The sequence below is a fragment of the Cupressus sempervirens genome, chromosome 5 (genome assembly GCF_028749045.1).
Source record: "Cupressus sempervirens isolate cs-2001-9-10 chromosome 5, ASM2874904v1, whole genome shotgun sequence".
In the NCBI taxonomy this organism is placed as follows: Eukaryota; Viridiplantae; Streptophyta; class Pinopsida; order Cupressales; family Cupressaceae; genus Cupressus; species Cupressus sempervirens.
In genome coordinates this window covers 124068730-124140818 of record NC_143122.1, presented here as the reverse complement: position 1 = coordinate 124140818, position 72089 = coordinate 124068730, and the positions used below count along the sequence as shown (strand labels likewise).

Sequence of the window (72089 nt, the reverse complement as noted above, 5' to 3'; positions counted from 1 at the left end):
CCAACCCTTTTCAAGAACTTTAAAAACCAAAAGGTTTCATCAAAATCAACAATTCATCAAACAATGTTGATGCTCAAGTGACAACAACATCCTATGATGTGGTTCTGCTGTCATCTTAAATTAAACCTTCTCGTAATTTTACTTCTTCTAAATCCTTGCATAATGTGATATTGAAGTTAATCAATGCTAACATCTTAACACTTCCTCTCATTAAGCCAATTGATCGTTCCACAAAACTAACAAGAACTTTGATTCCAATTTTTTTTGTTAATATCGTTGTCAACCTACTCATGATACTAAGAAGTGTTTTAATTTAAAAACTATTATTCATGGCCTCATTGATTCTTATGCCATATGTGTTGGGGATGTTAATGATCAAGGAAACACATCCATTGCGCTTCCAAACCAAATCTTGCAAGTCAGCACGAACCCTTTACTTTCCCATTCAGTCAATACAATTGAGTCCATTCTTTCTTTATCTACCCATGTTGTTGACTCTCCTACCATTGTGACCTATGTTACCAAGTTTACCAAAGTCAACAATTTTGCCAACCTTAATAATCAATCCAACTCTAAACCCAAATCCAAACTTGACCTTTGCATTACATATAATCATAGTAAGACTATTAAGGCACATGATGGTCTTGTTTATATAGTTGCAAAGATTAAAAGTCTTGCCTCTCATAGAGTCCTTATAGATTCTACTTGTATAGTGAATGTCATAACATAAATGATCTTTACACTAGACAACTCCAACAAAATTTCTAAGATAAATTCGATGTGATGGTCAAGACATTCAATGGTTTCTCTTATCCTACCCATAGTTTCATTACTTTTCATGTGGAAGTTGGTAAAAAACCCTTATATTTTACGTCACCATTGTTGTCATCCTGTCTTTTGATCAGTTTCAAGTTGGACTTAGTTTTCCTTGGTTCACCTCCATGAAAGCTATATAGTTTCTCCTATCCATAAGTGTTTCAAATTTTCCCATGATAGAGAAATCATCATGACTAAGAAGTCTCTATTTTCCTTTAGCTGCTCGAGGGAACTTTGACCTTGATTTCAGGGATAACTTTAAGAAACCCAACTTTGGAAAAAAGTATAAACTTGTGGCAAATCTAACATTATTTTAGGGGAAAATAATAATTTCTATTCGCGATTTTGTTTCCATCATTTGAAAATTCTGTAAAACCCTGGTGAATCTTTAATTATTTAAGAAACTCGTGACCATAAGTACAAATACCTAGAAACCATAATTTTATTGTTGGAAATGTGAAGGAGTAACTGAGAGGGGAGGGGTGAATCAATTACCACAAAAAACAAATCCAAAAGTCCCTTTAAGATATGAACACAATATAAAACCTATAATTTGTTGTAACTCAGTTAACAATGAATATTTTGTTGTAGCTCGGTTAACACTAAATATATTACTGTTAATCAGTTAGCATTGAACATGCACATCTTAAGATATTAAATGTGATTAACCTTTATTAACTTAGTTGTAGAAGCATAAAGCAAATGTCTCACGTCTTGCCCTAGAATCATTTCCTTTTCTTGCTTATGTGGCAAAAGTTGACTAGTTAAAGATGGTTTGCTCTTAATTTAAGATAATGAAAGTTAACATTTTAGGATTACCAAAATGAAATGAATTATTCTAAATATGGAAATATGTGATTTGTTGTGTTAAGATGAGATTTCCATAAGATGCATGCTTAAATGTTGTGATTTAATAATATCATTATGCTAATGTTCAACTTTTTAATGATGATATACTGATTTTTATGGATATTGATTCGTTTTGGTTGTGAGTGTCTAAGTGGATGCAGGGATCATCACGATGCGAGTGTGGTTGAGGTAGAGAGGGTTAGCCTCTTAGAAGGGGATGCATCGGATGACCATGCTGCCACACACACACGTCACATAGGATTTCATGTGTTTGTTTTATTTTTCATTGCATTATTAAAGTTACCTTGAAGGTTCAAAATGCAATTGTTCATCTGATTTGTTTAGTGAAATATGTTTAGATAGATTGTTAATATATTACAAATCGTTAACAGAGAAATTTTTATGTTTTATTATGAAATATGAATAAAAGTCTATTTTGGATTTTGTGAATAGAAAAATTGAAGCAAAAATTTGAATTTACTCAAAAACAATGATGCTTGATATTTGATTTTTATATACATCAATAAAATTTCTATAATGATTTAATAGGAACTTAGAAGTATTAAATATAAAAAATATATATGTGTGTGTTTATTAAAACATGAATTGCTTTTAAAACTTCCAAATGACAAAACACAAAACTTGTTTTAAAATACTATTTATTTGTTTTCAATTCCGAAAACTACAAGGTTAGTTATTTGTTAGCGGGATTGGTTTTTAAAAAAGAAAAGGGGGTTTCTTTTGAAAGCAATCAGTGGTAGACTGGAGAGCAAGGGTTTGTGGAGGTGTGGCGTTCTGCTCAGCCTACGAGTAGCATTCAAGATCAGAGCTCTCTCTCTCTCTCTCTCTGTGTTTCAAGGGTATTTGTCACAAGACAGAGGTAGGCGCCGTCCCTCTATAAAGAATATGAACTCAATTTTGTTGTTATCTTACAATGATAGCAATGTAAGTTAGGAAAAAAAACTACTCTGTAACCTCCTTAAATGCAAGTTTCTGCACATTCATGGATGTTTAAAACAATTTCAATAGCATGTTTTCTTTTGAATCTAGTTTTAAACGGATACACTTCCTTAACCATACCTATTTTATTTGAATTGTTGAGTTGTACGTTTTAACACTTCAACCTTATAATCATATATAATAGAAATGAAGAGGTAGTCAGATTCAATACACCAGATTGGGCTACACAAACACCTTCTTCTTGCTAAGTTTGCTGTGTTAGAGTTATTCTTTGTTCCAAAATTGCACCATTTCTAGTTAATATAGAATCCAACATCAATGAGCATGGAATAAAACTTTATCAAATTAGAAATCTACCAAGATTAGTCAAGACGTCTTGTCGAGTTGGTCTGACTGTAAAACTGTGACCCTAGGCTCTAAAAGGCTTGCAGCTAGAAAGTGTTTGGTGATAACTTAAATTTAAAGTCTATGAAACTGATTCTCTATTTTATTTTCTTGATTACCTTCAACAGTGAGAAAATCTCTAATTAATTCTTGATCCAACTGTACAAAGACACACTAAAACTGAATCATTCCATTATGCTGATTTGGTTATTACCCCAAGGTTGACCTGTTCAATGATTCTGGCTGTTCAGTATGCTGATTTGTGTTATTATTTAATTGTTTAGGTTGTATGATGAACTGTTCTCTTGAAACCATTTTAAGACAAAGATTTCCTTATATATATCAAAACTTTTCTTTTAAAACAGAGAAAACTTAGTGCATTTAGGGTATTATAAATGATGTTCTTAGATTCCCTTTAGGAAATATGATAGGTGATTATGGAGCTCTACTAAGGTTGAAATAACCAATAACCAACAGTGATTGAATTATCATTAATAAACTGTAGTCGCTTTAGATGTACTTCTGAGAATATTTGTTGACTATTTTTGAATAATTCCAAATTTTAGTATGTACTGTTGCTAGAATTTTAGAGTACTTTATGGTTAATAAATTGTGGTCCTTTTCATTTTATTTTCTTCCACAACTAAGAGTAATTAGATTGCTGTTAGATGTCTTAAGTTCTAAAAGCATTAAATTCTGCAATGATGAGTTGGTTGTACCATAAGAACAGAGTGATCTTTCATGTTTTAAGCAATTACAATAGTTGCACGTTTAATAGTACTTAATCTAGCTGAACCATAGAAGAGAAAGAACATATGCGTTATGTTTTATTTTAGTCTTGAATCAGCATTAGTTCAAACCTCTAGTTGCAAATCAACATTTAAGTGCTTTACTGTACCATAGGGAAGAACAATGATATAGGTGTTAAATCAGTTTCCAGAGTATTCAAACAGCCTTGATATGATGATTATACCTTACGAAAGGAATCATCATAAGTGTTCTCTTGAATAAAAATCAGATTTTGTAGAACATCTTGTTGTAGAGCAGTGTTGAGATGTGTATTTTCCTTCATGGCTGGGTGTAATGTAGCAATTATAGGAAAGATAGATGGATACTTCACATTTAGTTTCTTCTATTTGCCAGTTCTGTAGAATGGATACATGTTCTTGTTTCTTCTACTATTAAAACTAGCTTATAAAGTGCTTGGCCAAGCCATTCATTTTTTAGATAATGCATATATGTATATGGTTATGCTTATTTGGTTTCACTACATATGTGTAGATATGTAGTTTATTTTTATTCCCTGCTATATTCCGTGATTAGGCTACTAGGCACATGGTTGAAATGTAGTGTGTTTCACAACTGCACTAGATCCATCCGATCCATCTTGTTCCAAGAAGCTAGGCTTCTCGTGCCAGGGTTGGGGAGTTCTTTGTGTTAGGAAGAATCCTAGGGGAGTTTTCACTTTGTGGTTGGTGAGATTAAAGCACCTGGGCTACACTCCCATCTCAAGTAGTAGATGGATAACATCCTACGGCTTTGGAGATAGGACACACTAAAGAACACAATAGAAAGGTTAACTCAGTTTTGATTCTATTTGTTCATCATTGAGATGTACCGATATATGTGATTGTAATTTGAGAACTATGTAAAGCTCGAAACTGATGTATAAATTTGCTGTGAGATCATCAACTATGGTATTATGTTTCCATCTTAAGCATGAGATGTGTTATGTGATTAGTTATCACCATTATGGATGTAATTTTGAACATCATATTTAAATCATGTTAATGTTGTGATATTGCAAATCAGCCTCATGATGTTATGCTATGCTAATTAACTAGTTGTTGATTGTTAATCAATTTGACTATTCCAGTAGGTTTTGAGTGGTTCTCTTATGCTTTTTCTGCAATTGATGATGTGGCTAAACTTAAATAAGACATGGTCTTTACAAAATGACATGAACACATGAGACACCAAGATTTAACATGGAAACCCAATTTGGGAAAACCGCCAATTGCAACTAGTTTATGTTTTTCACTCTTTTAAAGTGAGCCCTATTAGGAGCCAACCCAGTTAAAGGTTAATAAACACATTGTTAGGTGTGACCTTGTTAGAGTATTTAACTCACCCTGTTAGGAGTGGCCTTGTTAGAGGTCTTAAGACACTTCAATCTAGAAATGCCACCTTGTTAGAGGATTTGAGATATAGCTATTAGGTTAACTCTATTAGGAGATTTGATTCACTGCTACAATTATTAGAGAGTAAAAATGAATTGTCCTGATTGCCGATGCAACTATCTTTTCTAATTTTAGATCTCTGTTCTAGCTTGAATACTTGATCCCCCTTGATCAGAATGTTCTTTGCAGCTTGGTCAACTTAGGTACTCTGGTATCCTTCCAATTTGCTTCCTTAATTTATCTTCTTTAATCCCATGCTTCACGATTCAATCATCAACTTGATCTTATATGAATAAACTTGTCAAGTCAGCTTGAATATACTTTTTAAACAAATAATTTTCATCTTTTAAGTTGACTAGCATTAACCAATAAATCAATCAAACTTAATATGCTCGTAGTCAACTAATATAAAATCGAGTATTCGGTCATCTCAGATAAACTCTTCATTAACCAACCCAACTTGGTCAATACTAATTCTGAACCGACTTTCCTTTGGTAAATGAGTGAACTTAGTCAACTTAGGATCCATGCCAAATTTCTTTTGGTAACCGAGTGAACACCCTCTATCAATGAGAACACCCTCTGACATCAATCTCTTTCTCTAGAATAATTCTCTGATTTCTCTGACTTCAATTTCTCCCTCTGACAAAAAACTCTCCATCTTTACTGATACAAAATTTCTCAGATATGACATCAAAATCTCCCTCTTTGACATCTCATGCCAAAGACAACTATCAATGTGTTTTCCATGTACCTGATGTACTGATTCATATGCAATCTACTTTGACAATACTGCATCAACTTGTCTAATCTTCAAAGTGCTTAGTAGATGCATTGCTAAAATTTGATTACTGAGCTTCAGATAGGGGAATGATCCCTAGCTTACCTCTTAGATACAAAAATGCATCCTTAGGTAATGACTTGGTGAATATGTCTGCAATATGTTCCTTTGTATTCACACATTCCAATCTCACCTTCTTTTCTTGCACTAATTCTCTTAGAAAATGATACTTTATTGCAATGTGCTTAGTCTTCGTATGCATCGCATGATTCTTGGAAATGTTAATTGCACTGGTGTTATCAAAAAAGATAACTATTGGATCCTTGATTTCTTCCTTCATACCCGCAATCAATTGCTTGAACCAAATGATGTTGGAAGAATTAACTGCTGTTGCAACATATTTTGCTTCTGTTGTAGATTGAGAGATGCAATTTTGTTTCTTTCTTGTCCAAGACACTAGCCTCTTTTAAAGAAAGAATGCTCGACCACTAGTGCTTCTCCTGTCATCAATACTTCTTGCCCAATCAACACCAGTCAAAGCTTTCAATTCAAAGTTGCTTCCTTTCTTATACCACAAACCATAATCTTCAGTACCTTTTAGATACCTCATAATTATTTTTATTGCCATCATATGGTTTTCCTTTGGATTAATTGAAAATCTTGCCACCATACCAGCTGCTAATGCAATATCAGGTCTTGTGCGTACCACATATTAAAGTTTTCTAATCATTGATTTGTATGTAGTCTGATCTACCTCTTTGGAATCATCATGGAAAGCTTATGTCCAGTAGACATAGGTGTTTCAACTAGTTTGGAGTCTTTCATTCCAAATTTCTTCAAAATCTCCTTGATGTACTTTGATTGAGTAATGTAGGTACCATCTTTCTTATGTTGAATTTGCAAGCCAAAAAAGAATTTAATCTCTCCAAACATTGACATTTCAATTTCTTTACTCATTTCCTTAGAAAAAGATTTGCATAAATCATCATGTCCAGTGAGTAATGTATCATCTACAAAGATTTTTGCCAGCACTATCTTCTTATTTGGTCCTTCCTTGATGTATAGGTTGTTGTTGTCATTTGTCTTTTGAAAACCAATCTTTACTAGATTATTGTGCAATCTTTCATACCAAGCTCTAGGGGCTTGTTTGAGACCATATAAAGCTTTGTATAGTTTGTAAACTATATCCTTTTTGTTAGGATCTATGAAACCTTTAGGTTGCTCAATGTATACTTCTTCTTCTAAGATTCCATTCAAGAAAGCTGACTTCAAATCTATCTGATATACTTTGAATCCTATACAAGTAGTGTAAGCAAGTAGTGTTCTAATACCTTCAAGTCTTGCAACTAGAGAAAATGCCTCTCCATAATCAATACCTTCTTCTTGAGCATAACCTTTGCAAACTAATCTTTCTTTGTTTCTTGAAACTTCTCCACTCTCATTTAACTTGTTTTTGAATACCCATTTTGTGCCAATTACATTTTTATCCTTGGGTCTAGGAACAAGAGTCCAAGTTTTGTTCTTTTAAATTTGATCAATCTCTTCATTCATTGATTCAATCCATCTTTCATTTTATAATGCATCTTTAACAATTCTAGGTTCAAACTCAATAAGAAAACATGTATCTTTTAATTTGTTAATTTTCATTGTGCCTTTTGATTGATCTCCAATGATTTTCTTGGGTGCATGATGCCTTTTGATATATCTAGCAAGTACATGTACCTTCTTTCTAAATTCACTTGGTTCATCATGCTCAAAATGACCTTCTAAATCATGCTGGGGTCCCACTATTTATGACCCGAGTCCTTTAGACTGCGACTCAGTTTTCACTTTCTAAAACTCAATTCCTTCTAAATGCAACTCGGGTCATTCAGACAGTGACTTGGGTTGCATTGGCTGCAACTTGGGTTGGACTGGACATTTAAGGGACTTGGCTGGTGAAGACTGCTGATTTCCAATTGCATTTTCTTGAACTTCACGTATAATATCAGGTTCATAGTAGAAAAAGTTTCTATAGTTTTCAAGTTCTTTTCTTCTTTGTTCTTCACTCTTTTCTACAAACTCGTCAATTTTCAGATGTGCACTTTCTATGACTTTTTGAATAGAAAGATTGAGACATTTATATGCTTTGCTCTTGTTAGAGTAGCCCAGGAATATTCCTTCATCACTTTTCACATCAAATTTTCCTTTCCTGGATTTTTTCAAGATATAAAATTTTCTTCCAAATACTTTGAAATAATAGACATTAGGTTTATAGCTATACCATAATTCATAAGGTGTTTGATATGAGTCCTTCTTTAGTTGAACTCATTTCAAGGTATGAACTGCTGTGTTGATTGCTTCCTTCCAGTATTTGATTGCAACATTTTTCTCTATCATTAGTGTTCTTGTACAATGCATAATGGATCTATTTCTTATTTCTGCTATGCCATTTTGTTGAGGTGTACTAGGTGTAAATACATGTCTTTTGATTCCTCTTTCATTGAAAAATTCATTGAATTCATTTGCAATGAATTCTTCTCCTCTATCTGACCTTAGACACTTTAGTTTCTTTCTTGTTTCTTTCTCCATTCTAGCCAGATACCATTTGAAGTTTTGAAATGCTTCAGATTTATCTTTTAGGTACATAACTATCACCATCTTAGAATAATCATCAACAAATAAAATAAAGTAATTCTCCATAATAGTTTTCTATGCCAATGGGCCCACAAAGATCTATATGAACCAGCTTTAGAACTTCTTTAAAATGACAATTTTTACTTTTGAAACTTATCTTTCCCATCTTTCCAATTTGACAATTTTTGCACATGCCCATATTAGGTTTCTTTAGGCTAAGAATGCCTCTCACACTTTTGTTCTTTCTTATATTGACCAAGTTATCAAAATTTACATGACACAACCTTTTATGCCATAACCAACTTTCCTCTACTTGAGCTAAAAAACATGAACTTTCAGTTAGATCTAGATAGAATAGATTACCTTTTGTTTGATTTCTTGTCCCAACTAGATTTCCTTTCCCATCCAAAAACTTGGCCTTGCCATTCATAAGTTCTATGTTGAATCCAATGTTGTTCAACTGTGCCACACTAAGTAGATTGTGTTTTAGTCCTTCAATCCAGTGAGCTTTGCCACATTTGAGTTCATCAGTCAATGTACTGCAACCTTTTCCTTTTACATAACATGGTTCATCATTTCCAAATCTGACACTCCCACCATCATAGTGTTCCAAGTGCTCAAATTTAGATTTATCACCGATCATGCGGTGAGGACAACCACTATCAATAATCCATGTGTCATTCTTGTTAATATGAGAAATGAGGGCCATCTTATCATTTTCATCATTTGATTCATCTTTTACAACAATGTAAACCATTTCATCTTCATCACTACTATCAAAAGCTTTAGCCATGTAACAAGATTTCTTACCTTTATCCTTGTAGTCTTTGTAGCTTTTGAAATCTTTCTTGCCTTTGAACTTGTCATGCTTCTTTTCTTCTTTGCCTTCTTTGTTTGGACACCTTGCAACAATGTGACCAACTTCTTCACAAGAAAATCAGATTAGAGGTATTTTACCTTTGTACTTTCCTTTATCTTTAGGGAATCTTCTTGCAAGCAGAGCTTCAACGACTTTAAGGTCATCATCATAATTGTCTTCATCTTCACTATCAGACATTTTGCTTTTGGATTTTCTACCTTTCTTCTTGAGTGATAGTTTAGCTTGAAATGCAAACACAATGCTATTAGATTTAGGAACATAATTATCAATGTTATCTAACTTAAAGGCTGTTAGGTTTGTTGGAGTTGATGAAAGATCAACCCCACAGCTCCCAAGAAACACTTGCATCCAAACACCTATTACAGAAGAGAGAGAGGCAAAAAACTATGGAGGCAGGAATTGCCAGATCCATAGATGAGACATTCTTGATGAGCAAAAAATAGATTGCTATTATCAAAACTGAATTATCTCTTATGCATTTTTCATTTGAGAGCAACTTTTCTTCTATCTCCATTTTTTAGCAAACCTTTGCCTCTTCTCGTCTTTTTCTTCTGTGACAGGTTTTTGCATGCAAGGATTCGAAGGCTTTGTGGATTTGATTGGCTTATTTGCTCAAATCCTACATGGTATCAGAGCCAGATTTGCTGTAGCTTGTTCGGTCTTTCAAGAAAAAGGGAGAACAAGGGTTTGGCGGATCAGATTTGGTGTTTTTTCAGGCTTTTTCTGAGAAAACAGGGGGGTCACTGATTTTCAGAGCAGTTTGAGGCCAAACAGACCTCACGGATGGATTCAGAAGGCGTCAAAATCCCTGTTTTGATATAAAATTTGTCCAATTTGGACAACATTGATCTGGGAGGCAAATTTTTTTTGTTGAACAGGGCCGTACGACCCCTGGCACGCGGATCGAGGCGGAACAATAAAAAAAATTGCAAAAATTTTGGGAAAAAATGCAATTTTTGGCCGTGGCGGTTAGGTCACTGAAACCGCTAGCGGCTGCGGTAAACCGCCGGCGGTTACCGCCTGCGGTCCCGCAGACCGCTAGCGACTCTGTGGCCGCTGCGGCTCCACCTCCACCGGCCGCCTGCGCTCAGCCGCTCGCCTGCGCTCGTCCTCCACCACGGCAATGGCGCTCCGCCCTCCCTCGGCTCGACCACCGCCTGGCCGCCGCTCCGCCAGCGGTGCGGGGGTGGTGCAGGGTTTTTAATTTTTTTAAATTTTTTTTATTAAAAAAAAAAAATAAATTTTTCATGCATTTCAGAGGGCCTGGTGTTTTTTCTCCGTAACTTGAGCATACGAACGTATTTTTTCGATCTGAAAAATGCGCCGAAAAGCTGGTTCCGAGACGGAAATATTTGTGCAGGTTTTTTTGAGTTTTGATGCATTTTGGTTGCCTGTTTTGGCAGTCAAAGTCGGATGTTCTGTTTTACACTCTGGGACGCGTATCTTGAGCATCCGATCTCCGATATTGGACTTCTTTATATCACTGGAAAGCTCTTTCTGTGCTCTTTCCAGTGATGCTGGTTGTTGTTCCAGATTCTGTTCTAGGAACATCCTATTCAGTCTTTTGCGTTTTAGCATTCTGGTGGATATCCTGTTTGTTTCAGGTCCGGGGATCGATTTTGTTGCTTCAGTTGCTTCGTTTTGGGCTCTACCTTCTATTATTTCAGCCTTATGTTTTTTCTGATCATTGTTGATATTCATTGTAAGCATCTTTATGCGACGCATTGAGATAAAGTGCCACTCTTGCGTTTCGGGATCCTTTTCATCATTGTGATTCGTTGTACTCGCACTATTTTATAAAGTGCCATGGGGGGGATAGTTGTTTGCCGCTTGTAGGCCCTCTCTCTCTTTTGCCTCATGCAGTGTCGATGACACGTGCCTTTATTGGTGTCTGTACCTCACTCTCGATGTGTCTGGTTCCTATGTTGTAGGAGATTTTTTGGCCCACCTTTTCAGTTGCCTGTCACCTCACCTGCCTTAAGGGGAGGTTATATTGTTGTTCTATGCTTCTTTGATTGATGGTTCGTTGGTGTGAGCTACGTATTTAGTACCTGATCCTACATACTAGGCGATTGCAGTTGCTGGCTACCTATGCATTTCGGTGAGATGGATCATCTACCATATAGACGCGCTCGGTTCGTGCCTTCTATTTCCATGGAGGTTCTACAGATCAACATTTTGACAGAGTTTTGCGGTTCTTCATGCTTCAGTGATTCTCTTCTGATCTCTTTGTTCCTTCTTCTGGAACATTCTTTGCTATCTCTTTTTGGAGTAGGGTTTTTCCCATGTGGTTTTCTCTATTTCTCCTCTTTGTAGAGATTATGTTGTGATTGGGTACCTGATCAGGCCTTGTTGCCGGGACCCAATTTTCTTGCTTTCATAGCTGTGCTAGGTTAGCTTACCTCCTGAGCTTCGCTTAAGGGGGGGTGTTAGAGTAATTATTTGTTTGCACTTATTAATTAAATCACTTTGATTTAATTAATTAAGTTGCCTATTACTCTATTTTGCTTAAGCTATCTTGTAGGTGCATTATTAATTAATTATTAATTAATAATGTGCAACCTAGCTTTTTAGTTTAGGGTTTCTATCTCACCTTTATAAGGATGAGCATTGTACTTTCTTCATTATCTCTTATGCATTTTTCATTTGAGAGCAACTTTTCTTCTATCTCCATTTTTTAGCAAACCCTTGCCTCTTCTTGTCTTTTTCTTCTATGACAGGTTTTTGCATGCAGGGATTCGAAGGCTTTGTGGATTTGATTGGCTTATTTGCTCAAATCCTACAAGGTTTTCCACCTGTGCATCCAAAGTTATATCATTTTTAGGATCACATCTCATCTCTTGAATAGTTGACACACTAATTACATAAACAGGAAGAAGAGTTATGAGTACCTTGCTGAATCCTATCACATAATCTATTTTCCCTCTTGAGGCTCTGATTGCACTTAAACTTTCTTTGATTCTTTCACTATATTGTGCAACATTTTCATTTGATCAAATTGACCTCTTATACTTTCTACCTTAGCTCTCCTCACATTGTCATCTCCTCCCACTAGTAAATTTATCCCTAAATTTTGATGAGAAAAGGTCAAAATTTTGACCAGAATTGGTCGAATAGATGACTAAACCTGTCGTTGATCTTTTTTAGTCGATTTTTCATCACAGTAACTATGCATCAAAAATTTGACTCAAAAAGGTCAACTTACCGACGCAAGTTTCGTTGATTTCCTTAGTCTAGCTTGAATTCTTATTTCCTCATTTGCGTCCATTGCTGGTCAAAATTTTGATGTACAACCCTTGACTTTTTTGATGGTAAAGCCAAATGTTTGACGACAAAAAAGACCAACCATCATCAAAATTGTGACCAAGATCCCTTTCAACTGTCATTGAAATTGCGACCAAGACCCCGTAATGTCTACGGTGGTACCATACATACAATGGAAAAGGGAAGACATGTTGGTCAAAATTGAGACCAACGCTTGGTAGAAATTTAGACAAGCTGTGCCAATTATTGGAAAAGCTTTACTCTCATAGGAGCCTTCTAAACTGCACAAAATTGGATTCTAAAACATAATTGCTCAGTGCGAGACTCAGGGTATCATGCACATTTCTACCTCCACACCATTGTTTCGTTCATATCACATGATTTATTTCATACAAAACAATGAGAAGGAGGAAGAAATGTGCACGATATCTTGAGTCTTTGCCAAGCAATTGTGCTTTAGAATCAAATTTTGTATAGTTTAAAAGGCTCCTGTGAGAGCAAAGCCTTTGCAATAATTGGCACAACCTGTCTAAATTTTGGTTCTTGAGACACCGTTGCTTGTGAAGACTATAGGGAAAAATAAAATTAGGAAATAATTATTTATCAGGAATGAAAGCCAATAACACTAACTAATCTCTATTTTTCAAATAGATAAATGTGACAAAAAAACTTACAGTCCCAATCACATCATCATAAGAGCGCATATATAACTATAACCCCTTATTTGGCTGCTTGTTGATCAATTCTTTGGCAAGAGTATCTAGGACATAATATTAAAACACAATCAATCACTGAGCCTATTTCTAGCAATTGAATTGTACTATAGAAACAAAAATTGCCTTAAAATTGACACCTCACCAGTTGTAGTTCATTTGCATTCGTAATGGCTTCACAAAAGTTGAAAGCTTACCATTTGTCAAAAACACAAAAGGCACTCGTAGTTCAACTGCATCAATAAAAGTAAAGTTATTTGAATGTTCAAAAAATTTGAAACTTCCACTTAATAGCTAGAAAAGCCATAATTCCTCAGTATACATCATCTTTGATGGAATGTTCATAAGTGAATGATTTTCTCTAAAAGCTCAAACTTATGCACAAAGAAGCACCATGCTCTTGAAGATATATATATACAGGTTACAAGACTGATATATCGAAAGGAGAATGGTGAGGGTAAGAGACTATCATCAATATCGATTGTGGAGTTGCAGATAGATAAGTGATAAAAATAAAAAGGTAGTACAAGGCACCATTTGCCATGTTCTAATATGATGAACTACCTTGGAGCTAGTTCTAAACCTTGATTGTTTAATGTTGGATTTGATCCAACGGTACCATTATCTGGAGGAGGTCCCGCACCCCACTTTCCTATTGATTCTAAAGGCTTAATGACATAAACTCCTCCGTCAATCATTCCAAGAGCGAACTAATTTGAGTCAGATGGATGTGATGCAATTACTAGAGGATAAACATTGCATGAATAATCAAAGTATATATTTTGAGTTAAATCATAAAATATGAGAAGGTTGTTGCATGAATATAGCACACTTGAAATGGAAGTAGATAGAGAATCATGAGGTGTCCACTGTAGTACAAACAAATGTGATATTAGTTTACATTCATATAGAGAAGGTAGCTTATATCATTATCACTTACTAAATTTGAATTCTAAATTGCTGACAAAGACTTACATAATGCAAATGGTCAAACTTAGAAGCATCATAAATAGCAAGCTGGCTCTCGTGAACAACCAACAAGTGAACTTGATCATTATGGAACTATACTCTTGTATCCCCAACTGGTGGTGATGATCTTCCTGTCTGCACATGTAAAATTTTTGACTTTCGCTTCTCCCATCTATCAATGCTCCAGAAATAGAGCTGCCAAAACATTGGCCAAACATTTAGTAATTTTAAGCTATAAACATGTGAATGTACAAAATGAGATGGCAATGGATATAGAAAATGAAGACAAACCTGGGCATTGGCCCCAGAAGATACCAATACATTCAAAGTGTGTGAAAATGCCAAGCCTGTAATTTTCTTTTGGTGACCTTTAAGCTTCATTTTTACCTGGTTAGTTTAAACAAGTTTTGAAAAAATACAAGTTAGAATGTCATCATATTGAATGACCCCAAATACTCTTCCTATAAAATAAACACCAAAACAAAATGAATAGAATGAGGACAATTCACTTTGACCGTGTATAACATTTTTGCATCGACTTTACAATTCATATTTTAGAACCTATAATCTAGACAGTGAATTAGTGAACAAGAGAACTGCCATGATGTATCATTTCGTATAGTGAGCTTGAAAAGAAACAAAAAGTCATGCTAGATCATAAATATAATTTTGGAGATACCTGCAATCAAGTCTACAAGCTTTCCAATTTAAGATACAAATTAAGACTTTTTCATATGAGTGTGGTAAGGTTTATAGTGGATCGGACAAGATAATGAGCTAGAAAGGAGAAAAGTTATGATGAAAGATAAAGCTATGATCTCTAATTTTGAGTTCACAAAAATACACAATCAACTAAAAAAATGAAAATTCAGAGCAAATAAAGATTCTGTTTATAAGTAGTTTACTTAGTGTACACTATTTTTCTCAGAATTTAATGATTTTTAAAGATTTTGATATGACTTCATAAATCTCTTTTGCATCAATATTTATGAGTTATTAACAAGACATTATGGCAATGGTGCATATCCATTATCTATCATGATCAAGATAGGAAGTTAGAGAACACGAAAGTTGTGATGGTAGATCATAAAACATGATCTAAAATATTGATATGAAAAAATGATAAAAATAACTGAATCTAAAAACAAATTAGGCAGTCTTACTTTCTTGGTCTATAATAAAGATTTTCAAAGAGTTCAAACACCCATCAATATAATGAGTTAAAATAATAATAATCCTAACGATGGATTGTAAGAACATGGATCATACTCTATAATGCATTATTGAAACAATGATCTAGAAAAGACAAGGTGATAATGGATCATAGAAAATGTTCATGACATGCAAAGAAGGAGGAGTGTGATATTGTGTATATCTCCTGAAGAAGTGACTACAACTGTCTCCCCTCATCCAAAAGTCACACCAAATAAAATAAGCATACATATATGTTCATAAGCCTAATCTTTTAGTTGGGTTGGCTTAACACCAAATCATAATTATTCATAAGCAATGTGTTAAAGTGTGATATTGAATTAGAACTCTAAGCAACATATAAAGCATGATCCAAGGTATTGAAAACATGATATTGAATAAATATGAATCAAGGTACACTTTTAACGATGCATTTAAACAACATACTATGATCAATGTACGATGTAAAATAAGTTCTAAGCATCATAAGAAATCCCAACTAGTACATTGAGGATAGATATATTTCTAAATATTAATAATTTAGTTGATGCATTAATTAAATCAAGACCCTATAGAACCTTTTAGGACCTCCCCTTTTGGAGTCATCAATGCTTCTCCATAGGATATTTGGTTATAGATTATCTTTTTGCATGTCAAAGAGGTGTTGTCACTTTTTGGAGGGACGCAAATGATAATTATTTGACTATTTGTGCATCTAACTCTTCCTCTAATGACTCTCCATAGGGTAATGATGATTCCTCCCAATGTTATGGTTCTATTGAACTAGCCTTTTGTGGCTCAATGGATTTGATGTCATGTCCCCTATTCAAATAATTAAAAAAAAATAAACTTTGTTAAGGCAGGCAGGCTCCAAAAAGGTGAAATTTCGGAAAAAAGGGTTAATCTTTGGAAACCAATGGACTAATAAATAAAAATTATTATTAAATTATATTTTATTAACCCCTCTTGGACGTGAGTTAGGGTTATGCCCTCTTTAAAAGGGGTTTGGAGGCATTTTGGGCTCATTCTACATCTTGATTCTTGATAATTTTCTTGTTGTTCTTCAGAGGCTGCCAAACCTGTGGAGAAGGAGACCCAAGAACGGGAGTTTGCAGGTTTCCAGGAAGGCTAAGGACGGGAGTTTGAAGCCATTCCATGTGCATGCTCATACAGAGTTTGCCCTTGTGCTGAATAGTGCCGATTTGGGTGTTTTCGGAGTTGTTTTTGGTTTGAATTTGGGTTTTCAGTTGAGTGTTTCATATCAGTTTGGTTTGCTGTTGTATTTCAGACTTTATGATGTTAAAATAGAGCTGAATATATGTATTGGGTCGTGATTAAACTTCTGAGATAATTTATGAGTGTTTTGTGGTGTTTCCGGGCATTTTTTGTGTTAATTTCGGGAGCCCGATTGAGCATAGTTTTGCCCTACATTTGTGATCTGTTGTGTAAGGGCTATACAAATCTGGAAATGTCATTTTGTAGGCTGTTATGCTGCTGAAATCTCTGTAAAAATGTCCATTTTCAGATTTATTAATAATTTGTGAAGTTGTGAAGTTTTTGGCACTAATTTGGACATACCCGATTTGGGTTTTATTGGAAAATTGGCAGATCTTTGTTATATTGGTTGTTTGATTTTAAAGTTCAGATTTGAGGCTGGAAATATCATAAAAAATCAGTAAAGGGACATTTCATTTGACCCCACCTCTTGTTGTTGATGTGGTCCACTCTAGTCATGTGCAACCTTCTCTAAATGTTGTTGCTCTTGATTCACATCAAGGTTTGACTGTTGAGATAAAACATTGTCAATATCTAGAAATTATTGTTGTTGATTCTCTCTCAAAATGGGCTCTTCCACATTCCTCTTGTAGTTGGGACCCTACTGAACGTAAGGCTTGAAATTGTCCAAAGGTGGAAAAAATCATTATGTAGACTCTCACTCACCTCCCCAAATGGTGGGTGAGTTGTCTACCTATTATTGATGTGGACTAGAAGTTGTGTACTAGATTGTTTCTAACAATCTTTCTTGACTTTGTTGTACGTGTTGGAATATTTAAGAAATGAAAGATGTTGAGGTAGGGGGTAAATTTGTATCCAATCAAAATGTGGAGATCCAATCATATAGGTGGGGTTGTTCATACATTCCCCAACAACAACTCACATAGCAAAATCATCATTTTCATCAAGGCATTCATCAGAAGTGCCCATTTTAATGAAGTCACATGCCTTCACATGTATCCATTTTGTAGTAGACCACTTTTCTCCTTCTATAATAGGACAACTTCCATGCAGATTATTTTCATCAGTTGTCCCATTTGGCAGAAGACTGGAGAACATAATATCATCACCTTTTCTTGGCTTCACTGTATTAAAAAAGCAACATGAATTTCATTTTTCACTTGTACTACAATCATCTCACAAATCATTTTAGTTTTGACTATGAATTAGAAAATAAATTATATTGATAAAAATAAAAAATATAAGCTTCACTTCATCTTTCACCCTTAAAATTATTAAATGTAAACATGAATGCTTAGTCAGTGTTAATTTGGAGAACAAAAAAATTGCAAAGTATTTATACCTGAATATCCATCTTTGGCACATTCTGACCAAGAAGTGTCTTTTAATTGGTCATCACTTTCTTGACTACCCAACAAAGATAATTGAATAATATTTGTAAGAGCTCACTTACATTTTATGATATGGATTAACCACATAAAGTGGGTGTTTGATGCAAAGAAACTAACTTCTAAATTGGGGAAAATAGTCTCACCCACCTTGATCACATCTGATAAATACATGAGCACTATGGCAGTTCTATGACCACTCACCTCTTTGTTAAACTTATCATGGAAAAAATCAACATGAGGTTCATATTTTTGGCCATTTTCATAATGTAAAATCTGTATTACGTTGCCATTCTCTAAAAACACCATAAAAGAAATATTAATGAAAGAAACTTACAAACAAGATCTTTTATAGTATTAGAAAAATTAGGGCTTACATTTTTATGAGGTCATTTCATGATTGAAATCTTGGTTAAATAAAGTGGGAAGGGGTTGGCCTGAACCAGCAAAATTACATTCAATGAAACTAGGTAATGAATTTCTTTTTTCATAAGAAGTTGTATAAGAATTTACAATGTTATAAAAATGGAACAACATTTTGTAATCATCATCAGAATGATACAAGTTCTTTAAAAGAATCTTTACCAATACATCTTGAATTAGACTTAGGTCACTACCATTTTTCAACATGTTATTAGCTTTTGGAAGAAAGGTCCAGGCTGCTATTCTATCTTCAATCCTTGCAACAATGTCATCCTAATAAAAATGTACAAGCAATGCCAATAAACAACCTTTGTAGAGGAGTAAACATAAGCCAGGAAAGATCTACTTATTACATGATCTTAATCAATATAATTTATAATATGGATGTTTGTTAAAGCCCAAGTGCCTACTTAAAATTTCATCCAACTAATTTATAATGAATAGTCTCATATTTTTCTACATTTTAAAATCAGGCTTTGATTGATGGATGAGCCCAACATACTTGAGATTTATTTAAGAACATTCTTGAGCTTGTTTGAATCTCACTCATAATACTCTTCCCTTATTCATCGTTTGCCACCATTGATTTCTCTAACTTGTCTCCTGCCTAAAGTTAACATTCTTGACTGTAAGGAAATATTTAATAGTGCAAAGGTCAGCCCTTAGCCCCCTTACTAGATTTCTTAACTAATGAAAAGTATAAAATTAACCAAAACAAACCAATGTCACAATAAAAAAAACAAACACAAAAACAATTGACCAACTCACATATTCTAATTCATACTAAACAAGAGGCTGCTTCTAAGTCTTTCAAATTTGGTGGGGTCTCCAGTAGGCTAGGGATTGATTCTTTGTTAATTTAGTAGTGCTTAATACTAGATTTTGTTAGTATATTTATTTTATTTAATCACACTTACAATTTTAATTCTAATTGGTTCTCCATACATGTATGACACTTGTTCATTCAAGTAGTCACCATTTAGGAGTTTTTAAAAGTAGATTTTTTCATTTCATTTTGATATCTCATCTTAGGTTCATGGGAGTGGACTCGCGACAACTCATTGAGTATTTGGTTTGACTTTTGATTAGATCCAATTACTCTTGTCATATGTCATATGCACTCTCCTTTAATTCTTTAATCGATGTATGTCTTTTAGGCTCATTTCATTATTGTGCTTCTTATTATCTCTTTACATCTTGCAGGTTTTTATATATTTTGTGTTCTTTATGATCATGGTTCAGGTCTAATTTTGTTTCCATACTTTGTAAAAGATGGGATCTTTACTTTAGTTTCTTATGTTTCTTTTGTTTCAATAATAGATATGAAATATAATCAAAATAAATAAACTTCATACAATTAAATTCACTACAAAATTAATCAGAGTGGGTTTAACCATGGACAAAATTTTGTAGTTGAGTGAGTTCTAATTTGAAGTAGTACTGGGATGAGTGCCCTCAGCCAAAGTCCCAATGCTTTACTAGATAGGTTAGTGCCAATCGCTACTCGTGAAACATAGATCAATGAATTTGACTCAAAAACTACACAATTAAATCATAATAGCAATATCACAAAAAAATTAGCCTCTAAATAACGATCCCCTCTCAATTTCAAACCCCTATAGAAATAAGACGATCTTACAGATTTATACTATCCTTCTCTACAAGGGTTTTAACAAAATGACTAGAAATTAATTTATAAAAACAATTGAGCTAAACTAAACTCTTATTCAAAACTCTAAAATTTTCTTTTAAACACATTGACACAACAATGGCATTCCCTTTATAGTCTTAGATGATTTAACAAGAGAAATGGCTACTTTCTTTTGCATGAGCAATAGGTAAATGAAATTAAATGCCATTAAATTGATTTAGTGGACATAAAGTGTTATAATGATAGGAAAGTGTAATTATTGTATGTAGAATGACAATCCAACAATAAGGAAACTAATACTCATTCCTCCTACAACAATCTGAAGAAAGTTTTCTTTATTATTGTTCAAATTAATACACAGTAAATTTCCTTATACTATTCTATATTCAAGTCCTAACTCATACCATTAGAAGTGGTCTCCTACCAGATTTGTCCATCAACAATGCACTTACTGCTGTCTTTGGCACCTACCAAGCACCACTTTCTAATTAATAAGTAAGACAAATGTGTTTGATCATTGAGAGAAACTAAATAAGATATTCTTATATGGAATTGACCATTGTTGGCACCTGAACTATAGCAATTGCAACTGCTGTTTTCTGACTCGAAGAATAGCATACAACGAAGTCCAAAAGTCTTTTGACCTCTTATGAATTCCTTCTGCCTGTACTTTCAACTTGATATTACTTTTTATGATCTTTTTGTTTCTTTATTGTACGGATTTGAACCCTATCCCACTTTATCTAATTAGAACAATTATATTACATCTAAAATAGAAAAGAACACATTTATATCAGCAGAAATGAAAGGGAAACATCTAATATCCTAACGTAGCTTCTCACTAGCAGCCTCAAAGATTACACTGGCGTAAACTATAACACCATTGATTCAACCAATTTGTTGGCATACTGCTAGGGAAACACTAACCTGATACATAAAATACAATTGTTAAGTTGTAAAGGATGATTGGATAAATAATTAAGATTCAACAAACAAAATTTCATCAAGTACATTACATATTATGAAGTTGTAAATGATGAATGGATTATTGGAAGGAACTGTGGATGAGTAGATAAATTATGGAGAACCAACAAATTGTTGAGTATATTGCTTACAATGACAGTAGGAGCATAGTTTCTGTGAAACAAATCAAGTATTTTGGTCTTGGACAGATTTTCCAACTCCTCTATATATTCCTGTATAATATATTCAATAGATTGATAACCTAATATCAGCAACAATCGACTTTTTTTTTTAAATGTCTTCATTGGAACTAATTAGCTCCAAAGTTTTACTCAAATTTCAACTTCAATTGAAATTGGAAGCTGACCTAGTTGATACCGGTGAATGAAAAAAAATAAAAAAATTATAGAACAGACAAATATACACACTAGGATCTCAGTTGCTTCATATGACACATCACATTGGCTTACCCTAAGAGCTTGTAATGCTTCTTTAAAATCTGTATCACAACCAGCCTTTGCCTAGAATGCATTGAGACTAAATGTATTAGAAAGAGCACCACATTTTGAACATGTAGGGTTTTTAAAATCAGATATTGTACAGTTCTTAGATGGTCATTTTAAAACATCTCACATTAATATGAAAATTGAGCATGGAAAATAAGACAATTTTGACTATTTAATACTTTTAGTTTAGAGAACAAGTGATAAATTATGTTCTTATAGTAAAATAATACTTTGACTTAAGAAAAAAACTACACAATATTAAAACATGACATCGTGATTTAAAAACTAAAAAGGTACCTGTAACGAAGAACTTCATTTGGACTTGCTAATTGGTTGTCACTATTAACTATAAGCTTATCTTTAAAGTTTGAGCTTCGCTTGGTTTGAAGAATAGTTTAATATTCTCTACTAAACAAGGCCAACGACATGAAGGTGGAAGCTCATTTAGGTCAAGTTTTATGCATGAGCCAACTTGAGAAATTTATCTTGATTTCATCATTAGGATAAGATAATTTTCTTGAGATTTGTATAGATCATTGTGGGGTCATTCTTCCCCATTCTATACTGATCTAGAATTTTCTATAAGTTGTTTTTCCTATTTTGTAATAATCTAGAAGGTTTCGTAGATTATCTTAGCAAGTATAAATAGAGTTTTAGGTTTAGGTTTAGGTCAAGTTGGAGAGCAAAGTTTTTGGATACAAAGTTACAAAGAGAAGAAAACTGCAAGAAGAGCTAATGTACGTACTATTCATTTGATAAATTAAATAGAAGAATTTTATAATCTATCTCTTGCTGGTGCTGGTTCCTATTGCTATTGTGTTTGCTTCCATTGTATACGAGCAGGAGGTGGTTAACTTACCTGCAGACCAGAGATACTTTATAGAATCCCTTGAGAGAGTTGTAAGAAGGATGCCAAAAGTGACCTACCCATCTTCTAAAGAAAGATGGATCCTGATGTTGTTGTGGATTGGATAGAAGCCTTGAACAACCATTTTGAATGTGAAAATATAGCAGAGAAGGATAAGGTAAAAATTGCCAAGTCAAAGTTGAAGGGACCAACCCTCACTTGGTGGAATTTCATTCAAGGAGAAAGGGTCAAAGAAGGTAAGAACATGATAACTTCATGGGAAAGGATGTGTGCCAAGGTGAGAGAAACATACTTACCTAAGGATTATGAAATCCAACTTCATTCAAGGAGACAAATTTTAAGACAAAAGGAGCTAGATGTCACTGCCTATATTAAAGAATTTCAAAAATTAAGCTTGAGGTCAAAACAAAGTGAATGTGAAAGTATAAAAGTTGCTAGATATCTCAATGGATTGAGGTTGAACATTCAAGAAGAACTTAATTTGTTATGTCCAGATACAATACAAAAATGTTATTAACTAGCATTGAAGGTGGAAGCCAAATTGAAAAGAAGGCAAGAACAAAATAGTAGAGGAAGAGGAAGAAATCAAAGGGGAAGAGGAAATTTCCAAGGAAGAGGACAAAACCATGAAGATCATAAGGAGATAAAACAAGAAACCAGTCAAAGTGAAGGAAATTTTAAAGGTAACTTTAGAGGTAGAAGAGGAAATTCAAGAGGTGGATTTGGTGGTAGAAGGGCAAGTTCAATTGTTTGTTTCAATTATAATAAGGGGGGACATTATGCATCTAGGTGTCCAGATAGAGCAAGTACAAGTTCACAAGGTGAAAGAAGAACACATTTGGTACAAGATGATGACTACCAAGAGAAGGAGATGGCTGACTCAGATAGTGTACCTAAAAGAGGAGAAAGTTTAATGATGAGAAGAACACTTTTGAAAGTGCCTACTACCATGGAACCACCACAAAGGAAAACTATCTTTAGGACTACTTGCGAATCTGGAGGTAAGGTATGTAAGTTCATTATTGATTCAAGATCTACTGAGAATTTAGTTTCCCTTGAGATGGTTGAGAAGTTAAAACTTAGGAGAATACCTCATCCTTTTCCTTATAAGGTTTCATGGCTAACGAAGGGTCAACAAACTCTCGTAAATGAGCAAGCATGGGTTGATTTCCAGATTGGAAAGTATAAGGACAAAATTTTGTGTGATATAATTGATATGGATGCATGCCACCTATTATTTGGTAGGCCCTGGCAGTATGATTTACAGGCACAACATGATGGAAAACTCAATATATACACCATCAAAAAGGATGGAGAGGTGATTAGATTGATTCCATTTGTTGATCATGAGGAAGTGGAAGAAAATAAGGAGAGGGAAGCCAAAATTATGATGGTTAATAAAAAAAAATTCTTACGAGACATGAAGGATGAACCTAAGCCTTGTTTTCTTTTGATGCCTAACCCACAACCACAAGAACTCATTGGAAAAGATAGAAAGGAGGTTGAAACAAAGAGGCAATTCCTAATGAAGTGAAAGAACTTTGGATAAATATGAAGGTTTGATTTCAGAAGGTATGCCAAAATATTTACCACCTATACGAGACATTAGTCATTGTATTGATTTCATTCCGAGAGGTACTTTACCCAATAAGGCTGCATATAAGATGACACCACAACAAAATGAAGAGATTGCCAGACAAGTAAAGGAGTTACTTGATTCTGGCTTGATTACGAAAAGCTTAAGCCCATGTGTTGTACTTGCTATTTTGGCACCTAAGAAGGAAGGAACCTGGAGGTTATGCATTGATTCTAGATCCATTAATAAGATTACAATTAGATATAGGTTTCCAATGCCAAGAATTGAAGATTTGCTTGAATGTTTGGGAGGTGCAAAGTATTTCTCCAAGATTGACTTAAAAAGTGGGTACCATCAAATAAGGATAAGAGCTAGAGATGAGTGGAAGACAACATTAAAAACCAATGATGGATTATATGAATGGAAGGTAATGCCATTTGGACTCTCTAATGCTCCTAGTACCTTTATGAGACTTATGAATGAAATACTCAAGGACTTCAATGGCAAGTTTGTCATAGTATATTTAGATGACATATTAATTTTCAGCAAGACAAAGGAAGAACACCTAGAGCACATTAACATGGTTTTGAGAAGACTTCATGAGGAGAAATTGGTAATAAATTTGAAAAAATGTTTGTTTATGCAAGAGGAGCTGACATATCTAGGTTTTGTGATCTCCCAAGGTTGCTTGAAGATGGATAAAGAAAAGGTAAGTGCTATACTATCCTGGCCACCCCCAAAAATAGTTGGAGATGTTAGAAGCTTTCATGGTCTTGCTACATTTTATAGGAAATTCATAAGAAAATTCAGTCATATATGTGCTCCTATGTTAGAAACTATTAAAGGAGGAAGGAAGTGTAAGTTTGCATGGAGTCAATCAGCAAATGATGCTTTTGAGTTACTTAAGAAAAAGGTTAGTGAGTAGCCAATTCTTTCTTTACCTAATTTTAACAAAGTTTTCCAAGAAGAATGTGATGCTAGCAAGGTTGCTATAGGGGCAATTCTTAGTCAAGAAGGAAAACCAACAACTTTCTCAAGTGAAAAACTCAATGAAGCCAAGCAGAAATACTCTTCATATGACTTAGAAATGTATGCATTGGTTCAATCTCTCAAAAGGTGGAGACATTACTTATTGCCAAAGGAGTTTGTTGTGTATATAAGCACACGAAATGGATGGAGTATTTATAGGCCTATACCTTCACCATCAAGCATAAGACGGGCATATCAAATAAGGTTACTGATGCTCTTAGTAGAAGTGATGCAGGAGCATCTAGAGGTATAAGGGCAATCCTGTGTCACCCAAAAAATGTACTTAGACTTAGTTTTTGTTTTAGGTGTTTTCATTTCTGGATACCCATTTGGGTCAAATAAAGGTTCCAACTCTCACAATTCCACTATTAGTGTTCTGGGTTAGAGTTTTTAATAAGCCTTGGGATACATGTAAATGCTAGAAAAATAGGAGTATGTAATTGAGCCATCATTTTGGTGAACTAGAAGGTGTAAATTGGTCAGATGATTGTCATTGTAATTTAGAGCATTCCAAAAAAAGAATCAGGTCAAAAGGCCCCACAGTTTGGAAGTTATTGCAATTTTTTAGTTTCTGGAGACATCCTAAGAATGCTTCAAAGTCAGGTTAGGGGCATTAAATGACTTGGAATAGGGCCAAAAAATGGGGGACAAGCAAAGCTAGTCCATAGGTGTATAGAGCACTTTGAGAGCTTTCTGAAAATGTAAACAGTTCGCCAATTGGAGCTACGATTCAAAAGTTATGCCTCCCGGAAGTTCGGTTACCATTTTTGGATTCTTCTAATTTTGTGCCGACTTCTAATGCAACTTCTAGAGCCTTCTATTTGGTTGATGGATGCCAAATAGCACTTTCTAGAATGTATTCCTAATCCTTAACCCTCCGAGGTCTATTTAAGAACATTTGTGGCATTGTAAAAGGTAGTTCGGAGTGGAGTTTGAGAGGAGGTACTGAAAGGAGAAATTATCTCTAGATTTATACTATTGTAAGCCCTTAGGGCATGTTTTGAAGTCTATTTTCTCTGTACTGAATGTATTAGCTTATTTAAAAAGTTAATAAAATTTTCCCTTTCCTGTTGTGTCCATTCTGTGCTTGGGTTGTGTCCCCATCAAGTGGTATTAGAGCTAGTTTTCCTGAGTGTGTAGACAGAGCGTCGACTGTGAGGCAGTTTGCACCAGGACTGTGTGGTTGTGGGTTTGAGTTAAGAAGATGCCTCCACGAAGAGAGCATGATGGAAGGGCTAGAGCTATTAATCCTGAGGAGGTTAGAGCCCTCCAAAGGCAGGTACAAGCATTGTAGGAGGAGCTCCGTAGAGGAACAAATGTTGCCGCAAGCAACGAAAGTGAGGAAGACAATAAAGAAGAAGAAATTGGACCAGAAAGGGAATTTGATGGGGAAGTTCTCAATCAGGCAGAGGAAAGGCTTTTTAAGGCCATTACTAAGTTTGGGAAAAGACCTACAATTGATGTGGGTGTATTTTAAGGAAATTTGAAACCAGATGAGTTGATCGACTGGATCAATGAACTGGAAGAGTACTTTGAGTATGAGGATATCAAGGACCCAGATAGGGTTAAGTTTGCAAAGGCCAAACTAAAAGGACATGCCAAAATCTCGTGGCAAGAGGTTCAATTGGAAATAAATAGAAGAGGAAAGGAGAAGATCACAAGGTGGGATCGTATGGTGGACAAATTCATTCCTGTTGATTATGAGCTTGATTTGTTTAAGAAGATGCATGGGTTAAAGCAAGCAGGAAAATTAGTCTAGGAATATACAGAGGAGTTTTACCAACTTCTAATTAGAGTAGGGCATGTAGAAGAAAATAAGGAGAAGGCTACTCATTATATCAGTGGGTTGCAACCTAGCATCCAGGAGGAATTAAGTCTGGTAAGAATGACCAGCATTGAAGAGGCATACCAGTTTGCCCTACGAGTTGAAGAGAAGCTAAATAAGAGGTTTGAAGGGAGACAAAGAGGGTGTGGTCAAGGAGGAAGGGGTAGTGGTAGGTCATCTTGAGGCCAAAATGAAACCCAAAATAAAATTGAAGATGTGGCTACTAGTAGGAACCAGAGGAACGAGGGTTTCAACTGCTCCCGTGATCAAGACTTTGAAAATCAGAGAGGAAGAGGTAGAGGACATGGACAAGGAAGAGTAGGCTTCCGTGGTACCTGTTTCCATTGCAATGAAGAAGGTCATCATGCCTTTGAATGCCCTCAATGACAAGGAAGGATAGGAGAGCTGAGGGTCAAGCTAGGGTTGCTCATATGGATGAGGATGCACAATCATCACATTCAGAGGATGTAGAAAGAGGAGAGACTTTAGTAAATGAAAGGGTCCTACTAAGTGGTGAGATTGAACCAGGACAAAGGAGGAGTTTTTTTTGTACAAGATGCAAATGTGAGGATAAATGTTGTGATGTGATCATTGATGGTGGTAGCACTGATAACTTGGTATCAGAGGAGATGGTCTCTAAGATGAAGCTCAAGAGGGAGAAACATCCCCAGCCCTATCAGATTGCTTGGGTGAAAGATGATCATAAGGTCTTGGTAAGTGAACAATGTTTAGTGAAATTCAAAATTGGGAGTTACCATGATGAAGTTCTCTGTGATATTATTCCAATGGATTTTTGCCATCTATTGTTGGGTAGACTATGGCAGTTTGATAGGCATGCAGTACATGATGGTCATGCAAACACATACTCTCTAACAAAAGATGAAATTCTCCACAAATTGAAGCCCATGAAAAAGGAAGGCGAAAAGGTATGTAGCAGTGCTAGGATTTTTCTTGTTGATGGAAGGAAGTTTTTAGATGGCATGAAACATCAGCGTATGTGCTATGCTTTGATTCCTAGGAAAGATAAAGAAGGTAGTAGTGAAATACCACTTGAAGTTTCAAATTTACTAGGTGAGTTTGGAGATATCATCTCTGATAATGTTCCAGAAGGATTGCCACCAGTAAGGCAAATCAGTCATCAAATAGATTTAATCCTAGGAGCTAGTTTGCCTAACAAGGCTGCTCACAGGATGACTCCTACTGAAATTGAGGAGCTAAATAGACAAGTTCAGGAGTTATTGAGGAAGGGCTTGATTCGGGAGAGCCTGAGTCCATGTATAGTGCCTGCAGTACTGGCACCAAAGAAGGATGGAGAGTGGAGGATGTGTACAGACTCTCGAGCTATAAATAGGATAACCATCAAGTATCGATTTCCTTTTCCAAGAATGGATGATCTTATGGACTGCTTGAGTGGAGCTCAGTACTTCACAAAGATAGATCTCAAGAGTGGTTATCACTAGATACGGATTCGAGAAGGAGATGAGTGGAAAACAACCTTCAAGACCAAGGAGGGTCATTATGAGTGGTTAGTCATGCCCTTTGGATTGACGAATGCCCCAAGCACCTTCATGTGGCTTATGAATGAGGTACTTAAGAAGTTCTTGGGAAAATTTGTTATTGTCTATTTGGATGATATTTTAATTTTCAGCAAGACTTTGGAAGAACATTTATTGCATATTCATAGTGTCCTTGAATGGTTAAGGGAAGAGAAACTGTTAATTAATTTGAAGAAGTGTATCTTTGCAAAAAGGGAGTTAGTCTACTTGGGGTTTGTTATATCACCTGAAGGTCTCAAAATGGATCCAGAGAAGGTAAAAGCCATCTTGGAATGGCCTACTCCAAGGTCTGCTACTGAGGTAAGATCATTTCATGGTCTAGTTAGTTTTTACAGGAAGTTCATTAAAAATTTCAGTGGCATATGTGTACCCCTGATTGACACAATAAGAGGGGATAGAAAAGAGTTCAAATGGACTGCGACAACTGTGAGAAGTTTTGAATTGCTGAAGAAGAAGGTAACAGAACAACTTGTGTTGGCACTTCTAGATTTTAGAAAGGTGTTCCAGGTGGATTGTGATGCCAGTGGCAGTGCTATTGGAGCTGTATTGAGTCAAGAAGGTAAGCCTATTGCATATTTCAGTGAAAAATTGAATGATGCGAAAAAGAAGTATTCTGTTTATGATCAAGAGTTCTATGTAATAGTTTAGGCCTTAAAGAAATGGATGCATTATTTATTTCCAAAGGAATTTGTTTTGTATACTGATCATTAGGCATTATAGTACCTAAATAGCCAAGGTAAATTGAATCAGAGGCATATGAAGTGAGTAGAGTTCTTGCAGAGCTATACATTTGTGTTGAAGCATAAAAGTGGAAAATCTAACAAGGTTGCAGATGCACTAAGTAGGAGACATTTTTTGCTTACAGTAATGCAGGTTGAAGTAGTTGGGTTTGATGAACTCAAGAATTTGTACCCTGAGGATCCTGATTTTGCTAAAGCGTGGAAAGCTTGTAAAGAGCCTGTTGCTGTAGAAAGAACTAAGTGGTTAGACTATCTGATTCAGGATGGTATGTTATTCAAGGGCAGTCAATTATGCATTCCAAGGAGTTCCATGAAGGAAAATCTGATTAAGGAGAAACACAGTGGAGGGATGGCAGGACATTTTGGTCCAGATAAGACCATTGCCATTCTTAGAGAACATTATTTTTGGCCTCAGATTTCACAGGATGTGAAGAAGTTTGTACAGAGTTGTCAGATTTGTCAAGTGGCCAAGGGATTTAGTCACAATACTGGACAATATCAGCCATTGCCTGTTCCGTCAAAGCCATGGGAGGACATAAGTATGAATTTTGATCTTGGATTGCCGAGGACACAAAGGGGTAATGACTTAGTATTTGTGGTGGTTGATAGGTCCTCCAAAATGGCACATTTCATTCCATGCCACAAAACTCATGATGCTGTCCATATTGCAGACTTATTTTTCAAAGAGGTGGTAAGACTACATGGTCTTCCAAGGAGTATAGTTTTTGACAGAGATACTAAATTTGTAGGATATTTCTGGAGAACATTGTGAAAAAAGTTGAGAACAGACTTGAAATTCAGTTCCACACATCACCCGTAGACTGACGGCCAAACAGAAGTGGTAAACAGAAGTCTAAGCAATTTGTTGAGATGTTTAGTTGGGGATAAGCCCAAGGGATGGGATTTGATTCTACCACAAGTAGAGTTTTCTTGCAATAACTCTATAAACAGGAGTACTGGTAGATCACCATTCCAAATTGTATATGGAAGTAGCCCAAGGACTACACGAGAATTGAGGAAGATAGAGCAAGGGGAGAGGACAAGTGTTGAAGCTGAAGAATTTGCTAAACATATCAAGCCTCTACATGAGGATGTTCAGGCACACATTACCAAGATGAATCAGGAGTATAAAGCTAGGGCTGATCAAAGGAGAAGACATAAGGAATTCCAAGTAGGGGATCTAGTCATGGTACACTTACAAAAAGAAAGATTTCCAGCTGGTACTTACAACAAGCTGAAAATGAAGAAATTTGGCCCCTGCAAAATCTTGAAGAAACATGAGTCAGGAAATGCATATGAGGTGGAGTTGCCAGATGGTATTCACATTTCTCCTATTTTCAACATTGCAGACTTAACAGAGTATCATGATGATGGTGCAGATGAGGAGCCGATGTTAGAGCCATGTCCAATTCGTGCTTCTAAGAAGGAGAAGATAAAAGACATTCTAGATCATCGTGTGGGTAGGAGTACCATAAATAAACAGTATGAAGAGTATTTGGTCAAGTGGAAAGGACGACCGATCGAGGACTCAACTTGGATATCAACAGTTGAGGTTTCCCATTTGGGATTTCCTCTACCATTCATAAAGTGACAAGGCCACTTTTCAATTTACCTTGGGTGTCTGATGCAGGAGCATCCAAAGGTATAAGGGAAATCCTATGTCACCCAAAAAAATGTACTTAGACTTAGTTTTTGTTTTAGGTGTTTTCATTTTTGGATACCCATTTGGGTCAAATAAAGGTTCCAACTCTCATAATTTCACTATTAGTGTTCTGGGTTAGAGTTTTTAATCAGCTTGGGATACGTGTAAATGCCAAAAAAATAGGAGTATGTAATTGAGCCATAATTTTGGTGAACTAGAAGGTGTAAATTGGTTGAATGATTTTCTTTGTAATTTAGAGCATTCCAAAAAAAGAATCAGGTCAAAAGGCCCCACGGTTTGAAAGTTATTGCAGTTTTTCAATTTTTGGAGAGATCTTAAGAATGCTTCAAAATCAGGTTAGGGGCATTAAATGACCTCAAATAGGGCCAAAAAATGGGAGATGAGCAAAGCTAGTCCCTAGGGCTATAGAGTACTTTGAGAGCTTTTCGAAAATGTAAATGGTTCATCAATCGGAGCTACGGTTCAAAAGTTATGCCTCCCGAAGGTTTGGTTACCATTTTTGGATTCTTCTAATTTTGTGCCGACTTGTAATGTGACTTCTAGAGCCTTCTATTTGGTCGGTGGATGCCAACTAGCACTTTCTAGAATGTATTCCTAATCCTTAACCCTCTGGGGTCTATTTAAGAACATTTCTGGCATTGTAAAAGGAAGTTCAGAGTGGAGTTTGAGAGGAGGTATTGAAAGGAGAAATTATCTCTAGATTTATACTATTGTAAGCCCTTAGGGCATGTTTTGAAGTCTATTTTCTCTGTACTAAATGTATTAGCTTATTTACAAAGTTAATAAAATTTTCCCTTTCCTGTTGTGTCCCCATCAAGAAGGAATCTGACTGTCTCCCAGATACAGCTAGAAAGTTTGGGAATTGAAGCTTTCAAGGATATGTATGTAGTAGATCCAAATTTTGGTGACATCTAGAAGGTACGTATGGAGTTTGGTGAGAGATACCGTTCTGATTTTCCTGATTTCTTGATACACGATATACTTCTTTTCAAAGGAGGACAACTATGTGTACCCAGGTGCTCTACGAGGACAAACATTATTAAAGAGAAGCACAATGGAACAATGGGTGGAGATTTTGGTTTGGATAAAACCTTAGAATTGGTTAGAAGGTACTACTATTGGCCTAAACTTCAGACTGATGTGAGAAACTTTGTGGCAACATGTATGATTTGTCAAAGGGGCAAAGGAAGGACTACAAATGCTGGGCTTTATCAACCTTTATCAATACCATCTAGACCTTGGGAAAGCATAATGATGGATTTTGTAATGGGGCTGCCCTGGACACAAAAGGGGTATGATAGTGTATTTGTTGTAGTAGATAGGTTCAGCAAAATGGCTCACTTCTTACCCTGTAAGTCAACCAATGATGTTTCTCATATAGAAAATCTCTTTTTCAAGGAAGTCATAAGGATTCATGGGCTACCCCTCAATATAGTTTCAGAGAGGGATCTGAAGTTCATAGGACACTTTTGGAGAACTTTATGGAGGAAATTTGGAACCAATTTATCATTTTCATCACCCTACCACCCTCAAACTGATGGCCAAACAGAGGTAGTTAATAGAACATTGGGCAATTTGTTAAGAGCACTCACAAGACAACATGCAACAAAATGGGATGTAATCCTACCCCAAGCTGAATTTGCATATAATGACTCCATCAATAGAAGTACAGGAAAGTCACCATTTCAAGTGGTATATGGAATTCATCCTAGAGGGATTTTTGAGTTAAGAGATATGGGTTCACAACACCAAGTTAGTGCCCAAGGAGAAGAATTTTCTATTGCCATAAAAGAAATCCATGATGAAGTCAAAGAACAACTCCGAAAAACCTCTGACAAGTTTAAGAAGCATGCAAATTAGAAATGGAGACACTTAGAATTTGAAGTGGGAGATTTAGTATGGGAAAATCTCAAGAAGGAGAGGCAACCAAAAGGTAAATCTACCAAACTTATGTTGAGAAAACTAGGTCCTTGTCAAATATTAAAAAAGTTTGGACCAAATGCTTATGAGATTCAATTGCCACCTGAGATTGGCATTTCTCCCATCTTCAACATAGCAGACCTCACACCATTCAAAACACCCATTGAAGAAATTGATACAGGGCAGATTGCTGATACAAAAGACATTCAACGTCTACCATTTAAGCAGACACCACAATTAGACATGATACTTGACACCAAAGTCATTAAGCAGCGAAAAGGAAAGGAGTCCAATCAATATTTGGTCAAACTCAAAAGTTATTCAGATGTAGATGCTGTGTGGATGACTAGACAAGATATCAAGAAGCAAGGTACCACTCTACAAGAGCTCATCTCAAGTGGGCTTGAGATAAAATTTCCTAGGGAGTATGGTGCAGGAGTACCCACATAAAGTATTTAGGTCAAAGTTTTATATAAAGTATTTAGGTCAAGTTTTATGTATTTAGGTCAAGTAGGTCAAGTTTTATGCATTTAGGTCAAGTAGGTCAAGTAGGTCAAGTAGGTCAAGTAGGTCAAGTTTTATGTATTTAGGTCAAGTTTTATGCATTTAGGTCAAGTTTTATGCATGAGCCGACTTGAGAAATTTATCTTGATTTCGTCATTAGGATAAGATCATTTTCTTAGGATTTCTACAGATCATTGTGGGGTGATTCTTCCCCATTTTATACTGATCTAGAATTTTCTATAAGTTATTTTTCCTATTTTGTAATAATCTAGAAGGTTTTGTAGATTATCTTAGCAAGTATAAATAGAGTTTTAGGTTTAGGTTTAGGTCAAGTTGGAGAGCAAAGCTTCTGGATACAAAGTTACGAAGAGAAGAAAACTGCAGGAAGAGCTAATGTATGTACTGTTCATTTGATAAATTAAATAGAAGAATTTTATAATCTATCTCTTGCTGGTGCTGGTTCCTATTGCTATTGTGTTTGCTTCCATTGTGTTTTACCTCTGCATAAGATCTTTGCTCATTTCTATATTATTATAAGATTTGATTGTTCTTTTCATTACATGCAGTGTTAATATTGTATTCTTGCTTTTGTATTTATTTAGTTATTTTCCTGCTATCCAAGAATAGCAAGGGTTGCCTTCACTTTCAGGTTAAAAGCATTATAAATCTCATTCTTTGCATATTTAATTAGGGAGCTGTACCCTATAAAATTCAGAGGGCACTTGCTCAATCCAATGCAAAAGTGACCCAACTATTGGTAGATTATCGTGTCTTAATTTTGGGCATTCTTGAGTCATTTTTGTAATAATTTTTGTGTGAAGAGAAATCTGTTCACCAACAGTACAATTCTCCTTTCTTAGTGCATGAATGTCCTAACCCATTAGAAAAACTTGATGGCTTCATAAGTTCTTCAAAATACTTCATTTCTTCCTTTGGTTTGTTGAGTCTTTGCATAGATTCCTTCTCATTTTTCAGTTCATTCTTTAGTATGTCATTTTGAGATTGGAGATTTGCAATTTCCACATCCTTGTGATTCAATTCCTGATGTGCAAGAACTAGTTGGTTCATCATGTCCAATTGAGTATTAGTGAGCTTTTGTACATCTGATATTTTTTCTTCAAGTCTGGTAGCCATTACCATTTGGTCTTCTTCACCTTTCTTTCTCTATTAAGCCACTTCACATAGTCTTATTGATTGGATGCCATGTTCTCTTTTTAGTGCTCTCACTTCTTCATTTAGTAGTTTGTTCTTGTCAAGTAGATCAATAGATGCTTTATCATTTCGATTGATTGGTTCAAATAGTTCTTCAGTTTCAACTTCTTGATAGGAAAATTGCTTTATCTGGATGACAATTTCCTTTCTCCTTTTTAGGGAATCTCTGAGATCTTATATTTCTTTCTCAAGTTTCTACAGTATGAGTTGAATTTCAATCATCTGATTGTCAATAGTCTTTTCTAGTTTAAAAGCCTCCATCTCCAAGATCTAATCTCCAAGCCTTTAAGCTTCATTTAGAGAACCAACACTCTAATACTCATTATTGATTGATGGAGAAGTAAACAAGATAAACTAGATACTCGGGGGGGGGTGGGTGTTGGTGATTCAGAATCTAAAACACTTTGTCACTTTTCACAGGTTCATCCACATCTATCAATAACTTGTGCATGTAAAACTTATAATGTAAATCTACTATAACATATAAATATGATCAATCACATGCATGAAAATAAAACACATAACACAATATTTGTTACCCAAAAAACCTTCAAGGTGAAGGTAAAACGAAGGTGGGGATGACACCCACAAATCTTGACTACTGCAGTAATAAAGTTAATCAGTTGAGATTATAATATTTGACCATAAAATATGATCTACCCTGTAAGGGGTCTGCCCTATTAAAATCTTAAGAGACTATTAGGTCTCACCTTATTAGAGGATTTAACACTTTCAACAAAGTAAGGACTCTGTTAGGAGATTTACAAAGATTTGTTAAGACCACTTTGTTAAGAGATTTACCTTGATTCAACTCTGTTACAATTAATTTAGTACTTGACTCTCAATTTTCTCTGTAAGCTTATTTCAAGTCTCCTCCTTGCTAATTGATCCTCTCCTCTGATATGATATGCTTGTCTTTTCCTTTCACTTCACTATAATGAATAGGTCACTTGGTCCGTTAGATGATAATAAAACCCTTCAATGACTTCTAAACTATTCACAATTCTTTTCTATCAATAGCTTCATGTTTACACATAAAATCTTTTCATATCCTTCTCTACTAGTATATGATCTAGGTTAAGATCATCACTATATAAAGATTTTCATAAAGATATTTCTAGACAATTCTATGTTTTGCCACTTCATCCTGATCGTTGAGCAAAAACATAGGGGTAGGTGATATACAATGTGTAAATATTCTGTAACAACCTTTGACAGTATTAAATATTCTATAACAACCTCTTCAAAACTTAAATGTTCCTTCCAAGTTAGCTTGATAATCATTTTTCCTAAAAATCTATTCCATTCTAGACTTTCATGTAAACTCTACGTAGCTCAACCTTTACTATTTCTTGATGCTTGACATTGTTGTTGCTTGACCTTCATTGTGCTTGGTACACACTAAGTAACTCGACATGTATTCTCAAAACTTGCTCAGTCACTGATGTGCTCAATTTGTATACAAAAATACAATGTGACCCAAAAACTTACTTGGCTCCTATAGAGCTAGGTACATACTTAATTATGTACATGACTCATCCTATATAGAGTAATTTGATCACAGTGATGACCATCTGACTTTGCCTTGTAAATGACTAAGTGATTGACACTAATAGACAACCATGGTTTGAGATACCAATACATCATAATATTTTTGATTTTTTATCATATTTTGAATTAAATGAAAAACACCACGGTTATTATAATTTAAATTAAGTTATTATTATTAAGATGAAGCAATTTAGAAAATATTGATTATAATCTAAATTATTTTTAATTAAGTAAAAATGCTAAGATTATTAAATTAAGTTATCATTATCAAGCAATTATTGATCGGTGAATGGTTACAATTTACAAATTATAGTTTTATATTTTAAAAAATTTGAGGTTTCATTAATTTTACATGTTTAATTTTGTTCTAATCCAAATAAGGGATTTCAGAAATTGTCAATAAATTCAAATAATTTGTATGTTTTAACTAAATCATTTAGTTAAAAGTGCAACTAGTTACTGCACTTTATGATTTAAATTTTAATTTGCAACAATAAGATAAATTATAATTTAATATTTTTATGCAAAATTTTTATGAATTGATCTGGACCATTCAATGAACGATAGATCAACGATCGTGGCTCTATTTTGGTTCAAGTTTTAAAGTTAAATTTTATTTGTACCTAAAATTAGGACACGAATCCCAAAATTACTCAAGAGACAATGTAACAATTGCAGTCCAAGATTTTTTTTATAGTTATGTCTGCCCATTGATGACAAGGAATATTGACGAGCCGAGATGGATTTTGGATCAATTTGGGGAATGTTTTCCCATGAGTCTAGATTCATGCAAAATTGTGACACATGTTTGGTCATTGAAATGCTCGATTAAGTGTTAGTTATCATGTTTATTTTGTTATTAGTTAATCCTGACTATTAAGTATAAGAAAGATCAACAACCTCAGATGAATTTTGGGTAAATTCTGGGAATGCTATCATTGCTGTCAAGAAACATCTAGAATGATGACACATGTCAAGGACCCGTGTCCATGGCAAGTGTCATGATTCCCTATGATTCTTGACAACAACAATAACATTCCACAAATTGATCCAAAAATCATTTCGGGCGGGGCCATTGATTATTAAATTACATTTTTATTATTTAATTTAATTAAAATGTACAAAATTCAAATATATAATGTAAATAATAATAATTTTTATTATTATTATAATTATGTACATTATTGATGACAATAACTTACATGTACATTGTACAAAGTACAATACTTTAAACAACTAATTACTTATGTTTTAACTTTTAACTAGTAAAATTTTACTTTTATGTTTTTAGAATATGAAGTTTAGAGTTCTTGAGAGTTTAATACTATAGGATTTTCAAATTTCAACTTTTCAAAGACTGAGACTGAATTCCATTTTTTGTTTTGAAAATTGAAAGTCTAGAACTTGAGTATCAAAGGATACCACCAATTATCTGAGTATTTTCTAGCACCGGTATTATCAAATCTCAAATCTTGATTCTGGGTATTTAAATTTTTTAATTTTCTTTTGTAGTGCAATTGCAACAATAGAAATCTTACTATCTTAGGTTTATGCTTAACAATTTTTTTAAATTAAGGTTTGAAGAGAAATTTTGTGTAATAACTAGTAGCAGGCATGGAAAAAACAAAGTAAAAAACCTCGAGTATGAGTGCAACTAAAAAGTAAAAGAAAGACATTGTAGAACTCAAGCAAGTGCTACAAACCCCAAGTTCACCAATGAATATCATGATATTTTTGATTCTATTATCCATGGAGATTTGGGAATCATGGGAGTTAGACATTCATTGTTTAATAAGTGGAAAGATCCACATAAGGGGTGAAATTATTTCAAATATACCAAAAGAATTGGCACACATACAAATAAACTAGCTACTTTAATTAGTGGATTAACAAACCTTGCTGTACCCAAAGTATTCCCTTGCCCTAAAATTGTAGTTCTATGTCCTCAGAACTATGAGGAAAAGAGAAAGGAAATTGTAAACCAAAACACTCAAGAGGAAATTTTATCCATAACTGAGAGTGAATTTTTCACTTTGTTAGACTTAGGGCTAGGGTTTAAACCAAAAAGCTTTAACAAGCACATTGAGTTAGATAAACTAGCATAGGCTTATAAAAATCTAGATAGAGTTTTTCAAGATTCACATATTAAGGGTTTAATAAACTCAAAGTCATCTACTGATCATACTAGTATTACTATATCATTGGACATAGATCATAAGCCTCCTTATCAGTATGATATTTTTGTGCCGTGGGTTCAAAATACTATTTTTTTGTCATCATTTTGTTTTGGATTGGATAGTAACAAGGAAGTGGGGGCCAATGTTTTTGAAATAATTTATAATATACATTGTTGAGATCAGGTAGTTGAGAAGATAGAAGCAAGATATAATTATGTTCCACACATTATTGAGTCTAAGCAAGAACAATTACTAATGATTAAACAAAGTACAACCACATGCAAGATGAAGACATTTTGGTTCACAAGTTACTTGTGCTATCTTCTTTAGCAAAGCATCACCCAAAATTTTTAGACTAAGAATATCAAGCTTGATATTGAGGTCTATAAGTTTGATGAGAAAACCAAGAAGAAATCAGAGACTCCAAGTCCAATATATGAGTGGCCACATAAGATGAGGGTGAGTGGTAATAATAATAATTGTAACCATTTTGTAGACTTCTTTTTGGCATCTATTTACCAAAAAGTCATAGGTGCTTCGATGCCTAGATTGGTTGTGTCTTGTAAATATTGTATTCAACTAAGAAGTCAAATTCAATTGGTTGACTGGTTCTTCATGGACGATTACATTATGTTAAGGTTTTATGGTTCAACGGTTCAACTGTGCAAACTTCCAATGCATGTTACAGAAAGAGTTTTTGCATTGGAATATGTACAATAGGTGAAGAGCGTAGATACAATTTTTAGTGGACAACAAAAGAAAATGATATTTTCTTCCTTTCCTTTTGCAATTGGAGGCCTCACATTTGAGAGAAAGGCTTTCAAAGTGGTAAATAAATTGGCAAATTTTTTTACCTTTAATTTTTTTAGTCACTGAAATTATGATCCACTGGACATACTTAAAACATGACTTATTGTCAATGAGAACTCTATAAGAAAATATCAACATTAGGAGATTCCATCAATGGAAAAGTTAAAAAACATGGATTCATTGGATGAGGTACTTAAGAAAGAGATGGAAAAACATGCAACAAAGAATAATATTTCAATGTAAGAATTTTCATCACAAATTATGACATTGCACATATTAGAGACACAAATCAATGCCCTTGACATACTTCAATTTCTACAAGAAAGCATCTCAACCTTCTAAGAGTTCTATGCCAAAAGAAATTAAAGAGGCATGCAGATTTGAATTATGGTGTCAAACCAAAATGATTGATTTTTAAAAAATGAGGCAAAATTTGGGTGAACCAAAGATCTCAATAGATTTTAAGGAAATTGAGGAGGATGATTTTTTCAAAAAATTATTGGAATAAAGAGCATCCATCTATAGTATATCAATTTGGCACTTGAAGTGAAAGTGATAGTTAAAGATAGAAGGACCCCAAGTCTATGAAGACATTCTAGGTACTTAGGATCCCAGGTCAACCAAGCGCATTGTTAAACTTCAAATGAGTGATTCTATTAAACAAACATATAGTAAAGGGGAAACTATGATACATAAAATGGGTTATGTAGGTAGAGGGCCCATTGGTGAAAGTGGTGAAGGGATTTGGAATCCAATTGTAGTACCAGACCCACTCAAAAGTGGAAGTAAACAAATCATTGGACTCTTCAATGAGATTGAAGCCGATTCATCTAGAAAAGGGCAAAAAACATTATACTTCTAGTTCAGAAGGCCATCTCAACACAAAATTTGTTAAATCTTTAAATCTAGTTGAAATTGATCCCACTAGCACTAGTACTAGCATAGGTGAAAGTTGTGTGAAAAACCAAAAAGTTATAATAAATACAATACAAGAAATATCAACAATTACTTCACCAATGTATGTACTAGTAGCTTCTAGAAAAACCCCTAAAAATAGTCCTAAAATACTAGGATTTGGAATGGGTCATCTTTAGGTTGTTAGAAATCCTCAAAATAAAATTGTAGGTAGAGTTAGTGTAACTGGAGTTGGAAGAGCATGCAACAATACAACTAATAATTCACCTTTCAAACACTCAATTATGTTAAAAAAACTTAGATTTTAGTTTAAATGACTTTGCAACAAAGTTTGATCAAACACGCAAAGGAAATAGGCAAATTATGAAAATGTTGAAAAGTGATGTAGTTGTTGAACGTCATGGATGTAATAGTAACAATATATTTCCAACATATGATCCAAACATTGAAATGATGAACTTCATGGATATTATGCCCCTATTTAGAGATAATAATCCACCAGAAAATCTAATAAATCATAGCGATATACAAGTTACCAGTCTTCAAATAGATTTCTCAAAAGTGAAAAATATTGACAAAATCAATATATCAAAAGAGAGCAAAAAAATGGTCTACTCCACACTTCTGAAAGCAGAGAGGGAAAACAAAAGGCTTGCAAAGAAAATATAAAAGTTATAGGTAGACCTTGATAATGTGAAGGCCAAGAAGAAAGTAACAAACAATAGGTTCAAAGAATTGAAAAATAGGATTCTTCTTCTATAGAGGCAATTGTCTAGCAAGAAAAGATGAATAAACAACTGAAAAATATGACTAAAGAATTGGATGAGTGTAAAAAAAATTTGAAAATGAAAAAGTCTTTACTACATAGTTGTTCAAGTCTCTAGAGAATGATGTAGAGGTAAACAATAAATTAAAAACTGACCTGGACTCTTATGTGAGGGAAAATAATAATTTGAAGACTGAATTGGAGAATGAAAGGAAAAAGTACTCCTTTACTAAAAATACACTCCATAATTTGAAGATTTCATTGGAGTCTAATGTAAGGATAATTCATAATTTGCAAAAGGATTTGGGGAATGAGAAGAAAAAAGAGGAGTCTAGTGCAAACACAATACACAATTTGAAGAAGAAATTGGAGAATATGAAGAAAAAAGAGGAGTCAACTACAAAGACAATCCTTGATTTGAAGAAGGAATTAGAGAAGGCAAAGACAACAAAGTCTATTGCAAACACAATCCACCAGATGAAGAAGGAATTGGAGAATGAGAAGAAAAAAGGAGTCAACTATAAAGAAAATACTTGATTTTAAGAAGGATTTGGAGAACACAAAGAAAGAGCAGTCTACTCATACTATAAGCATAGTCCACGATTTGAAGAAGGAATTGGACAATACAAAGAAAAAGGAGGAGTCTACCATGAAGACAATCCATGATGTGAAAGGGAACTCGAGGATGAGTAGAAAAAAGAGGTAACTACTACAAAGATAATCCAAGACTTGAAGAAGGAATTGGAGGATTGGAGGAAAAGAGCAAATAATTGGCAAGGGAAAGTAGAGGAAACATGGAAAAAAAGAGTGAAATGAAGATGTCTAAAATGAAGAAAAACATGGAGAATGAAATTGTACAAAATATAACTAAATCTTCCGAAGACCATGATGTCAAGGATAGTATAGAAAACATGGTTAAGCTTATCAAACAAGAAAATTGAGAGAAACTAATGTAGAACAATGATAGCTTGTTTGAATAGCTTGATTTAAGTAACAATATTAGAGATGTCTTTGAAAATGTAAAAAAATGTTTGAATATAGAAAAAGTATCTTCACCAATTCCGTAGAAAATATTGCAATTTTTTTTGAATAAAGTACAAAGATCTAGTGACAGGGATTTGGCAAGCCAGGGAATAAAAAACCATTGAGATGCCTCTACAATGTCCTTAATTGTCTGTCAAAATTGTGAAAAATTAATGGAAATAGACTAAGCTATGAAATATGCTTCCAAAGACTTGATAAAGATGAATCACATCATACTCAATTTGCTAAATGTTGGATTACCAAATCCAACTGACTCAGACAAAAAATTCATTAGAAAAGAAGATTACATGAAATAGTTGCACAATATCATGAATTCTGATTTAGGGAACTTGCTCGAGGAAATTACTCCAGAAAGAATTGCAAGTTGCATCAAATCACTATCAACAATGGATGGAGTTATAGATAAATTCTTTAATTCATATAAAAATATTTCTTCAAAGTATTCACTATTGATGAGGTTACAACTATTTATGGACAACCTAAGAAAAATAGAGCTTTAAAATGATGCAGAATGGAGTGCCCTAAAGAACATCCTTAGAGTTGGGTCATCTACTAAATCTGTTAGTGTCAGTCATAGCACTAATAAGTAACGACTTAGTAAGTGATAGTAGTATAATAGTTTTGTTACTTGTTGATCTTTAATTTTAAATTTTGGATTTAATTTTAAATTTATTTAATGTTAATTTTTATAGGAATAGAGAACTAGCCTATCAAGATAGCTGGACAACCAGGCCTACTAGTACTACCTGGAGTAGATGGATTTTATTTCCCTACTCCTACTTGAAAAAATTATACAATTGGCAATGTGGAAATGTGGTTGTACACATATAATGTAATACTAACCTAATTATATATACAATTACAAACTGGCCTGCAGCTAATGTTGCTCCCTTGTATCTGTAAAAAGGAATTCAGGGTCATTGACTCATTTGTAAAGGGTTTTAATATTCTACTTCTCCAGGCTCTATATTTGTATAATTATTTGTAATTGTTAAATGTATTATGTTACACGCTGATTTATAAATTATAATACAATTTTTTTAAAAGAAAGTTTATTCTATAAAATCCATTATGTTACAATTTCTTAAAGAAACTAGAATCAATGAAAACCTAAAAATGTCTAAAAACTGAAATGAATGAAAATCTCAAGTTCAACATGTATAAAACTAGAATTAATCAAAATATCAACATGTTTAAAAAATACAATCAATGAAAATATCATGTATACAAAATAGAATCAATGAATATCTCAAGATGTGTCGACTCTAAAAACTAGTTTCAATGAAAATCTCAACATGTTTAAAAAAATTTTAAGCATATATAACTGGATAGTGAATGAAGGTTATAAATTAACTTCTACAAACATAATTAATTAGTACATAGAGTCTTAGAAATTGGTAAGACCAGAGCACATAAATTAATTTGAATTAAAATTGGTGATACCAGAGCCAGTAGCCTACTACTTGACTCATAGAGAACTTGAGAAGCTGCTATAGTTGCCACTCTGGTTGGACTATCTCGACATCACTATCATCAAAATCCTCCTAATTTATTTCATATAACATCTGATTATTTTTTGTGTTTTCTTTTGATTCACTGTTAGTATGCATGCCGAACTCAACTTCATCATTATTTCTTCCAGTAACAAGACATGAAACTCTGCCACTAACACCACCACTGCCATTTCCACTTGGATTTGAAATGTTGGCCATCCCTCTTCTTTGACATTTGTTTCTCCAAATGTTGAGAGCCCTATCATAAGAGAAACTATCTACCTCATACTCAGAATTATAGAGCCTCAAACAATTATCCAAATTTTTGTCTAAGTTATTCCTAACCTTTGAATTTAGGAAACCCAAAATACCAAAAAATCTATCATCCTGCATTGAACCCATTATCATTGTCAAACATAAATTGCTAAGCTTGAAATATTTTGGTATTAACTCTCTCAACTAATTTCTTCGACCAAGGTTTTTCCAAAGCTTTGTTACCACTCCCTCTTCATTTGGATTCTCCATAAGATCATATTGTTCCCTCATCATATTTACAAAAGAATATGATTGATCTCTCAGTTGAGATTCATATAAAATTTCATGTATAGTTACTTTATTGATTACTTTAGTTTTACGAAAATGCTTAATCAAAGTTGTCATCCTTCTTTGAAAATCACTTAGACAGTTAAGAAACCAATGTTGAGGAAAAAAAAATAGACATTGGTTTGTGCAGTTTCTCTAGAGGGAATCTATATCTAATTTGTGATGAAAGATTGTAGCAAACTCGATTGATAGATTCAAGCACAAAGCCAATGATCTTCTTGAAGTCTTCACTTTTAACACATGAAAGTATCTTCTCTGGTTTTGATTCTACTTCACTTCTTGATTCATTGGGGTTGGACTTAGGGTCGACATGGGAATAGTACTGCATTGCTATGTCAACTCTATGTACCCTGACACATACCTCATTGTTTGCACCAATATGTAAAAAGTTTTCAGGATTGTTCAAATATGTGATTTCTATTCACTTTGCAAACTTTTATTCATCTAATGGTTGTAATTGGTACATACTATCCAAGCTATTACATGTCATTTTATGCAACTCATTATATATTTTAATGTACATTGCTCCTTTTTGAACCTTTTTCATAATATTTCTCATGTCTTATAGCATGGGAGAATAGCTGCTAAAGTTAATAGTATCTTAACATTAGTTAGAATTGAATATAGCTGAGAGAATCTATCTCACACAGAGTGGATTAATTCAAGCTATTAGCGTAAATAAATAATTATTATTTCACTTTACTTAAGTTTACTTAGGATAATGCATTTTTATATTAGTTGTCATGTAGATGCTTAGGAATATGCATAGACATATGAGTTGTCTTGTTGACAACACAAGAGTTAGCAACTTATTTGAGCACATGGTGTCTACAACATCTCTTTATGAGATACACCTATGTAAACTTATCCTCTCATCATCACACAAAATCCTGTGCTCAATGGAGGATAATTCACACTTGGAGGACATGTGCTTAGTTGTAATCCGTATCTCTTTGTTGACTCCTAGTCATTCTAGTTGCCTTTATACACAGGCACTTTTAGTGTGTATTTATCTCATATCAAATAATTTGATATCCATTCTGATTTGATCATCATTAGTCTCTCTTGTGCTATCTATTGAGCTTCTTGATCTTAGTGTTGAATTATTGCCTTAGGAAATTTTTTACATGGTATCAGAGCTACACCAAATTCTTACATAAGCAATGACTAATATTTAGAGAATATTCATTGTACTAGTCCATCCAAAGAGATCCATTTGGTATCATTATCTTTAAGAAGCTTCCTCCATCAGTAAATCTTTGATCAAAGTGTTAAAATTCATAAACTCATTTTGTACTTTGACAAAAGTATTGGTAAATCTCCTTGATTAAAGATTCCAGTTTACGAACACAACCAAAATCTCTAACAATCCAAAAGCTAAATTCATTTGATGGCCCATGTAGTGAATTATAATAGCATAGGGTGCCAAATAATGGATATTTTTGCAAAGACCGCCTTTATGACCTTTCATAATTGAAGCTCCATCTGCTCCAACACACACCAATGTTTTGGGAATATCCATGTTATCCATACCTCCACAATAAATTAGAGTACTCTTTAATAAACCATATAAATTTTAGGCTATCGCACTACACTTAAATTTTAGCAACAAATAGTAAAAAGGGTTGACGATAGAGATTATGCACAATATAAACATGCATGCACACCCAAGAAGTATTATCAATTGTTGTAACTTCATCTAGAGACAACGCAATGAAATTTGACTATTTTATTTTTTCCTTCATATCTTCTTTTTCAACCTATGCAAGATAACTAACCCATTCCCATCCGCTATTTACTGACCAATGACTGTTCAAATAGTTTCAAACTGTAAAAAAGCATAATAAACCAATAATTGAAGGGTAGTTCATCATAGGACACCCTCTACTCAAAATATAAAAGATGACATTTAAGTGAACAAATTTTCACATATTTTCCACTTACATTGCTTTCACATGGAAATCTTCAATAGAACCTTTTACTGCAGAACGCTTCTCCCGTAATTCGTATAATTCAACATTTTTGATGTGCATAAAGTTTTCCTTCATAAATTCCTAACAAGTAAAGTGATTAAAAGTACATATCAACATGAGTTAAGATTCACTAGGATAAATTTGAAAGAAGTAGTGTACAATGGAGTATGTTTTGCTACCAAGTGTCAGACATCAGTAATATAGTTTGCATTGACCGAGAATTGCAATATAAACTGAGAACTTAAATAGATCAAGCTGATGTATTGGCCAAGTGAATTGGTATTGACTAACCAAAGTGATATTGACAAAGTATTTGAATCAAAATAGGAACAAACACAACTTGTGAAGGCCGAGACAACTATTGTGCACTCACTTGAGTACAAACATATTTGTTGTAGACCTAAATGAAGAAATTAAAGGTATATATTGAATTTTGACATTCATTTTCATTTTACCAAGTGATTTTTAGAGCTCAAGCAATTCAAAGGTGATTTCAACAATATAGAAAGCAAATCACAGTGTGCCATTGGCAAGTTGAAGGATCACAGTAAGTTAAGTTTTTAGTGCTGAGTAAGTTATTTTCAAAGTTATGGAAGTAAATTTGTTTGAACCCTAGTTCAGAGATGACATCATTTACAATTGTATTTGCACAAGAAATGTTGAAAGATAACAATCTACAGATAGTGAGGAATGATCAACGTCCTCCACCAAATTTTGAAGGATATCTAAACATTACATTGAATGGTGATGAATTTGGTTCCCTGTTGTTAATTCCACCAAGGGTATTGATGGTTCATGATGTAAGATCATGTTATATGTATGAAGTGGGAGAGATTGCAGACTACAAACTTTGTGCAACATATGATAAATTGTGTGATAATGGAGTATTGAAGGGTGAGCACAAGATAGTTGCCAAAAAAGGGTTAACTCATGCGCTAGCCTTTCTGAAGGTTTTCAAAGTTGAATGGATCAAGATTGTGTTAATTCATATACATGAAATGAAGATATGGTTAGAAGGTGGACCAATTAATATTAATAAGGAAATCATACACCAAGTTATTGGTTATCCTACTGTAGATAGACCTAAGTCAATAAGAAGTGGCACAAGGAAAATTGTTTAGCAACAAGTGAAGGTGAAATAGAATGGTTGTGGCATGTCAATCGATGAGATCAATGATCCTATCATTGAGTTTGCAGTACATGTGATTACACATAAGCTCTATCAGCTGAGCCAATTGAATAGTGTGCCTTTCATGACATTAGACTTGGGATATTAAATTGTGAAGAAGTATCATAGCTATGATCTTGCTGAGCTGCAACTACAATAATTATCAAAAAATATTAGAGCAATAAGGAATGCCAAGAATACGTCATGTAAGTTTGGTTCCCTAGTTGTTTGCATTTTCTTCTATGTACAAAATTCATTTCCCACTATTGGCACCATAGCATGGGATAGGAGCAGACCAACCATAGAATAGATAATTGACTTGATAAGCCAATTAGGAGAAAATTTTGAGGCAATAATAGACAACTATTTCAAAGAATTAAAGAACAAGATAAAAAATCAAATGAGGATACCCAAATTAGTTGTAGATAACTATTTTGACGATATATTATTTATGGTAGACATAGATTTTATACATGCGCATGAAGTAATACCGAGGATTGCATGGTTGAGGTTGATGCAATATTAAGTTAATGTTGATGAAGTGATAGCAATAGTAACTGAAGAAATTGATGTGAATGTTGAGCCTTTCAGCACATACACCACTGCCAAGGGAAGAATGACTTTTGAACAAAAAGAACCCAAGATAGATAAGAAAAGAAAGAAGGATCTTGAGGGGAAAATTGACAAAGTTTAACTTCATATTACTAAATGAAAAGGTGAGGATGAGGAATCTAAAGAAGAAGACCAAGCCAAGTTATCTAAGGGAAAAGAGCTAGCTGTTGTCGAGCCCAAGGAAATAAAGAAGAAGAAAGTAATGATCACCGATCCAAAAGTTAAACACGATCTGAAGAATGAAATTGTGAATAATTTTGTCACAACACCTAAGCTAGAGCTTAAAAGAAGAGTAGTTAAAAGGTCAAAGGCAGCTCAATCCCTAGCTAAAAAGGAGAAAGGGAGTCCAACAAAGAGGAAGCCGACTAGATTACCAAAGCAAAATCTACCTAAGAGGTTGAGGATAAAACTAGTCATGAAACATGAGGAAGGGGAACATGATGATGAAACAGTATATGATGATCTGAGAAAGCTTCAGATTGTACCCAGACCACCTCTAATGACTATGAATAAGTTATGTCAAGAGATTAGTGAATTGCCAAGTTTGATGGGATTTCAAGATATTGATTTTGATTCTTTAAATAAAGAAGACCAAGAAAATCTTTAAAAAACTATTATTGATATGGTGATATAATTAAAATCTATACCTATAGAGTTATGTCAAGGTATTCTTGAGAATTTTTATAATAAAGTTGATGCTAAGTGAAAGTGGGTGTTATCCACGTAAAGACAAATTAGGTAGACCACTTTAGCAAAAACTATGCCAGATTTAGGGAAGACTCATATGTCTATTGTCCTAAAATATTTTGTGAAGAAATTTATGCCTAAGGAGAGGACTTATAAAATTTTGATGAATAAGTCTCATGAAGTTGAGAAAGAGAGCATCCTAATATGGAAGAAAGCATTTGGGTTGCTTATACCATCGACTGATAAAGAAGTTGAAGAAGAAGAAGAGAGAGGTGAAGAAGTCAAGGAAGAAGAGGATAATACATAAGAAGTGGTAGAACTTATAGAGGAAATAAGACAATTGGTAGAAGGGTGTGAACAACAAAATGTTATCACAATTGAGGATATTCTTGATTCACCCCCACAAAATTAGAATTATTGAGGAAGATCTAAAAAATATTACACCAGATGTCTTAGATCCCTCCCTACTATGCACCAATCTAGTGTTACTACAAGTACAAGATTATCCAAGGATTGAGAGTGCAAGTACTAAAGGTTTCAATGTTACATCAGTTACAATGGTTTTTGACATGAGTGTCAAGCAACAGGGCAAGACAATAATCATGTTTCCACAATTCACCCATGTCATAGATGACAAATCAAAGGAAAATCAGGTAAAAACAAAGAAATAAATAGTAGGGAAAGAGAAACCAAAAAACCAAAAGGCTATCCAAGCTCTTGTTCAAATATCAAGTGCCATACCTATAGAGACCTTAATTATCACACCTATACTATAGGTTAAATATACTCAAAAGGAGAAATAAACTGAATCAAGTGCCAAGGGGAAACAATTGTAGATATCACTACCTATTGATATCACCCCTCAATCTTAGATGATGGCACATATAGATGATACATCAGAAGAAATAGTGAGTTTAGATGAATTCATCACATTACCTATGTATGACTTGAATAATATGACATTAAAACAAATGGAAGAATTGAAAACCTTGCTACATCATAAGACAAAGCAAGAACAATTAATAAGAGAACACAAGAAGAAGTAGATATTGCATAGTATATGATGCAGGAGCATCTTGCATGGAAAAATTAAATTATTAGAAAAAAAAAAAAAAGAGAAAAAAAAAAAAAAATTTGTGGAGGAGAGAGAAAGTGACGAAAATGGAAGGAAAATAATTAAAAATAGAAAATAGGAAAAGTGGAGAAAAGAGGAATCTCTATTTTCAAGGTGCATGGGTGGCATAAATAGAAAATAATAAAAATAGTTGTCATTCCATTAATCAAGGTGTGTAGGTGGCAAGTTCCTTAAATCATGCATTTAATATTTGTTGGGTGCTTAGTTGTATTTGGGTGGGAATTTAATATTTATTTAAAGGTAGTTGTATTTACCTTTTATCCCACATTGCTTGTGTTTGTAATTTCTTGGGTTAGAAGTGCCTATTTAAGCAAGGCTTATAATTGTTTGTAATCAAGTTCAAGAAATGAAAGCTCTTCTAATGGAAGCTGGAGAAATAGAAGCCCTTCAAGACAAGCTCTTCAGGTAGAAGCTCTTCGGATGTAATTTCTTGTAGAAGCTCTTAGCGAGCAATCTCTCTTATATTGTAAGAATTTGGAGTTTTTCCATTTGGAGAATATTCTAATGAATTTCAATTATTAATGGAAGTTTTATGAAGCATTTTTTCATCTCTCTTGTCTCCATATTATTGCATTTTTTTGGTTGTGAGTTGGTACGGGTGGTGTGGCCCGTCATCAGTGGTATCAGAGCAGGAGTTCCTGAGAGTGCGGACAGATCGCTGAACGTGAGGCAGTTTGCACCAGGACCTTGAGTTGGTTGAAGTTTTTCAAGAAGTTCTTGATTGTGTAGATAGATCGCCGATTGTGAGGCAGTTTGCACAAGGTTCTTGTGTTGCATGAGATTTATCTTCTGAAGACTTGATTATGGAGAAGAGAAAGAAGAAGATGACTTTTGTGATTGGATGGATTCTGAGGATTCCTCGACTTGAGAAATTTAGAGCAAGAAATCAACAATCATTGCTAGTTGATTTGCAGAAGCAAGTGAATGAATTAGAAGCTGAGTTGCGGAAACGAAGAGCATGTCACCAGAAAAGAGATGTTGATAATTCTTTGGATGTGGAAAAGGAAGATGATCCAGTGGAAGAGCAAGCGGATGAAGAGAAAATTATTTGCGAACCAGAAGTTGAAGAAGATGAAAGAGAAGAGGAAGAGCATGAAGATAACCAGATTTGTATGCCAAAAGTAGATGAAGGTGATTGGAAGACTAAAACAATGGAGGAAGAGTATAGTGCCTTAGTTGGAGATCAAACAAGTGGAGTAGTTACGTGCATTGTTGACGACATAAAAGAGGCAAGTGAAGATGAAGATGTCAAACAGGTAAATTCTTATGAATCATGGGATGTTGTCTTTGATATGAGTTTAAAAGATATTAATGATGGTTTGCATGAGGATCTTGTTCATGATGTATGGTATGCAAAGGAAGATTGGTATGGTGTTGCTGGATTTATTACAGGTGTAATTAATTCAACAAGATTGGATGAGGATGAGATTTATACTTGGATAGAGTTCATTGCAAAGGAGAAATTTCAGCATCGAATACTTGTTCCAGCTATGTGTTGGAGGAAGAGGAAAAAAATCTGTCAACAGTGGCTACTTCATTTTGTGAATCCATATTCACAAAATTTTTCCTACCATGGGAGTCGGATGCAGGAGCATCATGCATCAGTAAAAAAAATAAAAATGTGGAAGATTTGTATGTTGGTTTTCTTGTCCCTATTGAGGTAGAAGCTTGTGGTGGAGATGAAGATGGTTCTATATCTTTGTTTTGACATCAAAGTGTGGGACACACTTTTCTATCTACTAGGGGAGTTTGATGCAGGAGCATCTTGCATGGAAAAATTAAATTATTAGAAAAAAAAAAAAGAGAAAAAAAAGGGGCAAAAAAAAAAAAAAAAATTTTGTGGAGGAGAGAGAAAGTGACGAAAATGGAAGGAAAATAATAAAAAATAAAAAATAGGAAAAGTGGAGAAAAGAGGAATCTCTATTTTCAAGGTGCATGGGTGGCATAAATAGAAAATAATAAAAATAGTTGTCATTCCATTAATCGAGGTGTGTAGGTGGCAAGTTCCTTAAATCATGCATTTAATATTTGTTGGGTGCTTAGTTGTATTTGGGTGGGAATTTAATATTTATTTAAAGGTAGTTGTATTTACCTTTTATCCCACATTGCTTGTGTTTGTAATGTCTTGGGTTAGAAGTGCCTATTTAAGCAAGGCTTATAATCGTTTGTAATCAAGTTCAAGAAATGGAAGCTCTTCTAATGGAAGCTGGAGAAATAGAAGCCCTTCAAGACAAGCTCTTCAAGTAGAAGCTCTTCGGATGTAATTTCTTGTAGAAGCTCTTAGCGAGCAATCTCTCTTATATTGTAAGAATTTGGAGTTTTTCCATTGGAGAATATTCTAATGAATTTCAAGTATTAATGGAAGATTTATGAAGCATTTTGTCATCTCTCTTGTCTCGATATTATTGCATTTTTTTGGTTGTGAGTTGGTACAGGTGGTGTGGCCCGTCATCAGTATAAGGGATACTTTCGTTGATGCATTTGAGATTTATGATGTTAATATACAACATCCAGTTTTGGATTAGTTAGTGTATATAGTTGATAAAATTCAAATTGGGAATATAGAGACCAATGATAAATTAATGAGATGGCCTGAGAAGAAATTTGAGCACAAAGTTTTGCTAAAAGTTTCAATAGAACTTGCAATTAGGCGGGTTGAACTTTCTAATCTTACCACTTAGTTGGAATGAATTTTGAAAGTAATTTATTGTTTGTACATGAAGCTTTGTGACATTGAGTTCTTCACATTGGAGGATTAATGACACAGAGAGGATATGAGATAACTAGGGCCAAAGGCACACCCAACTATTCAAGCTGTCTGCAAGAGTAAACATAGCAGAAAATAACATAAATAAAAACAACCAAAGAATATAGAAGAGCCAAATGCTTTATAGATTCATTATAATATTAGATACATGCCCAAATATAAGGTTGATTATGACCAAAATTACAACTCAAATTTGGTCCGTAATGATAAACTTCACAATCCCAACTTGCTTTTACTCTTCCTATGCTACTTCCATACCTTAAGACTCTACCCAACACTTTATTAAATACATACACAGCCACAAGTCAGCCTGTTATAGATACGAAAAAAAAACCCTTATATTAAATTCTAAAACAAGCCACAAGTTGACTCTCAACAATTACCTATCACAAAATTAAATGCAAAGGTCAACTCCAACTAGAAACTACACACAGACAACTCAACACACAAAGGGCCAAACGAAACACTGCAACTCAACAAACTCAATAATAGTCAGCAATTGAAAGAACTCGAAAACACTCAAAAACCAAAGGAACTTGACAAAACTCAACAACCAAGGGAACTCAACAACAACTATGAACTTGATAATAACTGCGAACTCAACAATAACTATGAACTCAGCAATGATTGCAAACTCGAAAACAACTACAAACTTGACAAGCATAAAAAACTTGACAACCCAAGACATTGAAACTTGACAACAACTAAGAAACTTAGCAAACATGTAGGATATAAATGCAACCTAGGATGCTCTTGCTTCAAACAATTGGGGTTGAGAGAAATGATTCTCTTGAATCATAGAGATGTCACAACCTGAGCTAAATCCAACTTAGATTGGGAAATCTATGTCGCATCTTCAACTGTTTTGTTTTTCCACTTTACCAAATACTCATAGTAATATTTTCCTCTTGTGGTGTAACCAACCTTATGATCCAATATCTGTTAAATCTACTTCTTAGGACAATTATTTGATACAACAACTTCATCATCTGACTCATGATATTTGTATAAATTAACAATATTGAATATAGGAGATATATCCATGTCATTAGGTAATTCAACTTCATAAGCATTACCACTATCAAAATTCTTCAAGATCCTACAAGGTCCAAAATTCTTCATTTTTTACTTACTGTATGTTCCAAGAGGAAATCTTCCTTTCTTCAAATGAACCATTACCTCATCACCAACTTTGAAAACATGATGTCTTCTATATTTATCAGCATTCTCCTTTACTTCAAATTACTTTATTCCAATCTTCACTTTACTTCGTCATGCAAAGACTTCATAAAATCAGAAAACTCTTCTCCTACAATACTTCTCTTCTCCACACCAACAATATCCCTTAAATCTAATATTCATTTAGGCTGCATTCCACTAACAATCACAATAGGTGTTTTCCCTGTACTCCTATTTTCAGAACTATTATAAACATCTCAAAAAATCACCCAAGCTTCTATTCACAACCTCTATTTGTCCATCTTTTTGTGGAGGGAACATAGAACTAAAATTCAACTGAGTACCCATCTTCTTCCACAAAGTCTTTCAAAAATAGCTAACAAACTTACTATCTCTGTCAGAAATAATACTTTTTGGTAATCAATGCAATCTAACAATCTCTTTGAAGAAAATATCACCAACATGCTTGTCATTTGATGTCTTCTTACAAGGTATAAAATGATCCATCTTAGAAAATCCCTCCACAATAACAAATATAGAATCATACCCCTTCACTATCTTAGGAAATCCAAGAACAAAATCCATGCTAATGTCACTCCAAGGTTTCTCAGGAATAGAAATAGGTGTATACAATCTAGTATTATGAATTACTCCTTTTGCAACTTGACAAACTCCATAACTCTTTAAAAACTTCTAAACATGCTTATACATCTAAGGACAATAATATTTAAATATTTAACAAACTCAGTATCTTATTCATTCAAAAATGTCCAACCAATCCACCACTATGCTTTTCCTTAATCAAATTAAGCCTCATATAACTCTTAGGAATACATAGCTTAATACCCTTAAACAATTGACCTTCTTGAACAAAATATTCATCAAACTTAGTAGGTTGTTCTGTCAAACTAGGTGCTCTACATTCTTTCCACATGTCAAAAAAATTAGTATCAATATCATACAACTCCTTCATCTCATCAAAACCAAAAACTTCAACCTTTATCTTGGTCAATAAAGAATATCTTCTACTCAATGCATCAATAACTTAGTTAGTGACTCCACTCTTATGCTTAATCACAAATGTGAAACTCTGCAAGTACTCAACCCACTTCATATGTCTATGATTTATTTTATGTTGACTTACCAAGTACTGTAAGGCTTTATGATTAGTATACAACACAAACTTCTTAGGAATCAAATAATGTCTCCACTTCTTCAATGCTTGAACAATATCGTAAAACTCTTGATAATACACATATCAATTCTTTTTAGCATAATTCAACTTCTCACTAAAGAAAGTAATAAGTTTACCTTGTTGACTTAATCTAAGTCATATTGCACTAATACTTGCATCACATTCAACTTGAAATACCTTATTGAAATTAAGCAAAGACAATACAGGTAACTCACCAACCTTTTGTTTCAAAGTTTGAAAACTATTATCAGCTCCATGTGTCCACTTGAATTTCTTTTTATCTCCTCTCATTGTTTCTATCATAGCATTATAAAATTCTTGTAAAAACTAGCCAAAATACCATGAAATGATCATACCTCACCCACATTCTCAGGTGTAGGCTACTCCAAATTTTTTTAAACCTTCTCAGGGTCCATCTTCAAACCATGAACTGAAATCACAAATCCCAAATACATAATCTCCTATTACATAAATGAGCATTTCTTCAGATTAATCATCAACTTTTCCTCTTTCAATCTTTGCAATACTTGTCTAACATGCTCAAGATTTTCTTCCTTAGTCTTACTAGATATCATAATATCATCCAAATAAAAAATCACAAACTTACCCAAAAATATCTTTAGAACTCCACTCATCAACCTCATGAAAGTACTAGGTGCATTAGTCAAACCAAAAGGCATTACCAACCATTCATACTGAAGACACCTAAATATGATTACATCACTTAAGTAATCCTATTTAGTCATCTTCTAAGGCATCATTAATTAAGTATTTAATATTTAATTAATCTATTATCATCCCCTAGTTAATTAGTTAATTAAATTAACTATAGTCCAATTGATAAAATTAAAAGATCACCCAAAATCAATTTATCAATTAAATCCCTATTCCTCTATTAAATTGAATAAATCCTCAAATTTATTCAATTTAATTCTATATCTCCATTTTATTAAATAAATCATTTAATAAAATATCTAAAATCTTAAGAGTCTCCCTAAACCCTATCCTAACCCCTAATCCAACCCATTCACACATACTAAACTCACTTAGCCACCTAACTAACCCATCCCATCAAATCTAAGCCACTTACCTCCTAATCCCCCTCTAATCCAAGCTTAATCCTCTTCTAATCATGTGCACAATCATAAACATGGGTTAAGACTTACTAACCCGAGCCAAAGTCAACAATCTCATTCTCCTCTCAACCATCAACATTTATGAACTAAGCCAAAGTCAACAATCTCATTCTTCCCTCAACCATCTCCATTTATGACCCAACCATCCCCATTTGTGGCTCAACCTCCCTCATTACTCCTTTGACCAACCCATATCCTACCCTCTCACATCCAATCACCCTGTGACATGTGTCACCTCTTAATTGGCTTCAAACAAGCACAATCCATGTGCTCCCCTATGAGTGCATCCTAGCCCTTCGTCACCACCTTGCCATCCTTGCATCTTGACCATCCATCCCTCTACCCCTTGGCCTATAAATAGAAGCCTCTCCATTCACAAACATCATCCACCTTTCAAGAAAACTTATAATGCTATTTTGAGAGCCTAAACACTACCAAAATACTATTATAATGCTGAAATACCTCCATAAATTCATTGTTGAAACCTTGCTTCATCCACTCCATCCATTGATCTAAAACTTGAGCATACATGTGAGCATACATATCTTAATCAGGGACAAATCCTTCATATCATGTGTTATGCCATTAGGAGCCTACCATTCTTGGTTTGCTTCCTTTTGTGGTGATAACCCTCGGTCCTATCTTAAGTGTTAGCTTGTTTTGTATTATTAATGCTTTCATTTAATAGTTAGTATTCATTTTACTCTCCTAAATTAGGTGATACACATACTATGTGCTAGAAAATGTGACTTGTTGAGAGCATGAATCAACAAGCAAACATCAGTTAAAGACCTCAAATATGCAACAAAGATTTAACAAAATAAAAGACCATTAACTAACTAATGCTTGGTTGAGTTTTGCAACTCTAAGTAGCCAACAAAACCAATCTTCTAGCCACCTCTACAGCTCAACAAAGGCACCCATGAGAGGTCTTGTTGGTGTATTCAGATGGGGCGTATGTTTGGTGTGCTCTCCCAAACACAACAAAATGATGAATCTCTTGAATGAATGTGCAAATGGGAATGACGATGCAATATGATCTTAAACTACATGAAATGAAGAATACTTCAAGAGATGGCTATGGAGAAAGCCATACTTGAAAGCATTCAATGGTGAAAATATGAAATACAACAAAGAAACTAACTAGATATGAAAACTAAACTAAGATGTAAGTGAGATGGAGATGAGAAAATACATGTAAACTAAACCAATAATGCAAATGCAAAGCTAAACCAGCTACGAAATGGTTAGTGTTCACTTATAAATCTTTATGAAAACTCAAACTACAATGAAAACTCAAGACTCAAAATGGCATGGTAACAATGCAATAATGAGAGATGCAAATGCTTGATACAAGCCCTCTATTTATAGGCTTGAGGGAGGGCTTGGTGAGGTGGCATCCATGTAGATGCCACATAAGGTGACATGCAAGCCATGCAAATGGTCATGAATTTCAAAGTTTGCTCACACATGTGTGAGACAACTTGAGAAGAAGAATGGGAGAGAAGAGTGCAAAGGGGAGTGTGTAGGAATGCCATCTCACACATGGTGAGCACACTCTTAGGCTAATGAAGGGGATTAGGAAGGAGATTAGGAATGATTAAGTGGGATTAGAGAAGAAGTAGGCTTAAGAGGATGAAAATGATGGTTATAGGCTAGGCTTAAGATTAAATTAAATGAAATTTAATTTAATCATGGGTTTAGAGGAATTAATAGGATGTGAGGATTAAATAAACAACATTTATTTAAAAATGGAGAAACATGGAGGATGATGTGTTAAATTAATTGAACACATTAAGGCTAGGAGTATTTAAATTAAATTTAAATACTTAGGATAATTAACTCATTTAATTAAAATAATTTAATTAAATAAGTAGAAGAATGTGAATAATATAAGTAATTAATTAATAATTAATTATAATGTCACAAAAAATATTAAAATCAATTAATATAGTCTTTAGGGACGATTTTAAGCATCTACATTTTGCCCCTCTTTGATCTCATGTCTAAATGACATCATATCAAAGAAAAAAAAATATAGGTTGCCCTAGAGAAGGATAGGAGTCCTAGGAGTTGTGCTGAAGCGACCACAAGGGAGGAGGGTGCCCCCTCGAGGAAATAGGGTGAAAATGAATATATTTTTCCCCATTTTCTCAAAAATAGACACAGGAAGGAAATGGGAAAGAGAAAAGGCTTAAAAGATGACCTTGCATGACTTGTTGGTAAGCTTGACATGAAGCGAGGTGAAGTGGATAATGATTAATCTAAATGCAACTTAACTACATGAATGCATCATATTCAGTTGTGTTCATATGGGAGAGCACACCTTATTTTTATATTGCAAGAGGAGTTATGCATCAAATGCTATAGTAGCATAGATGAAAAGATTCCTTTGCGTGGACTAGACTCTCAACACAATAGATATAGGTTTCAGAGTAATAATGGAACAAATGACATATACACATTAGAGAGGTCTGGGAACACCCAAAGTCTTGTTAGAGATCTTGGTGGAAAGTGTGCTAACTCATTGCCCCTAGTGAGTAATCCATAATCATAACTCAAAAAATAGTAGAGATGTGCTAAAGAATCATGAAAATAGATCATATTGAAAAATGACACGTGTAATCAGGTTAAGCCATTCAAGTGATACCAAGATAGTGAAGATCGAGGCACACATGGAGAGGCCATCACTGACACACAAAGATAAAATCATCAAAAAGAATTTATGACCAAGTAGTCATTTAATTCCTAGTTCTTGCCATGAACTTGATTCTGATAGTGAAATTTGTTAAGCCTGTGTAGGAAGGATTCATCCTATAAGGCAAAAATTGATTGTTTGATTGAATTGTATTGAAATGTTTGTGATTGTTCACTGACAATAGTGTGAGAGAAACAATGTTCTTAAATCATTTAGTCATAGTGTGAATTTTTGTAAGTTTCATTTGCAATCACTATTTGATAAGCTCAGTTTGATAGGTTGAAGCTCAGTGTCATGAGATAAATAGAAGAATTTGGATAAGATAAGATAAGATAATGGATGAATTGAATTGGAATGGAAGAGGAATGTAAGAGAGAAAGTGATAAATGTTTGATAGAGGAAAGCATGTTGAATATAGAAATTTGATCAAGGTATATGCAAATAGATGGAAAAATGAAGGAATTGATTATGGAAATGATTTGAATGAAATGATTAGTAGAAGAGAATATGATGAGATTAGAGGAGAAATGAATTGATTGAATGGATTGGAAGAGGTAAAAATTGATGGAAGGTGGAATGGATTAGAACCAATGACAAGGGATAACCAAGGGATGGTAAATGGAGGAAAAGCAATGTGAGTTGGTGGATGAAAGGAATGGTGAAAGGGTATGAGTGGCCCAAATGATATGGTAGCAAAAAATGAGGAGCCAAGGACCATGTTTTGAAGGAGTCCCAATGCCCCATACCAAGGATAGGAAAATGGAAGAAAATACGGTGGGAGAGGATGTATGAAAATGGGAAGATGGTATGAAGGCTAGCATGTGAAGGAAAAGAAGGCACATGCTCTTCCAAAGCATGTATGAACATTTTGTTATTATGCCTCAAATAGTGATCACAAACATGGGCATGCAAGGGGAGTGAATAAGGGATAGGGGAGGGAGGGTATGAATATGAGATGGGTAATGATATGAAGGATATGGATGAAATGTGGATATGAAGTGGATGAAATGGAAGGAATAAGAAAGATCAAGGACATATGAAAGAGGGATGGAAATATCTAGGAGTATGGATGGAAAATGGATGAACATGATAGAGACTGTGGGATGCAAGATATGGACAACATGTCAAGATCAAAGATGGGAAAGGAAGATGGAAGTATGTAGGAGAATGGATGAAGGATGCGCAAGGGATATGTCAAGTGAGTATATGGGTGGATGAAAGGAGAGTAAAAGTCAAGATCAAAGATGGAAAAAGATAATGAATGGTAGATGGAAGGATGGAAGAGATGTATGGAAGTTTGGTAGAGATGGAGCTTGCCCCCAGTATAGAGTCCAAGTGGAAGAGGAAAAGTGAATGGATGGATAAGCAGAAGAGGAAGGCAATGAATGCATGATAGGAAAATGAAGGGAGGACTCAAGCATCTATTCTCATGGATGGTATGCCTTGATATTTATTTCTCTTTCTTTTTTGTTATTTTCAAGAAATTTTTACTATTTTCTCATAGATGTTGGTAGGATAATGAAAAGAAGGATGAAGGGGATTGAGGAATGGAGGACAATGACCTATGAAAAAGTTTGGATTAAGGAGGTGGAATGGGTAGGAGGAAGACATGGTTGATGGATGCTAGGTTGGAAGACTTGTGAATGGGTGAATGAAGCAAGTGGAAAGATCATCATTGGCACACACCTTGAAGGGTGATGGAAAGGAGGAAATTGTGGGGAATAGGTAGGAGAAAGTTTGGATTTTGGGATATAGGGACCCAAAATGGAGATGGAAGATGGAAGCTTGGATGATTTATGAATGAGGGAAGCCTTTGGATTAGCAAGATTGGATGTCATTTTGAATCTTTCTTTGAGATTCATTGCTACATTAAGTAGCTTTGGGATCCACAAAAATTTTGCATTTTTGATTTTCAGCCTTTATGACTTTTTGATTTTGTTTTGGATCATATTTTTATTTTCTTGGACACGTATTTTAGAGAGGACATGTTGATCCTTGGGCTTTTGTGGATTTTTTACTTTATTTTCTTTTTCTTCAGCATCCAATTTGCTTCCATTGGCCATGGTATGGGTGCATGAAGATAAATAGGATGGAGAGCATATGGATGGTGAACATGGTAAGGAATTCAAGGATGTGTGCCTTTGTTGATATTTATTAGGACTATGAGGCGATGAAGGGGAAAACATGGATATGGTGGATGGATTTATGTAAGGACCCAAAATGGATGGAAGGGATGAAGGATTTGACTGTGGAACATAGGGACCTAGAATGGATGGAAGGGAGGAAGGAATGGGAATATAGATATAAGGTCCCAAAATGGACTTGGAATACGGAGGATGGAAAGCTTTAGATGTGGATGGAGTAGTTGTGGATTTGGAAGAAGTGGAAAGCATACCAACATCTTGAGACATTATTTCTTCAATGGGATACTTATTATTTTTCACACAAGATGCGAGTTCATGTATATGAGCTTCATGAGTGGATGGGATAAGTAGGATATGATCATGTGGAGGATTAGGATCATGAAGGGGATAATGGGGGATAATAGGATTTGGAGATGGAGCGAGGTCATGAAAAGCAAAGGAATGGGTGCTTTGATCTTGACTTAGAAGAGGATCATGGAGTGGAATGAGTGGATCATGAGATGGAATAAGAGTTATTTGATCTTGGCATGGAGGAGTATTAGTGGATGGAGTGGAAGGAACTTCTTCATGAAGTGGAGGATCGAAGGATGCTAACTCTTGAGATGGAGGGGAAGTGGTAAGTTGTACAGTACATAGAATGTCTTGATCTTGATCAAGAAGGGGATCATGAGATGGAGTAAGAGGGATAAAGGGATCTTGAGGGATAAGGGAATGATGGGATGGAGAAATGCTCAGATCTAGAGGGGGATCTATAATGTCATGCTTTGGAGGAAGGTCTTGAGATGGAACTAGGGGTATCACTGTGGGTGATTGGCTCACTTTATCTTGTTCTTTACACTTAGCCAAGAGTGATGCGAAATACCACTTACGAGGCGGGGATGATGTTTTTGGAGGATTAGGAGTGTGTGAAGGTGTAACTATGGGTAAGGGATTGCATGGAGGGTTGGGGTTGGATGGGACACGAGGACTATGGTCTTCAAAACATGGGGGAAGAGGACACATGACATGGAAGGTGGACTCTTTTTGTTAACTTGCTAAGAGATAATTCTTTAGTTGCTCCATTTCCTTGGCAAGGGTATTTTTGTTGGAGGAAGTGTGTGGGCTATGAATAGAAGCGTATGTATGAATAGAAGTGTATGTAGTGTAAGGATAATGAGGTGGATTTCCCTTGTCAAAGGTAGAAGAATAATGAACATGAGGTGGATGAGAGTTGGATATGAAGTGTTGAGGATGGATTTGATATGTAGGTTGAACGAGAGGTATAACTCCATATTGTCTTTGAAGATTGTCAACCATTTGATTAAGCAAATTCAAATCCATAGATGGTAGAGGAAGAGTGATAAAGATTTGATGATGGATGGAAGATGAACTTAGGACCAGGAGCAATGTTGGACTTTGTGTTAATTTGATTTGAATTGGATAGGACTTGATATGATTTGATTGAGTTTGATTTGATTTGATATTGATGAGGGTTTGATTTTGATTTGATAAAAACCTTAACCAAGTGAATGTGAGATTTGAATGAAAGTCCAATGGTGATGACAATGCTCCTATGTCCAAAGTAGAAGATGTGATGCAAAGTTGAATTAGAAGAAGATGTGAATGGAATTAGAAATATTTATTATGGATGAAGAGGTAAGTGGATTGAATTAAGAATTGATTAGAAAGGAATTAATTTGACAAGGGATTGGGTTAAGAATCATGAGGATGAATCATTGAATGAAGGAATTGGATCTTGATGTGGATTATGAACCATGATTAGGATGAAGATTATGGATGAGATTAAATGATTAAGCAAATGAGAAAATGATTTGGATGAATAGAGATGATCAAGACTTGGAGGAATGATTTGAGTGATTAAGAAGGTGATTAAGACAAGAGATGCATGATTATGATGGGATGGATGGATAGAAGTGATGGAGAAAACATGAGCTTCTTTTTGTTGTTTTTGAAATGTTTTAAATTTTTGAACTTTTATGATTTTTTTGGATTTTTATGTTTTACAATGTTTTTGGATTTTTGCATTTTATAATATTTTTAGGTTTTTCGAATTTGGAATGCAAAATCAAACAAGAAAATATATACAAGACAAGTTTAGATGGTGTTTTCCCCTTCGAATGGGGGGTTTTTGAACATTCAAGCACTTAGAACACACCAACAAACCTATAAGGTTGTAACTAGGATGTACAAGGATCAACTAGACAGCGTCCTCGATATACACAAGGTACGTGAGGCCTAAATCTATGTATGAAAGAAAATACTGCCACACAGTTGGGGGAGACGGTAACCCAAATCTCCCCCCGCACTTCCTAAAAGTATAAAGTTTTTTGAGGCTTAGCCAATAGTGACAATATTTTGCTTCTAAGAGAGGTGTATTTCGATTCACCTTCCAATATTTATACTTCGCCAAAAAACTGGAGTTGAAGTCATCTTAAGGGGTGATGAAATCCCCAAGCAAGCCTCCTAAAAAAGAAAAAGAAAAATCACTTATTTTTTGTGCACCCAAGATCACTCGAAGGCGTGAGGGGAGAGAATACATGAGTGGCCTCGAGGTTTAAAAGACACACGTTCTTTCCCAATGAAGCTTTAGGTTTTCTAATCTACTTTGAAGACACATGTGTTTAAAGCATACAATGTTCTTTTCAACTTAAAATGACACCAATGTAAATGAAAAATATGGATTTGTCAAAAAGAAAGTAAAGCACGCGTGTGTAAATGAAATACTGAAAATGAAAGATGCTAAAAATAAAGTCAATTTACTTTAGGGCATTCAAGAGTGTATGACTTCATTTTAAGAACCAAATTCAAATGTGATCTAGCCTAGGCATACATGTCCATTTTAAACACCAAGTCCAAATATTTTCTAGCCTAGGTATACATGTCAATTTTAAACACCAAATCTAAATGTTTTCTATGCTAAGAGTCATCCATTCAAATGAAAGTGATTAAGCCATACAAGTTCATTAAATTTTGAGTCTAAAGTGATAAAAATCACTACAAATTCCCTTAGTGATAAAAATCACTATTGGTTTGTTTTATGTCTTCCAGGTTAATTCTCAAGAGTAATAAAATATTAAGAAAAACTTGCAAGAAAATATGGTTAGATGTTTAAAATGCTCCAATCTGCCAGAAGAAATAAACTTGATTAGCCTCACAAGAAAAACACCAAAATGAAGGCTTTACTATGGAAAAAATTTATTTTAACTTTTTAAATTATTTTTTTAATACATAAATATGCTTAAAACGACCCAATTTCTATAGAACCACCAAAAGTCAAAATTTGATTTATACTAAAAAAAATAAATAAAAAAATGGTAGACAATAGAATGCAGGCGGAGATGACAGAATACGCAGGCGACAAAACAGCGCAGACAACAGAATAGGTCACCGAAAATGCGCAGACGATAAAATGGAAGGTCGCCAGGAAATCATAGACGACAAAATAGGTTAAAAGCGCAGACAACAGAATGTTAGAGATGATAGTTTAGTGGAGGCACCCACAACGTAGATGACAATATGCAAAGACGACAAAACAAACTTTGGAGATCCTAGAAGAAAATTTTAAAAAAAAATTAGGAAAAATGTGGAGATGCCAATATGCACAAATGCCAATATACACAAACGCTAATATGTGGAGACGACAGAACACAAACGATACTGCGGCCAATAGAGACGACAATGCGATATTTTGTGATTGAACAAGGTTTGTTTGCAAATTTTTAGAATGAAATTAGGGACATGGGTCCCACCGGGCGTGCCAAAATGTGTGCTAGAAAATGTGACCTATGGAGAGCATGAATCAACAAGCAAACATTAGTTAAAGGCCTCAAATTTGGAACAAAGATTTAACAAAATAAAAGACCATTAACTAACTAATGCTTGCTTGAGTTTTGCAACTCTACGCAGCCAACAAAACCAATCTTCCAGCCACCTCTATAGCTCAACAAAGGCACCCATGAGAGGCCTTAGTGTGTTAAGATGAGGGGTATGTTTGGTGTGCTCTCCCAAACACAACAAAATGATGAATTTTTTGAATGAATGTGCAAATGAGAATGAGGATGCAATATGATCTTAAACTACATGAAATAAAGAATACTTCAAAAGATGACTATGGAGAAAGCCATACTTGAAAGCATTCAATGGTGAAAATATGAAATACAACAAAGAAACTAACTAGATATGCAAACTAAACTAAGATGTAAGTGAGATGGAGATGAGAAAATACATGTAAACTAAACCAATAATACAAATGCAAAGCTAAACTAGCTACCAAATGGTTAGTATTCACCTAGAAATCTTTATGAAAACTCAAACTACAATGAAAACTCTAGCATGAAAACTCAAGACTCAAAATGGCATGGTAACAATGCAATAATGAGAGATGCAAATGCTTGAGACAAACCCTCTATTTATAGACTTGAGGGAGGGCTTGGTGAGGTGGTGTCCATGTAGATGCCACATAAGGTGACATGCAAGCCATGCAAATGGTCAAGAATTTCAAAGTTTTCATACACATGTGTGAGAAAACTTGAGAAGAAGAGTGGGAGACAAGAGTGCAAAGGGGAGTGTGTAGGCATGCTATCTCACACATGTGTGAGCACACTCTTAGGCTAATGAGGGGGATTAGGAAGGAGATTAGAAATGATTAAGTGAGATTAGAGAAGAAGTAGGCTTAAAAGGATGAAAATGATGGTTATAGGCTAGGCTCTAAGTTAGGCTTAAGAATAAATTAAATGAAATTTAATTTAATCATGGGTTTAGAGGAATTAATAGGATATGAGGATTAAATAAACAACATTTATTTAAAAATGGAGAAACATGGAGGATGATGTGTTAAATTAATTGAACACATTAAGGCTAGGAGTATTTAAATTGAATTTAAATACTTAGGAGAATGAACTCATTTAATTAAAATAATTTAATTAAATAAGTAAAAAAATGTGAACAATATAAGTAATTAATTAATAATTAATTATAATGTCATGAAAAATATTAAAATTAATTAATATAGTCTTTAGGGATGATTTTAAGTGTCTACACATATAAGCCATGTTTTTTCTTGAAAGAAGTCTTCCATTCATGACTTTCTCTGATTCTAATACGATGATAACCACTCTTTAAAACAATCTTGATAAAATACTTTTCTCAACTCAAATAATCTATTATGTCATCCATCCTTGACATGGGAAACCTATATTTCACTATGATCTTGTTAATAGCTCTAGAATTAGTACACATTCTCTATACTCCATTCTTCTTAGGTGCTAATACAATAGGTACAACACATGAATTCAAAATTTCTTTGATCAAAACTTTCTGCAACAACTCATGCACTTGTCTGTTAAGTTTTTCATTTTCAGTAGCTGTCAATCTATATGGTGCTTATACTTCTCATTGGAGGTAAACCATTAGGTATATCCTCAAAAACAATATCATTATACTCATTCAACAATTTAGTAATTCCCACTGGCACTCAGTCAATACTACTAGTTTCTGTTGTCACTTGATTACCACTAGCTTCTGTCACTTAGTCACTATTGAATGGAACTTGATTAGTACTATTTTATGATACTCGATTGCTACTGGTGCAAATAAATCTCTTAGAAATTAAAGAAAAATATGTTTGATTCTTCTTCATTTTCTTTTCAATTTTCTTTCCATTAACTATGTAAATTTTTATAGTAGTACAATTAACCTCATCTCAACTTTCAATCAAAGGCAACAATATTTTCTTTTCCCATTCACCCAAAGAGTATATTGATTCAATCTTCCATTATGTATAGCATATCTATCATATTTCCAAGGCATACCAAATAAAATATGACAACAATCCATAGATATAACATCACACAAAACATCATCAAAATAATGTCCAATTTTGAATTTCACAATGCATTGTTCACTTACCAATATTGTATGCTCATATTTGATCCATGAAAAATGATAAGATATAGGATGCTCCAACCTCTACAACTACAACTTTATAACCAAATATTTTGATGCCAAATTTGTAGAACTTCCACTATCAATAATCACCTTACAACATTTTCCAACCATCTTGCATCTAATCTTGAAAAGACTTCTCCTTAGGACAAGTTCCTCATCATTTCCCTTATTACATAAGGTTTTTCTTACCAACATATTTTATCCTACCTTAGGTCCACTTGGTGAACCCTTAGTGTCTCCTTGAATCACAACAATTTTGTTAGCTTGCCCACTTTTAGAGGATCTACACTCAAAGTATCTATGGCCTTCTTTACCACATCTGAAACAATTACCATGAAAACCACCTCTAAAATAAGAATTACCCCTTCCTTGGTAAGAACCAGTACCTCCTTGGTAAGAGTCACCACCTTTCCACTTGGTCTTGCCTTTATCATCGTTCTTCCATTCATATTTTCCCTTATCTTGCATAGAATTTTTAGGTCTGCCACCTTCTCCATAAGATCTACGTTTGTCTTTCTAGAATCTACCACCTCTACCTCTTTGTCTTTGTTCATGCTTCTTTGTCAAGATCTCCTCATCTTTTAAGGCATATTAATATGCTTCCTCAACAATTTCCAATTTCAAAAAACTCATCTCATCTTGAATTCTATATCTCAATCCATTTATGTACCTTGCAATTTTCTCAACATCATTATCCACATGTCCAAATATAGTGTCCAATCTATATGATTCCTCAGTATACTCGTTCACAGTCATGTCTCTTTGTCTCAAATTTTGCATCTTTCTCAAAAAGCTAACTTGGTAATCAACATGAAGGAACTTGTTCTTTAACTTGATCAACATCTTCTACCATGTCCTGATCTTCTCCTTTCCTCTCCTTTATCTATTAGTTTGCAAATGCTCCTACCATAGTGAGGCATGTCCTTTCAACCTAGTAATTGCAATTTTTACCATCCTATTATCAAGAGTGTTTTCATACTCAAAGAACTTCTGCATTTTAGAGATCCAATCCAACACAACATTGGTATCCAATTTTCCATCATAAGGAACAACTTCTATAGTAGATTTTTAATTTTTCCTAGACAACACTCTCAACAATCTTTCCTCATCTTGATCTTTCTTAGGTTCTAGATTAGGATTTGGTTCTGTTGCTTCATCCTCACTCAAATTATCAAGATGTGCTCCTCTTCTCTGGGATATCTCTGCAACATCTAATTTGGTTATAGTTTGTCTTAATGTATCCAATATGACATTGTTAGCATTTCCTCTACCTTGAACCATCTTTACAATTAGGTGCTAGTAAGATCGCAACCCTCTGCTAGTTATAGATCAAATCCATAGATCTGTAACCCTACAACCAAATCCAACTTAGGGTTCTACATGATCCAATTTCCACAAGGACAAACCTCTGCTTTGATACCACTTGACATAGGGAAGACACATGATAACCAGGTCCAAAGGCACACCCAACTATCTAAGCTGCCTATAAGAGTAAACACAACCAAAGAAGATAGAAGAGATAAATGGTTTATAGATTCATCCAATATCAAATACATGCTCAAATGTAAGGCCTTATAGGTTATGACCAACATTACAACTCAAATTTGGTCCATAATGATAAACTTCACAATCCCAACTTTCTTCTGCTCTTCCTCCGTTACTTCCATACCTTAAGACTCTATTCAAAACTTTATTAAATACACACAAAACCACAAGTTAGCCTATTGCAAAAAAAAAAACCCTTATATTAAATTCTAAAACAAGCTACAAGTTGGATCTCAGCAAATACCTATCACAAAATTAAATGCAAATGTCAGCTCCAACTAGAAACTGCACACAGACAACTCTGTACACAAAGGACCAAACAAAATACTACAACTTGGGGAACTCAACAACACTCAATAATTGAAGGAACTTGGGTAAGCTTGGCAACCAAAGGAACTTGACAAATCTTGAAAGCCAAAGGAGCTTGACAACAACTACAAACTCAAAAATAAATGTGAACTCAAAAATAACTATGAATTCAACAATGACTGCAAACTCGACAATAAGTGCAAACTCAACAAACTTAGTGAACTTGACAATGCAAGATATTGCAACTCGACAAAAACTAAGAAAATCAATAAACATTCATGATATCAATGCAACCTAGGATGTTCTTGCATCAATCAATGATCAATTGATATGATTCAGACATATATCAAGTCATGTACACATTCATAAGGAAAAAACACATATTCAAGCTAACCTTCATATAATAAATTGACATTTTATCAACACAGGTTAGCCAAATTACTAGCTAGAGACAATGACATAAGGAACAAATTAATTTCTATTCAATTCATGCTACTACCAAATTTTGAGATGATTCAAAATAAATTATCTATAGGTCATATTTTAACGGAGAAAGATACACATCTTTCAACTACATAAAGCTTAATTGATCTAGTTGCTCAGCTAGAGATACATATTAAAGTCATAGAATCAAGAAGAGATACATGAAATTAAGGACTTGAAGAAATTTTGGCTTGTCATCAAACATTTTTGGAGAAATACTATTGAAAACAATTATTCAATTGTACATTATGATGCAGGGGCATCTAGTGGTGTAAGGGAAATCCTGTATCACTTAAAAATATGCTTAGTGTTAGTTTTTGTTTATAGTGTTTTCATTTATGGATACCCATTTGGGTCAAATAAAGATTCCAACTCTCATAGCTCCACTATTGGTTTTTTGGGTTAGAGTTTTTGAGCACCTTGGGATATGTGCCAATGTAGAAAATATGTTATTTTGTAACTAAGCCATAATTATAATGATTTAGAGGGTGTAAGTTAGAAGGATGATTATGCTTGTAATTTAAAGCATTCTAGAAAAAAAATTGTTAGTGTAGTTTTTTATTTTTCCTATTTTGCTAAGTTTTTCCTACACCTTTTAATAATCTCGCTTAGGTTAATAAAGCATGTCTTATTAGGTGAATGGTTGTGAGGTGCCAGCTTCCTACATGTGAGCATCCATTAGCTATCTTGGGAAGATACTTTGCTATCTTTAGTCCGATAGATGGTTGCTCCTCATTGGTTGGTGTTGCCACCTCCTCCCTCTTCCTAGCCTATATAAGCATGCTACTTGGCTTATATTTGCATCTCTTAGTTTTTTCATCCTCTTAATGCTATTTTGCTTTCAGCATTTGCATTACTCTCTTGGAGACTAACTCTATGATGCTATTTTGATTTTGTATCATTTGCATTCATAGTTTAGATATTTACTCTTTGCACTAGTTTTCTGGGTTATTAATCTTTTCAGATTCTAAAATGGTATCAGAGCTTTTCTATGTGCAAGAGTAGATTTTAGTTTCCTTATTTGAGAGATTCGGGGGGGGGGGAATAAACTTTATTGTAGTTTTTTGAAAAATGAAGTATGCTCTTCTCTTGCATCTTTGGATGATCCTGAGAATCAAAAAAGTTTTGACAAAAACAGTTATTCTCTGGGGTTTCAATCTCAAATCTGACAACCAACTTGCATATTTGAAGTTTTCAATCAGTTTTGCAGGTTCCAGCATGCCATTGATGGACTTAAGAAGCTGATCCAGCATTTGCATGTCATATTTTGGTTGCTGGGGTCATTTTTTGATTTTTGGAGCCATTTTTTACTGTTAAAGGCATCTGATTTACACTACCGCAACATCTTCTGTACATCAGAAAGAAAAATGCTTTCTGGGTTTTGTTTGTAGCCCCAAAAAACCATCTGGGTATCTTTTAGATTTTGCATGCAAGCTGTATATTTTTCAGAATCGAGCATGCAAAGCTACAGCCGTACCCCTCTCCATTGGTAGTCGCAGATTTGAATGCAGTTTTCAAATGTCTCGTTCTTGCTCATACGGACTCTGATTTTGATGATTCTTGTTATGAACTTGGCTATTTTTTTGTGCTCTATTCACTAGTGGAGTTATTTTTTGATTTTCACGCATGAATTCTTTAGAAATTGCAGATTCTCAGCCGTGACTGTGCACAATTCTTATTTTGGAAACTTTGGAGGATCACAAATTTCTCATATGACCTCATATCGAGGCGATTCTTTTTTTGAAAGTGCATGATTTTTTGAGTAGATCGCAGTGGTGCTATTTGTTTCCTTGATTATTGTGCCCAAGTTTCACTTTTAGCATATGCTCTTCATGAGGGTTCGTAATGCATTGAAATCAAGACCACTAAGTATCTCTTTCTAGTGGTAGTTGTAAATGCACTAAAATAAAGTGCCAAATCATATTTCTTTGGGGGGGAGGGGGGGGGGGTATGATTGAGTAAAAAGCGGGGGGGGCATTGTCGTGGCTGGGTTCTCTTCTTTTTAGCATTTCTTTGCATTTCTTCATCATGGATCAAACAAATATGCCCATCCTAACTCCATACAATTACTTTGAGTGGAAATCACACATGATAATTCACTTAAGGAAAGCTGAATTAAATAGGATAACTATGGGACTTGAAACTGAACCTGCGAAAGATGAAGACAAGCCTAAGTGGTTTAACAAATGTGATGAGGCATATTGAAAATTGTGTTTTTCTGTTTCTCCTGACTTACTATTTCACATTGAGTCTTTGGATACACCAAATGAAGTATGAACAAAGCTAGAAACATTATTTGGCACACAAGATTCAATCAGGGGTCATATGTTGGAAAATGAATTAATTAGTTTAAGTCCAGGCAATTTCAACACAATCCAAGATTTATTCACCAAATTGAAATCACTAAGACTGCAGTTAAAACAACGTGGAATTGAGAAGAAAGATGAACAACTGATTCTTAGTATTCTCTCCAAGCTAAGTTCAGAATATTCTGTGTTTGTCTCTACCTTCTATGCTACTAAGGGTGCACTTGGTACTCAATTCACCATGCCATCTCTAGATGAATTTGCTGTCAATCTCACTCGAGAATAGGACAGGCTAATCCAGATGGGCACTCTTAAGTCCTCTAAGTCACATGCCTTAGCAACCAACCAAGGCACAAAAGAACAAAAAGGACAAAGTAGTAACAACAATAGTAAGGATGAGAAACCAAATAATAGTGAGGAAAAGAAGGATCAGATACCAATTGCTTCAAAAGCAACTATTGATACCTCATCCTCTAAGGGCGATAAGCCTAAGAAAGAAAAGGTTAAATGTGCTCATTGTAAAAGACCCGGTCATGATGAACATAAATGTTTGAAGAAACAAATTGATCACTTGACATACATTCTTGAGAAGAAAAATATTAGTGTTCCTAAGTCTATCAAACAAAGTTCTAATGAAGAGTCTAACAAGGCAAAAGAAAACAACAAGGGGAAAGGAAAGGGCAAAGCTCTTGTTGCAGTTGCTTCCTCACCATCCACTTGGGTTCTTAATTCAGGTGCTTCGCACCACATGGCTTCATCTAAGCAAGAACTTGCATCCTTGGAG

General features: G+C 34.4%; 1 long non-coding RNA gene and 1 pseudogene across 1 annotated transcript; one reads left to right on the top strand and one right to left on the bottom strand.

Moving 5' to 3' along the window:
• Window positions 1–2399: 2399 nt before the first annotated feature.
• On the top strand, window positions 2400–4820 carry LOC149554821 (uncharacterized). The gene is made up of 2 exons (XR_016365245.1): window positions 2400–2545; window positions 4333–4820. It is a non-coding gene; the product is annotated as an uncharacterized LOC149554821 (long non-coding RNA).
• Window positions 4821–17757: 12937 nt separating this feature from the next.
• On the bottom strand, window positions 17758–46070 carry LOC149554820 (putative prolyl 4-hydroxylase 7; annotated as a pseudogene).
• Window positions 46071–72089: the final 26019 nt, after the last annotated feature.